The 72,089-nt window shown below is 44.1% G+C and overlaps 2 protein-coding genes across 2 annotated transcripts; both read right to left on the bottom strand.

Annotated features, from left to right (window-relative positions):
* Positions 1-14,160: 14,160 nt before the first annotated feature.
* Positions 14,161-38,755, bottom strand: LOC139548210 (chordin-like). The gene is made up of 21 exons (XM_071357720.1): positions 38,337-38,755; positions 36,830-36,933; positions 35,887-36,013; positions 34,893-35,039; positions 32,928-33,045; positions 32,539-32,626; positions 31,037-31,178; positions 30,558-30,695; positions 28,250-28,332; positions 26,062-26,209; positions 24,508-24,614; positions 24,083-24,362; positions 19,875-20,116; positions 19,556-19,669; positions 17,430-17,621; positions 17,040-17,133; positions 16,807-16,863; positions 15,728-15,831; positions 15,311-15,568; positions 14,702-14,795; positions 14,161-14,517 (listed from the first exon to the last, which is right to left on the bottom strand). Exons 1-21 carry the CDS (start codon positions 38,494-38,496, stop codon positions 14,453-14,455), a joined length of 2,862 nt encoding a protein of 953 aa, XP_071213821.1. The 5' UTR covers positions 38,497-38,755; the 3' UTR covers positions 14,161-14,452.
* Positions 38,756-44,139: 5,384 nt separating this feature from the next.
* LOC139548211 (uncharacterized) lies at positions 44,140-50,724 on the bottom strand. Its single transcript, XM_071357721.1, has 5 exons — positions 49,567-50,724; positions 49,280-49,337; positions 48,933-48,992; positions 48,516-48,779; positions 44,140-45,792 (listed from the first exon to the last, which is right to left on the bottom strand). The coding sequence occupies exons 1-5, from the start codon at positions 50,080-50,082 to the stop codon at positions 45,236-45,238; spliced, it is 1,455 nt and encodes a 484-aa protein (XP_071213822.1). The 5' UTR covers positions 50,083-50,724; the 3' UTR covers positions 44,140-45,235.
* Between the last annotated feature and the right edge of the window lie 21,365 nt (positions 50,725-72,089).

Below are 72,089 nucleotides of genomic sequence, written 5' to 3'. Positions count from 1 at the left end.
GCCCTCAGATGGTCATCTCTATGGAGAAGGAAAACACTTTACCCCTCAGATGGTCATCTCTATGGAGAAGGAAAACACTTTAGCCCTCAGATGGTCATCTCTATGGAGAAGGAAAACACTTTACCCCTCAGATGGTCATCTCTATGGAGAAGGAAAACACTTTAGCCCTCAGATGGTCATCTCTATGGGGAAGGAAAACACTTTAGCCCTCAGATGGTCATCTCTATGGAGAAGGAAAACACTTTACCCCTCAGATGGTCATCTCTATGGAGAAGGAAAACACTTTAGCCCTCAGATGGTCATCTCTACACATGGAGCAGACAGACATACACTTCTAAAGTTCCTCTGAGGCTATTGGATAGTGATTCCTACATGCAAAGCAGCTAATGCAGCTATTTCTCTAGTGATTCCTACATATAAATCAGCTAAAGCAGCTATTTGTCTATGCTGTCTGTCTTTCAAGTTTTCTCTTTCTCGCTCAGGGACGGACATGTGCTCTCTCTCTATCTCTCTTCTCTCTCTCCCTCCCTCTCTTTCTATCTCTCTTCTCTCCCTCACTCTCCCTCTCTCTCTCTCTCTCTCTCAGGAACGGCTGGAAGCCCTCATCTCTAGGATGAGAGAGAGAGTGAATGTCAAAATGAGTCCAACGTTTATAATGCACCCGCTTCTCTCTATCTCTTTATATCTCTTTCAAGGATGGATGAGTACTTATCTCTGGAATGAAGTTTCATGATGGAGTTAGACTTTTAAGAGGAAGTTTCTTAGAGGCATCCAAGAGCCTATTAGAAGTTGTCTTAGCAGACCTTGTTGTTACATCCTCCCTGTTGCTACAGTATGTTATGAGCAGGTACAGACTTCCATGGTTTCTTCTGTATCTTTGAGAGGGATTTGATAGGGATTCTATTTAAAAGCCACTGTCTCACAGGTGCTGTCTGAATCTTCCCAGAACATCATTTTAATTGAACATCTATATAACATCAACAGATAATAGATCACTGGTAACTCTAAAGTGGAGGGAATTTATGTTAATTAAGTCATGAAATCAGCACAACTACAAATAGCCGTATCCATCTTCCTGGTGCTGCTGTTGTGTGTACAACAATGAGGCATTAGATATCACTAATCGAGTGAGGTAATTCACTCACACATGCACACGTGCCCACGCACACACACCACTGTCACGGATTCCCCCGGTACTGCTGCTCATTCCGTGCACCAGTTCCGGAGGTCTACGTCACCGGCCTCTAGGCGTCACTGAACTGTCTCATTACACACACCTGATTCCAATTCCCCTGATTAGTAATTGTATACTGTATGTGCCCTCTGTTCACCATTGTTTGGTCGGTTATTGTTCCCATGTCCGTTGATCTTGTGAGTACCTGTGCTTTGTTGTTTTGGCTTTCGTGCTGCGTGTATTGTGTACTTCTTATTACTGGTCTCGTCCCGTGTAGTATTGTGCAATTGTTATTACGGTTCTCGTCCCGTGCATTGTTTATGGGTGTAACGGTGGTCCTCCTCTTCAACCCAAAAGGAGGAGTATTGAGGGAACCAAGGCGCAGCGGGTTGTGAACACATAATATTTATTAAAGACAAGACGAAAACACGAACTTCACTATAAACTAACAAAACAACAAACGGAGTAGACAGACCTGAACGACGAACTTACATTAAACACGAGAACGCACGAACAGGGAAAATAGCCTACACATAAAATGACGATGTACAACACAAACCGAACAGTCCCGTATGGTGCGACAAACACTGACACAGGAGACAACCACCCACAAACAAACAGTGTGAAAACACCTACCTTAATATGACTCTCAATTAGAGGAAACGCCAAACACCTGCCTCTAATTGAGAGCCATACCAGGCAACCCTTAAACCAACATAGAAACAGATAACATAGACTGCCCACCCAAACTCACGTCCTGACCAACTAACACATACAAAACTAACACAAAACAGGTCAGGAACGTGACATAACCCCCCCCTCAAGGTGCGAACTCCGGGCGCACCAGCACAAAGTCTAGGGGAGGGTCTGGGTGGGCATCTGACCACGGTGGTGGCTCAGGCTCTGGGCGAGGTCCCCACCCCACCATAGTCAATCCCAGCTTACGTCTCCCCCTTAGAATGACCACCCTCAACTTACACCCACTTAATTTTAATTGTAACCTTAATATAAGGGGCAGCACCGGGATAAGGTAGCTCAGGACAGAGATATAGCACCGGACAGAGAGGTAGGTCAGGATAGAGAGGTAGCTCAGGATAGAGGGGCAGCTCAGGACTGAAGGGCAGCTCCGGACAGAGAGACAGCTCTGGACTGAGGGGCAGTTCTGGATTACTAGCCGCTTCGGGCTGAGGGGCAGCTCATGGCTGACTGACGGCTCTGGACGCTCATGGCAGGCTGACGGCTCTGGACGCTCATGGCAGGCTGACGGCTCTGGACGCTCATGGCTCGCTGACGGCTCTGGCTGATCCTGTCTGGTTGGCGGCTCTGGCAGATCCTGTCTGGTTGGCGGCTCTGGCAGATCCTGTCTGGTTGGCGGCTCTGGCAGATCTTGTCTGGTTGGCGGCTCTGGCAGATCCTGTCTGGTTGGCGGCTCTGGCAGATCCTGTCTGGTTGGCGGCTCTGGCAGATCCTGTCTGACGAATGGCTCTAGCGGCTCCTGACTGACTATCGGCTCTGACGGCTCGGGACAGACGGGCGGCTCTAATGGCTCGGGACAGACGGATGGCTCAGACGGCGCTGGGGAGACGGATGGCTCAGATGGCGCTGGGGAGACGGATGGCTCAGATGGCGCTGGGGAGACGGATGGCTCAGATGGCGCTGGGGAGACGGATGGCTCAGATGGCGCTGGGGAGACGGATGGCTCAGACGGCGCTGGGGAGACGGATGGCTCAGATGGCGCTGCGGAGACGGATGGCTCTGGCTGATCCAGTCTGGCGGAAGGCTTTGGCTGCTCCTGTCTGGCGGAAGGCTCTAGCGGCTCCTGTCTGGCGGAAGGCTCTAGCGGCTCCTGTCTGGCGGAAGGCTCTGTAGGCTCATGGCAGACGGGCGGCTTTGCAGGCTCATGGCAGACGGGCGGCTTTGAAGGCTCAATACAGACGGGCAGTTCATGCGGCGCTTGGCAGACGGACAGTTCAGGCGCCGTTGGGCAGACGGCAGACTCTGGCCGGCTGAGACGCACTGTAGGCCTGGTGCGTGGTGCCGGAACTGGAGGCACCGGACTGGGGACACGCACTTCAAGCCTAGTGCGGGGAGCAGGGACAGGGCACACTGGACTCTCAAAGCGTGCTATATTCCTGGTGCGTGGTACCGGCACTGGTGGCACCGGGCTGAGTGCGCGCACATCAGGACGAGTACGGGGAGAAGGAACAGTGTGTACAGGGCTCTGGAGACGCACAGGTGGCTTAGTGCGTGGTGCCGGAACTGGAGGCACCGAACTGGATACACGCACCATAGGAAAAGTGCGTGGAGGAGGAACAGGGCTCTGGAGACGCACTGGAAACCTGGTGCGTAGTGTAGGCACTGGTGGTACTGGGCTGGGGCGGGGAGGTAGCGCCGGAAATACCGGACCGTGCAAGCGTACTGGCTCTCTTGAGCATTGAGCCTGCCCAACCTTACCTGGTTGAATGCTCCCGGTCGCCCGACCAGTGCGGGGAGGTGGAATAACCCGCACCGGGCTATGTAGGCGAACCGGGGAAACCATGCGTAAGGCAGGTGCCATGTATGCCGGCCCGAGGAGACGCACTGGAGACCAGACGCGTTGAGCCGGCCTCATGACACCTGGCTCAATGCCCAATCTAGCCCTACCAGTGCGGGGAGGTGGAATAACCCGCACCGGGCTATGCACACGTACAGGAGACACCGTGCGCTCTACTGCGTAACACGGTGTCTGCCCGTACTCCCGCTCTCCACGGTTAGCCTGGGAAGTGGGCGCAGGTCTCCTACCTGCCCTTGGCCCACCACCTCTTAGCCTCCCCCCAAGAAATTTTTGGGTGGTACTCACGGGCTTTTCGGGCTTCCGTGCTAGACGCGTCCCCTCATAACTCCGGTTCCCTTCTCCGGTTGCCTCTGCTCTCCTCAGTGCCTCCAGCTGTTCCCATGGGAGGCGATCCCTTCCAGCCAGGATCTCCTCCCATGTGTAGCAACCTTTACCGTCCAATACATCGTCCCAAGTCCATTCCTCCTTCTTGCGCTGTCCCTTACTCCGTTTACACCGCTGCTTGATTCTGGATTGGTGGGTGGTTCTGTAACGGTGGTCCTCCTCCTCTTCAACCGAAAAGGAGGAGTATTGAGGGAACCAAGGCGCAGCGGGTTGTGAACACATAATATTTATTAAAGACAAGACGAAAACACGAACTTCACTATAAACTAACAAAACAACAAACGGAGTAGACAGACCTGAACGACGAACTTACATTAAACACGAGAACGCACGAACAGGGAAAATAGCCTACACATAAAATGACGATGTACAACACAAACCGAACAGTCCCGTATGGTGCGACAAACACTGACACAGGAGACAACCACCCACAAACAAACAGTGTGAAAACACCTACCTTAATATGACTCTCAATTAGAGGAAACGCCAAACACCTGCCTCTAATTGAGAGCCATACCAGGCAACCCTTAAACCAACATAGAAACAGATAACATAGACTGCCCACCCAAACTCACGTCCTGACCAACTAACACATACAAAACTAACACAAAACAGGTCAGGAACGTGACAATGGGTCTCGTTCTGTGCATTGTTAATACGGGTCTCATCCCGTGTGTTTATTAAAGGTTTTACCTCGCTATTTTGTTTGGGTTACATCCCTGTGTTTTTGTATACGTGTTTGTTTTGGTCGTCGTCCCTGTGCCTTTTATGGCATGTTGTACTTTTGGGTGGAGTATTAAACCCCCGTATTACGAATTCCTGCGCCTGTCTCCAATAATTTCTACAACGTGAAAACCACACAAACACACACCGGATGGATTAGTGAACTTGAACAGGGAAATCGGCAGACAGGACTATTCAGAAAACAGCATGGTTAAGGGCCACTCACTGACGTTTTAGACACCCTCCACATACACACTCACGACTGATGGATTTAAGTGAATGAATTTCATTAAACCCTCATCTTTCTTTTAAACTAGTAATTTCCCTCTAACAAGTGTTTGGGTAGTACTGAAAACAAACAGTGCGAGAAAGACAGTAAAAGCCGGGAGGTTACCCTAGAGCAGGTATTTCCAAACTGGGGTACTGTCATGGCTCTCGTCGTAATGAGGATCGGACCAAAGCGCAGCGTGGTAAGTGTTTATTTTATTTGAACACTCAAACACTCAAACAAAATAAACAAGAGGGAAAACCGAAACAGTTCTGTAAGGAGCATAAACTATACAGAAAACAACTACCCACAAAACACAGGTGGGAAAAAAGGCTGCCTAAGCATGATTCCCAATCAGAGACAACGATAGACAGCTGCCTCTGATTGGGAACCACACTCGGCCAAAACCAAAGAAATACAAAATATAGAACGCCCACCCCACATCACACCCTGACCTAACCAAATAGAGAAATAAAAAGATTCTCTACGGTCAGGGTGATACTTTTCTTTACTTATATATATATATATATTTTCCCCCCACCTTTTTTTCCCCTTCACATTTTCAAACATGTCTTACTACTCATTTATATTTTCCAACAGGGCTATACATTTGGGTGAGGATTTTTTCTCAACTGAGTAGCCTCGTTTCACTGCCTCGTTTCACTTACATTGGGAGTAGTGCCTTTCCTCAGCCACAGTGTGTTATATGTGCAAAAGTACTATCTCACAACTCGATGAAACTTTCACTCTTGCGCAGACATTTAGAAACAAAACATGCCAATTTGAAAAATAAGCCACGGGAGTTTTTGGAAAGAGAATTAAGACGACTTTCGAGTAGTAAGACATGTATAAAAGCAACAGATACCATTAATAAGAAGGGGCTAGACGCATCTTATATGGTGAGCCACCGAGTGGCTAGGACAGGCAAGCTCCATACTATTGTGGAGGACTTCATTCTTCCTGCTGCCGCAGATATGGCTGGGACAATGCTGGGGGAAAAGGCCAAAAAAACTATACAGACAACGCCTTCATCAAACAACACTGTTTCATGACGCATCAGTGACATGGCAGGAGGTGTTTTGAAACAATTACTACTTCGCATACAAGCCAGTGAATTCTATGCGTTATAGCTGGATGAGTCAACAGACGTGGCGGGCCTGGCACAGCTCCTGGTATATGTCCGTTACGTTTATGGGGGGTCAATTAAGGAAGACATCGTCTTCTGCAAACCACTGCAAACCAGGACAACAAAAGAGGATATTTTTTAAGTACTGGACAGCTTTGTGACATCAAATGGACTTTGGTGGTCAGGATGTGTTGGTATCTGTACTGATGGCGCAAAAGCCATGACAGGGAGACATAGTGGAGTGGTAACGCGCGTGCAAGCAGTTGCTCCCGAAGCCACTTGGGTACACTGCATCATCCACCGAGAAGCTCTTGCTGCCAAGGGAATGCCTGACAGCTTGAAAGACGTTTTGGACACTACAGTGAAAATAGTTAACATTGTTAAAGCAAGGCCCCTGAACTTTTGTGTATTTTCTGCACAATGCAATGATATGGGCAGCGACCATGTAACGCTTTTACAACATACAGAAGTGCGCTGGTTATCAAGGGGCAAAGTATTGACACGTTTTTTCTTTTTATTGAGAGACGAGCTTAAAGTTTTCTTTACTGACCATAATTTTCACTTGTCTGACCGCTTGCATGATGACGAGTTTCTCACACGACTGGCCTATCTGGGTGATGTTTTTTCTCGCCTGAATGATCTGAATCTAGGATTACAGGGACTTTCCGCAACTATATTCAATGTGCGGGACAAAATTGAGGCTATGATTAAGAAGTTGGAGCTCTTCTCTCTCTGCATTAACAAGGACAACACACAGGTCTTTCCATCATTGTATGATTTTTTGTGTGCAAATGAACTTAAGCTTACGGACAATGTCAAATGTGATATAGCGAAGCACCTGAGTGAGTTGGGTGCGCAATTACGCAGGTACTTTCCCGAAACGGATGACACAAACAACTGTATTCGTTATCCCTTTCATGCCCTGCCTCCAGTCCACTTACTGATATCTGAACAAGAGAGCCTCATCGAAATTGCAACAAGCGGTTCTGTGAAAATTTAATTTAATCAGAAGCCACTGCCAGAATTCTGGATTGGGCTGCGCTCAGAGTATCCTGCCTTGGCAAATCGCGCTAATAAGACACTGATACCCTTTGCAACCACGTACCTATATGAGAGTGGATTCTTGGCCCTCACTGGCATGAAAACTAAATACAGGCACAGACTGTGTGTGGAAAATGATTTAAGACTGAGACTCTCTCCAATACAACCCAACATTGCAGAGTTATGTGCATCCTTTCAAGCACACCCTTCTCATTAACCTGTGGTGAGTTATTCACAATTTTCGATGAACAAATAAGGTTTTATCTGTAAGATTGTCAAATAAAGAGCAAAATGATTGATTATTATCATATTATTATTTGTGCCCTGATCCTATAAGAGCTCTTTGTCACTTCCCACGAGCCGGGTTGTGACAAAAACTCACACTCATTCTTATGTTTAATAAATGTATCGTATAGTGTTTGTGTGGCAGGCTTACAATGATGGCAAATGACAACATTTGAGAGTGTGCTGACCCTGGTGCTAGAGAGGGTACGCAGCTGGAGGTTGAATGTTTGAAGGGGTACGGGACTATAAAAAGTCTGGGAACCACTTCCCTACAGCATCTTCTCCATTTATTGTCCTCCATTCCTTATTTATTTTTTATATTTTTTAATTCACACTTAATCCATTTTATCACACTTACTTATTAGCCTGCTCACTCTTAAACCACAAGAGGGAAAGAAGATTGCAATATCGAAGACCAATATCTGAAATGAAAGTCATCTGGTTCGTCACTCACTCTCACTTGATGCGTCAGTGTCACCTCCATCACTTTATAAAGTTGTATTGCAAGCAACCATAAAAAGTAAACATTTATCGGCCAACCAGAATAGCTGAACCAGCACTGAATATTATGAGCTGTTAGGATAAAGTAACAACTTTCATCAGTCAACAGGTTTAATGGTAGGCATGAGAGTAGAGAATACACCAGCAAACATCATTTTCATCTGTCATCTGTTTGCTGCACTGTGTTTGTGTGTGAATGTGTGTGTGTGTGTGTGTGTCAGTCTGTCGCCTCGGGGTGAGCGGGCATCACTTGTGATGATGAGGGTGATCTTCACGGTTGAATGTGACCATGTCGGCACCGCGGGACTTCTGTCTGAATGGAACCGTGGGTCTGAGAGACAGGGTGAGGGTGAGGCGAGGGAATGGGGGCAATAGCTGGTTAATGGGAGATGAGAGCAGGATGAACATTTCCCCATACTCACCATCCTTTCCTCAATGCGATATCTCCAGTTCACAATCCTAAAATGTCCCTGTTGGAATCCAGTCACCTGTGATACTCCATATCTCCCCTGAGCATTGGGTTGGAAGGGTGGGCAAAGAGTGGAGGCAAGATTGCAAAATTCGACCACAAGAGAAGGTGGTCTTCTTAAGGAAAGTTAAGATGAGTTTTTTCATCACTATCTGGCACTGGAGATGGTCGGTTTGCTGCTATAGTGGGCTACAGGCTACAACCGATGTCCAGGAATTCTAATCCATATTCCTGTTGCTTCACAGCCTCCATCGAAACTGCCACGCCGGCTCCCAGGCTTGTCGCTTAGCTGATGATGAGAACCCGTGCTGTTCAGCCCAACTTCCAACCGGAATTTCTTAAGCCGCATTCCCTGTTCAACCTATCAAGTTGCGAGGGAATACACATACAGATAGCTATAGGTAACAGAGGACGTGACGTCAACGGGATCTGTCTCGTTATTTTGGAGGGGGGATAGAAACGAAACCCATGCATGCAACAGCTAGTCTTGCCCATCCTGGTACAGCGGAACATCGATTCTGTGTTGCAATGCGGGTGCTGCCGCAGCAACTGTTACTGCCCAGCTCTTTCTGCTCCACTCGCGCCTCCACATGTGGTGTTGATCAGAGTAGGATAGGGATTGATAGGCTTCGCGTATCCGTTTCGTAAGGAGAAGCCTATAATAAATTCATGCCGATAGCCTAATTCAAAATGACACCACATTGTTTAATTAAAATATGAGTAAAATCATGAATACCCCCTCCCCTTTGCTTTGAATGTGTCGTTGATTCGTTCTCTCTGTGCTACCCTGACGCACACGAGCGTAACTTGGGTTATTTTTTTTTAGATGAGCTCTGCCCGACAAACGGCAATTAAAACACAGAGGCTTTGAGAGTGAAAAGTACTGCGTGAGATGCATGTTTATTTATGCTGCGTCTATGCTGGGTTGACTGGGCTCGTCTGTTTCTCGAGCCTTGGGGAGCTGTGGTAATGCGCGAGCCCATGGCGTCTGACGGGAAAGCGGTAGGTTCGGTTCATCATTCATGTCTTCAGCCTTATGTCTAGGCTATCGTCTTGTCCAGCCCAGCCCAGTCCGACACAGTAGCCTAGTAGTCTACACAGCACAGTAAGCAGTAACGTGCCGACGCGGCCACACCCATCTCTGTTTGGAAAACGCCGGGTCTGAAGATGGATTCTGGACGTAAAGTGGCTATGGCTGTAATTTGTGTCTCAGCTCCGGAGCCATTACTGATTTCGGACCGGGAAGGAATCCTCCAGGTTTTCCCCTCATAGACTGATAGTTAATTAATGAACGAAACAAAATATAGGCCCATTAATTATGGCCATAGGTCACCTGACAGGGACATACAGAACCCCATTGTCGACAATAAAGCAGATTAAAAAATCATTTGGGTTTAAAACTTACCTGGCACATTAATCTCGACGTTAATTGTTTTGGGACGTCGTTTTGCCCTACTGCATTGTTCAATTACACTCCGTGGCCCTGTATTTCGTTAGCCAACGCAGTGTGGAGATGGGAGCGCGTGGGGACGTCAAATTCAATAATGTAATTTGATTCTCCAAACCTATTGTTGCCCTCTCACGCTGTCTTTCAACTAGTGCGTGACCGGACAGGCTCAAAGCCTGGATACCACCTGGGATTCATCCTACAGTGGAACTACGCTACTGGGACAAGTTTGGGAATGGAAGATTTATCACGGTAATGGAATGCAGAAGAATCCAATACACATGGAAGCTGTGGACTTGAAGTGCTCTTGGGATTTCTATTGGTTGGTTACTCTGTTAGAAATATTCCTTAGTTTAGAGTTATTACGCTACTTGTAAAGAGCACTGGAGACACAAAGTCCCACTTAAAGTCTCTTCTGCTCTCCTCTCCTCTCCCTTAATTCCTTTCTTCCTCTCCGCTTCATCTATACAGCCCTCTAAACGCTCTCATCTCCCTCCCTCCTTCCTCTCCTGTCTCTCTATCCAGTCCTCTAAATCTTCTCCTCTCCTCTCCCCATCCTCTTCTCTTCTTCCCTCCCTCTATACAGCCCTTAAACCCCACTCCTTGCCCCAGCCCTGCTTGAAGTGTCATGTCCAAGGCAAGCGAATCACTATGTGAGCCCCAGCATACAGAGGATCTATTCAACAATGACAGATCAGACATTTTATGTATGTCATACCCTGGTCATGTTTAATCAAATATCAGCCAGTCTGCTCTCTTGTTTTCTCTCCAGTCTCCTGTAATACTCACTCAGTCCAGCAGATGGCAATAAAACAATAATATTAAAACAATAATATTATAACAATAATAAAACAATAATTTTTAAACAATATTAAAACTATAATAAATACATCATCTGAGTGACTTCTCGGGAAATGGTCTCCTTTTCCTCGTTACTCTGCAGGAATGGCCCTTGGCTTTCTCATGTCCCAGGAAATGTGGCACCCATAGACAAACTGATGCCTGGATGTCAAGTTTCCACAGTCCTTATTAATCTAACTCGTTCAAGAATTCACTGCAGTTGTCGCCAGCGACCACTAGAGGTCACAGTAGACCTCTGTAGGGGAACAACAGAAAGGACTGAATGGATTAACGTAGTGTGTGTGTGCGTGCATGCATGTGTGAACAGTGAGTGTTAGTAGCATGTTTGTTTGCAGAGTCGCTAATTCCTGGTCATTTGAGCAGTTTATATCGCTATCCTGCTGTTGTCGTTATAGGAGAGGGGGTACAGTGTTAGTCCAGTGGAAAACCATTACTGTCTGTGTCTCTACCCCTCTTCCTCTTTGATTCTTTAACTCAACCTCCCCTCTCTCTCTCTTTCTCTCTGGGTTTGATGATGCAGGAGCCTTGTTTACCCGTCTCCCCCTTTGTGTAACTACTCCTGGAGAAAGTTAAACAGCCCTGGGTCACACTAGGACAATAGCTAGTCTCTCTTCCTCCTCCTGTTCTCTCCTCTCCTATCTCTCGCTCGAAACACTCACTATCTGCTCTCTGCTCCTATCTTCTTTTATCTCACATTTGCTCCTCTTTTCATAACCCCACACTCTCTTCAACTACTGTTTTCTTCTCTCCTCATTCAACTCCTGTCCTTTATCATTTGCTGCCTCAAAGGGCACTGTAACCTTCGACCTTCACCCTACAATGAAGAGGTATAGACTTCTAAAGCACTGCATCTCGTCTTTTCAGACAGAGTTCCCCTGTAACTTTCTCCTAGCCCAGTCTGGGTGGGGCTGTGCCCTGGGTGTGCTGTCTGCTATAGGGGGTTATTGTGGAGCTGAGCCCTGTGCTGCCTGCCCGTGGCTCAGCTCAGGCCCAGAGATTTAAGAGGCTTTTCAAAGGCCCTGTGGCCCACAAAGCCACGTAGCAAGAGAGAGAGGGAGAGACAAGAGGAGAGATGGAGGGAGAAAAAGGAGAGAGGGGGGTAAGAGAGAAGGAGTGAACACTTACCCACAGAGACAGGAATGTGCCATGAAAATGCACCCACACCATGGCATGCAGATGCAGACCCACATACTTCCGTCCCTCCTTCCCCCAGCCAGTCAGTAGACATGCCTCTGATCCAAGCTGTCGGAACAGAGCCATAGCTCAGCATTGTTGACCTTTGACCCTAGCCTCCAGCTGTGTGGCTGCTGGCTGGTTAGACGGCTGGCGGCTTTACAACATGGCCTCTCTCTCTGCTAAGGAAAGGTCAGCAGGTGCAACTGGGCATGCTCACAACCAGCTGGCTCTACCATAGGAAGTGATTTATGTCAGTACTATTTACCTGCCCATAGGGGGAGCAGTAGATGTTCAGTCTGTGTCCTTTGGCTGAATCCGTGTGCATGTGGCAGGTTGACGTTTGTTGTCACGAGTCTTGTCCTGGAGGCAGAACTGAGCAATTTCCCCTTAAATAGGCCAGCTGCAAAGTAAAAATTGGCTATATTGTAAAAAGTACTGAAAACAAAAATGAGTTTTTGGTCTTAATTTAAGGTTAGGGTGTGGCAGATGGATTTGCAGTGTGGTTAAGGTTAAGGTTACGTTTAAAAACAGATTTTAAGACTTTGTGGCTGTGCCAGCTAGGGACAACAATGCAGAGCTGCCTCCAGAACAAGACTCATGATGGAAAAACGCTAACCTATGTGCATGTGTGTGTGTTCATTCTTCAGGGGCAGTGTGTACCTGTGTACATCTGTGCATGTGTGTTTATGTTCCAGTCTGTCTGTCCTTTGGCTGAGTCATTGTGATTGTGTGTGTGCGTGTGTGTGTGTGTGTGTGTGTGTCTGCCTGTATGTGTGAGAGAGAGTGCATTGTGTGCTATAGAACACATGTGGTGTGTGTCTATGGAATGAAGGAGAGGAAAAGAAAGAGAACGTGCCATCTGATGAAGGGTAGAGAGAGAGAGAGAGAGAGAGAGAGAGAGAGAGAGAGAGAGAGAGAGAGAGAGGATGCATTGAAAAGTAGAGAGACAGAGAGGAGACAAAGAAAGTTAGGGAAAAGAAAGTGGAACCAGTTGATACAGGAAATGGAAGAGTGAAGAGAAGAAATGAAAGAGAGAGAGATTAAGATAAAGATAGAAGAGAGGAGGATAGCGGAAAAAGTTATGGATTTCAACTAAATTGTCAAAAGACAATTTATTACGAACAACTTTTATTTTTTCCTTCACACGTTCAATAAATACAAGCAAGATTCATAAAAATAACAACACTAATACAAAGTATTATAAAATGAGAAACAGATAACATCATGGACGAGCACATGAAGCGGTGCAATACAGGTCAGAGCTGCAAATAAATCTAAAACAGATGTTCATTACTGTTACTGTATATTCTAATCTCTTCAGTAAGCAATTAGAATAGATTCTTGTTATGCTTTTCCAACGGAAGTGTTCTATTGGTGCTGACTGGATGGGATAAGAGAACATCTGTGTGGTGCTGACTGGATGGGATAAGAGAACATCTGTGTGGTGCTGACTGGATGGGATAAGAGAACATCTGTGTGGTGCTGACTGGATGGGATAAGAGAACATCTGTGTGGTGCTGACTGGATGGGATAAGAGAACATCTGTGTGGTGCTGACTGGATGGGATAAGAGAACATCTGTGTGGTGCTGACTGGATGGGATAAGAGAACATCTGTGTGGTGCTGATTTATGAGATAGTCAGTGATGCTCAGTCTGTTTTGTGTGTGTGTTTCCATCTAGCCACCCAGTAAGTTCACTGCCTCATATGCTTGTGGCACTGTTTACACACGCACACACACACACACACACACACACACACACACACACACACACACACACACACACACACACACACACACACACACACACACACACACACACACACACACACACACACACACACACACACACACACACACACACACTCAAAAGTGAGTATGCACACAGAAAGAAGTCCTAATCAAGACTACCAATACATCCATTTTAACAACTAAACAACAAACAGTGTCACCTTGTGTACCGGTATTCGAATATGAAGGGTAATTGTGTGTGATTTTTGAAAGGGTAATATTCATTAAGAGGAAGCAAAAAAACTAAGAAACAAAAACAACAAAAAAAGTCAAATTTCAAAGGAGATACCAGTCAAAAGACACAGCTGCAGCAGTTATGTTGGTCCATTTCATATCTCTTTTTGGTCCTTTCTTTCCATTCTTTCAGTTAGTCTCTTCCATGACACCTTGGTGCTCCTCTTCTTCTTTTTCTCTGCTTGTCTTTCCTTCCTTCGTTACAATCCAGAGGTTGACTAAGGGGTGGGAGTGGACAGGGGGGTTGTGGGTCGGGGCAGGAGGATCATAGGGATCTTGGCTTTAGGGGGTGTTAGCTGACCCAGTGTGCAGGTCTAGGTCTCCCCATGAGGGGGTAGGTAGAGAGCGAGGGGAGGGGGGTCATGGTGGGGGTGAGGAGAAGGTAGAAGGGGGGATGCGGGTGGAGAGGCGGTCTCAGCTCAGTGTCTCCAGCTGTTCTTCTTTTCCGGAACTTTCATCAGCTCCTCCTCTTCCTCTTTGGAATCTAAACAAAAGAGACAATCCAATATGAATGAATCTATGATTACTACATGAATCATCACTGTTTGAAAGCATGTCATCAGGATTGAGAGCATGTCTCGCTATTTCAAGCATGTGTCCTCAGATGCTCTGGCTAGGGAGCATGGTGTGTGTGTGTGTGTTTGTATGTGTGTGTGTGTTTGTCTTACCTTGGCACTCAGGACAGCACATGCCCTCCCGGCGGGTGATGTTACTACAGGTCAGGACTGGACACTGTTTCCTCTGACACTTAGTCACACCATGCTGGAGAGAGAGAGGGAGAAAGAAAGAGAGAGAGAGGAAGGAGGGAGAGAGAGACAGAGGGAGGTACATTAGGAAAACACCTCACAATGCTGAGAAACCAGAAAATGCTCCATGCTTCTCAACTCCAAATCCCAGAGTTGCCCCCCCCCCCCCCACCCCCACTGACATTGGAATTGTTCCCCAAGGGGTAAGGGCCACCCGAGTCCCCCCATCCCTACAGCTATGAAGCTCAACCAAGTCTGAAACATCACTACTCTATCCGCAAAAACATGTATCACAGTGGCATGGAAAAACTCAGAAGAAACTTTGAGCCTGGGTTTTTCTAAAGTTTTATTGAAACATAGGGAGTTCTCCAGTGCTTTTTTCTCTTTTGCTCTTTGGGGTTTAGGACCAACAGTCTGAATATTTTTTGTCTTGAATTGTGTTGCTTGGCAACAGGTCCAAACCCACTCTAAGTGGCTGTATTATGTAAGAGACTTGTTCCTGACTGGTCCCTGACTCCCTGTAATACTCACGTCACACCAGCAGGTGATGCACTTCATCTCTCCCATCAGGGGCACACGGGGGTGCCAGTTGTCACTGTTCTGGTAGAAGTTCTTCCCAAACTTGCAGTGACTTGTCCCATCTGCCTGCATCATGTCAGCGTGCTCCAGGGGGGGGTTGTCTTCCTCCGGACATTCCTTACAGCAGTCTGAGGAGCTACGGCGTACCGGACGACTGCAGGTCAGGGCTGGACACGTCACCTTCTCACAGTGCACCTCGCCTGTCGCTCCCTACAGGAGTGGAGGAGGAAGGACACAATGGGAAATTAGCAGAATTTACATGATATTCTAGGAAGCTGAAGAAAGATTAATAGTCATGTTTCTAATGATGTTAGCATCACTTATCAACTAACATCATGCTAGCTGTGAAGGAATAACCTAGAGGCCTACCTTGCAGGTGCAGAGGGCACACTTGATGTAGCCAAACGGAGGGACGAATGGATGCCAGGTAGACCCAGGAGCATGCATCTTCTGGTCCCCCTCAAAGTAACAACCTGAGAGAGAGAGAGAGAGAGAGAGAGATGAGAGAAATAGAGGACACTCTTAGCATTGGAAATGCATATCAATCTCAGAGGTAAAACATATCTGTTGGCACAAAGACACAGAGGGAACCAGACAGATGGACAAGAGGGAGGGTGACAGAGAGAGACAGAATGAGTGCCTCCTGGGAGGGAGAGACAGAGGGAACCAGACATGGAGAGGAGGGAGGGTGGTGGAGAGAGACAGAATGAGTGCCTTCTGGGAGGGAGAGACAGAGGACCTGACATGGAGAGGAGGGAGGGTGGTGGAGAGAGACAGAATGAGTGCCTCCTGGGAGGGAGAGACAGAGGACCTGACATGGAGAGGAGGGAGGGTGGTGGAGAGAGACAGAATGAGTGCCTCCTGGGAGGGAGAGACAGAGGACCTGACATGGAGAGGAGGGAGGGTGGTGGAGAGAGACAGAATGAGTGCCTCCTGGGAGGGAGAGACAGAGAACCTGACATGGAGAGGAGGGAGGGTGGTGGAGAGAGACAGAATGAGTGCCTCCTGGGAGGGAGAGACAGAGGACCTGACATGGAGAGGAGGGAGGGTGGTGGAGAGAGACAGAATGAGTGCCTCCTGGGAGGGAGAGACAGAGGACCTGACATGGAGAGGAGGGAGGGTGGTGGAGAGAGACAGAATGAGTGCCTCCTGGGAGGGAGAGACAGAGGACCTGACATGGAGAGGAGGGAGGGTGGTGGAGAGAGACAGAATGAGTGCCTCCTGGGAGGGAGAGACAGAGGACCTGACATGGAGAGGAGGGAGGGTGGTGGAGAGAGACAGAATGAGTGCCTCCTGGGAGGGAGAGACAGAGGACCTGACATGGAGAGGAGGGAGGGTGGTGGAGAGAGACAGAATGAGTGCCTCCTGGGAGGGAGAGACAGAGGACCAGACATGGAGAAAGCGAGAAAGAGGAGGAGTGACAGTCAGACAGAGAGATGGATCAGAACCTTCTGGATGCTCGTCTAGCCTCTCTGGAGTCTTCATGTCCTTGGGGTTTTTCCTCTCTAAAGGACAGACGGGAAACAGACACAGGAAAGTGTTATTTCACAACTTTGCGACCGTAATGGGGTGCCCTGTCAAAGTAAGTCCTTTCAAGAATAAGAAAAACACAGTCAAGCACATAATCCTATTCAAACATAGTAACACAAACACACACACACACACACACACACACACTCACCAACACACATGGGGCAGCACTTGTCGTCAGGCTGGATGGTGCGAGAGCAGGTGAGGACTGGACAGATGACCGGGTCACAGATCACTGTGCGCTTCTACAGGGAGGACAGAGAGATGGAGGGATGAGGGAGGAGAAAAATGGGCAAAAGAAGAGAGAGGGTGGTTAGACACAAAGTCATTCAATATAGAAGTAGAAATTTTACTTCTAGATTCTCAAGACTTCTAGATTCTCCATCGAAAGGGCTTCTTAGTCGAGGACTAGATATAATTTGTGTCTGGGAAACGAGCACTAATTTAATGTGTAACTTTAGCGCCGCCTCGTGGTTGTAGTTGGAACAGTCCTACCTGACAGCTGCAGGTGAAACAGTGGTTGTAGTTGGAACAGTCCTACCTGACAGCTGCAGGTGAAACAGCGGTTGTAGTTGGGGGTCCAGAGTGAGCCGTGGGCGTGGTGTTGACTCTCGAAGAAACAGGTGTGGGGGTCTTTCTTTAGTTCCTCAGGATCACGCACAAACAGGTCATCAAACTCCGCCAACTCCACCTCACCCCTTGTCCCAAACTCACAGTTGTTAGGCACATGGACCTGTAGGGAGAGAAAGACAGAAGGAGGGAGGGAGGGAGGAGAAAGAAAGACGGGCCGAATTAGGGTCTGGCTTAAAATACTTGTATTAGTTATAGAACCCATTGCCCTTTATGGTTGTGAGGTCTGGGGTCTGCTCACCAACCAAGAATTCACAAAATGGGACAAACACCAAATTGAGACTCTGCATGCAGAATTCTGCAAAAATATCCCCAGTGTACAACGTAAAAAAAACAAATAATGCATGCAGAGCAGAATTAGGCCGATACCCACTAATGATCAAAATCCAGAAAATAGCCGTTAAATTCTACAACCACCTAAAAGGAAGCGATTCCCAAACCTTCCATAACAAATCCATCACCTACAGAGAGATGAGCCTGGAGAAGAGTTCCCTAAGCAAGCTGGTCCTGGGGCTCTGTTCACAAGCACAAACAGACCCCACACAGCCCCAGGACAGCAGCACAATTAGACCCAACCAACCAAATCATGAGAAAACAAATAAATAAATAAACAAAAAAACTGAGCAAACTAGAATGCTATTTGGCCCTAAACAGAGAGTACACAGTGGCAGAATACCTGACCACTGTGACTGACCCAAACTTAACGAAAGCTTTGACTATGTACAGACTGTGAGCATAGCCTTGCTATTGAGAAAGGATGCCGTAGGCAAACCTGGCTCCCAAGAGAAGACAGGCTATGTGCACACTGCCCACAAAATGAGGTGGAAACTGAGCTGCACTTCATAACCTCCTGCCAAATGTATGACCATATTAAAGACACATATTTCCCTCAGATTACACAGATCCACAAAGAATTAGAAAACAAACCCAATTTTGATAAACTCCCATATCTATTGGGTGAAATACCACAGTCTGCCATCACAGCAGCAAGATGTGTGACCTGTTGCCACAAGAAAAGGGCAACCAGTGAAAAACAAACACCATTGTAAATACAACCCATATTTACGTTGATTTATTTTCCCTTTTGTACTTAAACTATTTGCACATAATATGACATTTGAAAAGTCTTTATTCTTTTGGAACTTTTGTGAGTGTAATGTTTGCTGTAATTTATTGTTTATTCCACTTTTGTTTATTATCTATTTCACTTGCTTTGGCAATGCAAACATATGTTTCCCATGCCACTAAAGCCCCTTAAATTGAAATTGAGTTGAGCGCGAGAGAGAGAGGGGCAGAAAAGGGTGAGCATGAGAAAGGGAGAATAAGAGGAGGGACAGAGAGAAAGAGAGCAATGAGGAGGAAGGAAGGTGGGAGAAAGGGGGAAGACAGAGGTTAGGATGCTAATGATTGGTTGGACACATCTGCCATGTGGCTTGTTGTAAAGTGTACTTGTACTTGTTAATTAGTCCTAAATGGAACGTTCAGCGGACTTTCTGCCCATGGCTCTACGGCTCCACGGCAGATTGCTGTTTGTGTCAGACCTGTTTGCTATTCAAACTGCCGGACCTTAGTGGGTTTGTGTGTTCTTACAAATTTCTTTCTCTCATTCTAATCACTGGCAGCTAAGACAAAATCATCAACCAGGCCACCTGCAAATATGTTAGCGTGTAACGATGTGTTTGTTTGAGGGTGTGTGAGGGTGTGTGTGTCCTCACAAACTTTAAATTTTCACCAAAACGTCTCTGAAAACACAAGACCACCTGCTAGTGAGAGCGCGTGTCTGTGTGGCCTCACACTGGCTAAGTGAGCAATCAACACTCACACACACACACACACACACACACACACACACACACACACACACACACACACACACACACACACGCCTCCCTCCCTCCTCTCTTCCACCTGTCATCGTTCCATCTCGATAATCCTCAATATTTTCCAATAATGCATGATCAAACTGAAGGGTGTGGGTTGACATTAAGAGTGAGGTATGGTTTAGAGTGGTTGAGTTATGGTTGTGGTCCTACTCACCCGTCCGCGTATCTCTCCTCTGGTGTTGACCTTGGTGCTGACCTGGATGAAGGCTGTCCCTCTGTCCAGGTGACGCAACAACTCTACACTGATGTCCTTCAACACACCCTGGGCCTGAGAGAGAGACACAGAGAGAGAGAGAGAGAGAGAGAGAGAGAGAGAGACAGAAAGACAAACAGAGAGCGAGACAGATATACAGAGAGAGAGAGAGAGAGAATGGAACAAGAGTCTGTTATAGACATTCTCTATATCATACTGTCATGACAAAGTTGTTCATGTGTGTTTGTTTGTGATTATTCATGTGTCTTCTTCTGCCTACCTGAGAACCGTAGAACCCTGTCAGCAGTCTCTTGTGATTGGTGCTGTGTTCGTCTAGTTCTCCGATTTCAGCCAATCCGTGGAGGTGGGCGTTGACTGTGAGGTCATCAGCTTTGCTGAGGCCTGCCACCACGATCTCATAATGGAGGTGACAGCGCTCGTCCACAGACACCCAGGCATGGCCCCCAGCACTGGTCAGGACTGGAGGAGCCACAAACTGGCCTGCCAGAGGGACAGGGATCTCTGGCGAAGGAGAGGGTAGAGGGTTAAATATGAAAAGCAAAAGACTAGAGTTAAAGAGAATAATGTCAAATTGGGATCAATGTTTTTCACTCAAACATGGACTGGAGTTGTCTTTCAGATACTTTATGAAGAAGATTCTGTGGACACTGTGACTCTACTCTAGAGGACTGGAGTTGTCTTTCAGATACTTTATGAAGAAGATTCTGTGGACACTGTGACTCTACTCTAGAGGACTGGAGTTGTCTTTCAGATACTTTATGAAGAGATTCTGTGGACACTGTGACTCTACTCTAGAGGACTGGAGTTGTCTTTCAGATACTTTATGAAGAGATTCTGTGGACACTGTGACTCTACTCTAGAGGACTGGAGTTGTCTTTCAGATACTTTATGAAGAGATTCTGTGGACACTGTGACTCTACTCTAGAGGACTGGAGTTGTCTTTCAGATACTTTATGAAGAGATTCTGTGGACACTGTGACTCTACTCTAGAGGACTGGAGTTGTCTTTCAGATACTTTATGAAGAGATTCTGTGGACACTGTGACTCTACTCTAGAGGACTGGAGTTGTCTTTCAGATACTTTATGAAGAGATTCTGTGGACACTGTGACTCTACTCTAGAGGACTGGAGTTGTCTTTCAGATACTTTATGAAGAGATTCTGTGGACACTGTGACTCTACTCTAGAGGACTGGAGTTGTCTTTCAGATACTTTATGAAGAGATTCTGTGGACACTGTGACTCTACTCTAGAGGACTGGAGTTGTCTTTCAGATACTTTATGAAGAGATTCTGTGGACACTGTGACTCTACTCTAGAGGACTGGAGTTGTCTTTCAGATACTTTATGAAGAGATTCTGTGGACACTGTGACTCTACTCTAGAGGACTGGAGTTGTCTTTCAGATACTTTATGAAGAGATTCTGTGGACACTGTGACTCTACTCTAGAGGACTGGAGTTGTCTTTCAGATACTTTATGAAGAGATTCTGTGGACACTGTGACTCTACTCTAGAGGACTGGAGTTGTCTTTCAGATACTTTATGAAGAGATTCTGTGGACACTGTGACTCTACTCTAGAGGACTGGAGTTGTCTTTCAGATACTTTATGAAGAGATTCTGTGGACACTGTGACTCTACTCTAGAGGACTGGAGTTGTCTTTCAGATACTTTATGAAGAGATTCTGTGGACACTGTGACTCTACTCTAGAGGACTGGAGTTGTCTTTCAGATACTTTATGAAGAGATTCTGTGGACACTGTGACTCTACTCTAGAGGACTGGAGTTGTCTTTCAGATACTTTATGAAGAGATTCTGTGGACACTGTGACTCTACTCTAGAGGACTGGAGTTGTCTTTCAGATACTTTATGAAGAGATTCTGTGGACACTGTGACTCTACTCTAGAGGACTGGAGTTGTCTTTCAGATACTTTATGAAGAGATTCTGTGGACACTGTGACTCTACTCTAGAGGACTGGAGTTGTCTTTCAGATACTTTATGAAGAGATTCTGTGGACACTGTGACTCTACTCTAGAGGACTGGAGTTGTCTTTCAGATACTTTATGAAGAGATTCTGTGGACACTGTGACTCTACTCTAGAGGACTGGAGTTGTCTTTCAGATACTTTATGAAGAGATTCTGTGGACACTGTGACTCTACTCTAGAGGACTGGAGTTGTCTTTCAGATACTTTATGAAGAGATTCTGTGGACACTGTGACTCTACTCTAGAGGACTGGAGTTGTCTTTCAGATACTTTATGAAGAGATTCTGTGGACACTGTGACTCTACTCTAGAGGACTGGAGTTGTCTTTCAGATACTTTATGAAGAGATTCTGTGGACACTGTGACTCTACTCTAGAGGACTGGAGTTGTCTTTCAGATACTTTATGAAGAGATTCTGTGGACACTGTGACTCTACTCTAGAGGACTGGAGTTGTCTTTCAGATACTTTATGAAGAGATTCTGTGGACACTGTGACTCTACTCTAGAGGACTGGAGTTGTCTTTCAGATACTTTATGAAGAGATTCTGTGGACACTGTGACTCTACTCTAGAGGACTGGAGTTGTCTTTCAGATACTTTATGAAGAGATTCTGTGGACACTGTGACTCTACTCTAGAGGACTGGAGTTGTCTTTCAGATACTTTATGAAGAGATTCTGTGGACACTGTGACTCTACTCTAGAGGACTGGAGTTGTCTTTCAGATACTTTATGAAGAGATTCTGTGGACACTGTGACTCTACTCTAGAGGACTGGAGTTGTCTTTCAGATACTTTATGAAGAGATTCTGTGGACACTGTGACTCTACTCTAGAGGACTGGAGTTGTCTTTCAGATACTTTATGAAGAGATTCTGTGGACACTGTGACTCTACTCTAGAGGACTGGAGTTGTCTTTCAGATACTTTATGAAGAGATTCTGTGGACACTGTGACTCTACTCTAGAGGACTGGAGTTGTCTTTCAGATACTTTATGAAGAGATTCTGTGGACACTGTGACTCTACTCTAGAGGACTGGAGTTGTCTTTCAGATACTTTATGAAGAGATTCTGTGGACACTGTGACTCTACTCTAGAGGACTGGAGTTGTCTTTCAGATACTTTATGAAGAGATTCTGTGGACACTGTGACTCTACTCTAGAGGACTGGAGTTGTCTTTCAGATACTTTATGAAGAGATTCTGTGGACACTGTGACTCTACTCTAGAGGACTGGAGTTGTCTTTCAGATACTTTATGAAGAGATTCTGTGGACACTGTGACTCTACTCTAGAGGACTGGAGTTGTCTTTCAGATACTTTATGAAGAGATTCTGTGGACACTGTGACTCTACTCTAGAGGACTGGAGTTGTCTTTCAGATACTTTATGAAGAGATTCTGTGGACACTGTGACTCTACTCTAGAGGACTGGAGTTGTCTTTCAGATACTTTATGAAGAGATTCTGTGGACACTGTGACTCTACTCTAGAGGACTGGAGTTGTCTTTCAGATACTTTATGAAGAGATTCTGTGGACACTGTGACTCTACTCTAGAGGACTGGAGTTGTCTTTCAGATACTTTATGAAGAGATTCTGTGGACACTGTGACTCTACTCTAGAGGACTGGAGTTGTCTTTCAGATACTTTATGAAGAGATTCTGTGGACACTGTGACTCTACTCTAGAGGACTGGAGTTGTCTTTCAGATACTTTATGAAGAGATTCTGTGGACACTGTGACTCTACTCTAGAGGACTGGAGTTGTCTTTCAGATACTTTATGAAGAGATTCTGTGGACACTGTGACTCTACTCTAGAGGACTGGAGTTGTCTTTCAGATACTTTATGAAGAGATTCTGTGGACACTGTGACTCTACTCTAGAGGACTGGAGTTCGCCACCCCTGACCTTTGCATTTACTCAACCTAAGCGTATTTGAGTTATGCTACAGTGAAACCCAAACCAGTCCCTCACCCTTACCATCGCTCTCAGAGGGCCCTCCGTTGTCACGTGTTACTGAGGAAACTCAGAGGGTGACTTTCAGATTGGTGAGGGGATCAATAAAACCATCAACTTTGGGACACACATGACTTGAATCATGCGATTCATGTTACACATTTAAATAATAAAACGGCATGAAATTCAAATGATAAAAATTTTCCTTTCGTTTTACAAGATATAAACCTCAGTAACTGTTAAACATTGATTTCGAGGCTTGACACATGTAACGTATGAAATACCTCCCAATCTAAGACAGGTGGCTAATATTTATGCGAGCCTATCCATTCAGTTGTGTGAAATTCCGCAAACTCAAAAATAATGCGGTGTCAGTGTAGCTGGCTTTCGGAGGGCTAATTAGTACCTACACCTTCCATAATTTTGACTCCGTCAGCTTTGTGCATATGGTGGAGGCGCGTATGAATCCACAACTGGAGGGGCGAGGGGAAGGGGGTGCTTTAGGATTCAGCCCTAGTGCTCTGGTCTGAGGTCAGTGTCTCACCGTGTCTGGGTGCCTCCAGGCCGCTGTAGAGCAGGGCTTTGATCTGTCCGCGTAGCTCTCCCTCCTGGCTGTGTGCGGTAGCCACGTTGATGAACAGTTCATTCTGCAGCAGCATGTGGATGTGACGCGCCTCTACACGGCTCCAGCTTCCAGCTGCCCGCCCGCTGGGTCTGTCGAACTCTGGAGTTAGGTCGTACAGCACGGAGCGCTTACTGCGCCGCCGAGGCTTTAGCTCGATGGTCAAACCCATCACCTCACTAGATACCCCCACTAGCTGGACCTGTGGACGGAGCAGGATATGGGTTGGTTTGGTGGTTCAGTTCAGTGTGGTTTGTTTGGTTCAGTTATGTAAATAGTGACAGTACAATTCCATTTGATTCAGTTCTTTAAAGTTCAAGTCAATTCAGTTCAGTTCAGATCCATACCTGGTAGTCCAGGGTGCCGTTATCATGGAGATGAAAGAATGCTGATCCCACACCGCCTGTCTTCCCTGCTGTCAATGCATCACCACTGGACATGACACTCTGGATGGCTGGAGAGAGAAAGAGAGGGAGTAGAGGAGGGAAAGAGAAAAATGAGAGAGAAAAAATGTTTTAGTAAATATTTTCTTAAATCCTTGCTATTACATAACAGATGAACACGCAGTGCCACACTTGGACCTTTTCATGTTTCCAAAAAGTAAATTGAAGGTGAAACGAGAAAGGATGATGAGAGAGTGAGTAGGTTCTCCCTGACTCTGACCTCAAAACATTGTTCCCTTTCCATTTCACACCCAGATGACTACAGACTAATCTGAGTGTGATGATGAGGCAGCTCTTGCATGCGAGATGAGGCAATGCTCTCTGTCGTGTTATAATTCACCATGTTATTCTGGAGAGCCAGACAGAGGGGAGCCGAGAGAGGGCCAGAACACATTCTCTCACGTCTCCCCTGTAGAAAGATGCGCGCACACACACACACCATGTCATCCCTCCACCAGTGGGGACAATCACGGGGAATGAATACAGCACAACCCGTCCACACAGAACTTTAGGGTGAGGGTATGTGTTTGTCATCTCAAAAGAGAGAATTGTAGCTTAAATGGTGTACCCCCACCTGCTAACCCATAACCTTGGGATGAGGTAACCCTTGTTGAACATGGAGGGGCTTAGAAGACAGACAGGGAAAGACAAATAGAGAAGGAAAATAAAAGAAGGGACAAAGAAAGGCAGAATGGGAGTGATACAGGGGGAAGCAGTTCAAGACAGAGAAAGAACAGATCAAGATGGAGAGAAAGGCAGAGAGAGAGATGTAAGGAGAGAGTGAAACAAGTGTGTTGGGTTGAATTCTTCACACATAACGTCAAGCTGTTAATCATGGAGGTGGAACACCAGTATGGAGAGTGAAGTCCTGCAGAATGTGACCGTGGCAGTGCCCAGGGTGTGTGTGTGTGTGTTCGTGTTTTCGTGTGTGCGTATGAAAAAGACAACGTGTGTGTGAGTGTGATCTAAGTATATAAGTATGTTTGTGTTAGAGTCGCTTGAATGGAACATGTGCGTGCCGAAATGTCTCAGACTTTGTCTACGACACACACCAGCGCTCCCCGTCTTGGTGGAGCACCAAGTCAAAAAGCGGAGCTATAAACATGGTTTTACTCCAGTGATAAGACTTGAAAGAATGAAGAGATGGAAGGAAGGAGGGAGTATTTTGTAGAAGAGTGAGAATCGCTAAAAACAACCATGGAGGAAAAGAAGGAGAACAAGTGAACTGAAAGACAAAACACATTCCTCCTACAGTAGGTCTCTGACTGGCCTCAGTTCAGGTGTGACAGGATGACAGAAGGATGGATAGAACTCATAAAATGAGCAATGAAGGTTGTTTGTGTGATGTTGAGCGACTCGAGTAACTTCCAAACAAATCGATTCAACCCATCACCTGTCTGAGTGGCTGACTGTTCGCTTATTGTTTGATTGTTCTACATAAAGGGGTGTGGCGCTTACTGTCACATGACTTCCTGCCGGTGATGAAGCCGGAGATGTGTCGGGGTTCCTGGCTCTCAGTTTCCACGGTGATCACCAGCTGGCCCCTTGACAACCAGAAGAGCTCCCGACTGTTCAGGTCTGTCAGCACCTCAGCAAAGTCTGTGTCCTAAAGGTAGAGAGTTGGAGAAATGGTGATACAACGTCAGAACAACCAAACCCAAATCTCTTACTTGACTTATCACAAACAAACACAGAAAGGTGATAATAGATAACAGATCATTGATAAACTCACAAACACACACATACAGACACTGAAACACACTAATTATGTCACTACAACACACTCTCTGTCTCTCTCAACAACCCCCCCCCCCCCCCCCCATCACACATACATACACACACACAGGCTCACATAAACTCAACACACACCGACAATATGGCTTGCATTGGGGTTAATATCTCACACATTGCATCCACTTTCATATCCTTTCAACCGCCAGAGTTTGAGATAGACAGAGTTTGAGATAGACAGAGTTTGAGATAGACAGAATTTGAGATAGACAGAGTTTGAGATAGACAGAGTTTGTATTAATATGACAGATGTATGACCGTGGTAAATAAACGTGACTTTTATGGCTCCATTTCACTACACATATCCATCCGTGTACTATAAATCGATGGACAGGGTTGAGCCAAAAGAGGGAGAGAGGGATGGAGGGATGAAGGGAGAGAGGGAAGGAAAGAAAGGATAGAGGAAGGTGTAATTGAGACATTTGTAGAGTAAAAAGCATGATTGGAAATGAAAGGAAAGTGAAAAGGACAGTAATATATTAAGAGCAGGAAAGAGCAGTAGAATGTATAAATATTTTGTGTGTGTGTGTGTGTGTGTGTGTGTGTGTGTGTGTGTGTGTGTGTGTGTGTGTGTGTGTGTGTGTGTGTGTGTGTGTGTGTGTGTGTGTGTGTAAAACAGAAAGAGGGGCACATCAACTCTCAGATTCACATAATTCCCACCAGATTAAAAACAGACTCCTCTTTCATCCCTCCTCCTCCCTCTATCCCTTCCTCTTTTCCTCCCCCCTCCCTCCCCCTTTCTGATCCCACAGACAACTAACCACTGACATGTGTGAGGAGTGTGCATGTCTTTTCATTCTCTCTCACTTTCTCCTTTCTGTCTCTCATCCCCCCATCTCTTCCTCACTACATGTCTCTTACAACCCCTCTCCACTCTCTCTCTTTCTATTTCTCTGTCCATCCCGTGTCTCTATGGAGGTTTAACAGTGATCTTCAGTACTGACAACAGCAGTAGGATGTGGGGAAGTGACCACATCCATCTCAGCGGGACAGTGTGTGCAGTTCCTCCCGCCTCTTGGCTTGTTCCTAATGTGTGTTTCCCCCACTTTCCTCCCGCCTCTTGGCTTGTCCCTAATGTGTACTTCCCCCCTTTCCTCCCCCCTCTTGGCTTGTCCCTGATGTGTATTTCCCCCCGTTCCTCCCGCCTCTTGGCTTGTCCCTAATGTGTATTTCCCCCCTTTCCTCCCGCCTCTTGGCTTGTCCCTAATGTGTATTTCCCCCCTTTCCTCCCCCCTCTTGGCTTGTCCCTAATGTGTGTTTCCCCCCTTTCCTCCCGCCTCTTGGCTTGTCCCTGATGTGTATTTCCCCCCGTTCCTCCCGCCTCTTGGCTTGTCCCTAATGTGTATTTCCCCCCTTTCCTCCCGCCTCTTGGCTTGTCCCTAATGTGTATTTCCCCCCTTTCCTCCCCCCTCTTGGCTTGTCCCTAATGTGTATTTCCCCCCTTTCCTCCCGCCTCTTGGCTTGTCCCTAATGTGTGTTTCCCCCCTTTCCTCCCGCCTCTTGGCTTGTCCCTAATGTGTGTTTCCCCCCTTTCCTCCCGCCTCTTGGCTTGTCCCTAATGTGTGTTTCCCCCTTAATGGTTCAGGTTAGCATCTGGTTTGGTGAGGACAAGCTGATCCTAGATCTGTCTGTCTGTCTGTCTTTCATTATGTCATTGTTTAATAAATGGATCCCTTAGTTAATAATAATCCCTTAGTTAATAATAATGATAATAATAATTTATTTGTAAAGCACTTTTCATTATACAGTAATAATCTCAAATTGCATAAAATTACATTTAAAAAATTGTGTGTGTGTGTGTGTGTGTGTGTGTCTGTGTGTGCGTGCGTGTGTGCGTGTAGTTTATATAACATACATAGGCGGTGACGTTAGCATGGATCTCTCTCAGGACGTGTTGGCGGTACTGCAGTCGTACCTGGATGGGCACCAGGGGGGAGTCTACAGGGCCGAGAGAGAGAGCACAGAACAAACTTAGAATCACGTCACACTGCCTCACAGCACTCCCTAGTCCCCAGTCCCAAAACAACCTCTAGTCTCGTCTCTTAGCCCCTAAATTACTCCCTAGTCCCCAGTCCCAAAACAACCTCTAGTCTCTCAGCCCCTAAGTTACTCCCTAGTCCCCAGTCCCAAAACAACCTCTAGTCTCTTAGCCCCTAAATTACTCCCTAGTCCCCAGTCCCAAAACAACCTCTAGTCTCGTCTCTTAGCCCCTAAGTTACTCCCTAGTCCCCAGTCCCAAAACAACCTCTAGTCTCGTCTCTTAGCCCCTAAGTTACTCCCTAGTCCCCAGTCCCAAAACAACCTCTAGTCTCTCAGCCCCTAAGTTACTCCCTAGTCCCCAGTCCCAAAACAACCTCTAGTCTCTCAGCCCCTAAGTTACTCCCTAGTCCCCAATCCCAAAACAACCTCTAGTCTCTCAGCCCCTAAGTTACTCCCTAGTCCCCAGTCCCAAAACAACCTCTAGTCTCTCAGCCCCTAAGTTACTCCCTAGTCCCCAGTCCCAAAACAACCTCTAGTCTCGTCTCTTAGCCCCTAAGTTACTCCCTAGTCCCAAAACAACCTCTAGTCTCTCAGCCCCTAAGTTACTCCCTAGTCCCCAATCCCAAAACAACCTCTAGTCTCTCAGCCCCTAAGTTACTCCCTAGTCCCCAGTCCCAAAACAACCTCTAGTCTCTTAGCCCCTAAGTTACTCCCTAGTCCCCAGTCCCAAAACAACCTCTAGTCTCGTCTCTTAGCCCCTAAGTTACTCCGTAGTCCCCAGTCCCAAAACAACCTCTAGTCTCTCAGCCCCTAAGTTACTCCCTAGTCCCCAGTCCCAAAACAACCTCTAGTCTCTCAGCCCCTAAGTTACTCCCAGCGAAGGAGCAGGATAGAGGCAATACAGCAGAATAAATAAATTTAACTAGGCAAGTCAGTTAAGAACAAATTCTTATTTACAATGACAGCCTACCGAGGAACAGTGGGTTAACTGCCTTGTTCAGGGGCAGAACGCCAGATTTTTACCTTGTCAGCTCAGGGATTCGACCCAGCAACCTTTTGGTTACTGGCCCAATGCTCTAACCACTAGGCTACCTGCCGCCCTAAAAGGTTCAAGTGATGAGTTGCTCCCCTACACCTCCCTCTATCCCTCCCTATCTATGTTGTATCTCCTCCGTCCCTCTCTTACTTCTCTGTCTGTGTTGTATCAGTCCTCCCTCTCTCTCCCTCTCTTACTTCTCTCTCTCTGTTGTATCAGTCCTCCCTCCCTCTCTCTCCCTCTCGTACTTCTCTGTCTGTGTTGTATCAGTCCCCCCTCCCCTCTCCCTCCCTCTCTTACTTCTCTGTCTGTGTTGTATCAGTCCTCCCTCCCCTCTCCCTCTCTTACTTCTCTCTCTCTGTTGTATCAGTCCTCCCTCCCTCTCTCTCCCTCTCTTACTTCTCTGTCTGTGTTGTATCAGTCCTCCCTCCCCTCTCCCTCCCTCTCTTACTTCTCTCTCTCTGTTGTATCAGTCCTCCCTCCCTCTCTCTCCCTCTCTTACTTCTCTCTCTCTGTTGTATCAGTCCTCCCTCCCCTCTCCCTCCCTCTCTTACTTCTCTGTCTGTGTTGTACCAGTCCTCCCTCCCCTCTCCCTCTCTTACTTCTCTCTCTCTGTTGTATCAGTCCTCCCTCCCTCTCTCCCTCTCTTACTTATCTGTCTGTGTTGTATCAGTCCTCCCTCCCCTCTCCCTCCCTCCCCTCTCCCTCCCTCTCTTACTTCTCTCTCTCTGTTGTATCAGTCCTCCCTCCCTCTCTCTCCCTCTCTTACTTCTCTGTCTGTGTTGTATCAGTCCTCCCTCCCCTCTCTCTCCCTCTCTTACTTCTCTCTCTCTGTTGAATCAGTCCTCCCTCCCTCTCCCTCCCTCTCTTACTTCTCTGTCTGTGTTGTATCAGTCCTCCCTCCCTCCCTCTCTCTCCCTCTCTTACTTCTCTCTCTCTGTTGTATCAGTCCTCCCTCCCTCTCTCTCCATCTCTTACTTCTCTGTCTGTGTTGTATCAGTCCTCCCTCCCTCTTTCTCTCTCTTTCTCTCTCTTTCTCTCTCTCTCTCTCCCTCTCTCCCTATCTCACCTCTCTATGTTGTATCAGTCCTCCCTCCCTCCTTCTCTCACCTCCCTCCCTCTCTCTCCTTCTCTCTCCCTCTCTCACCTCTCTCTCTATGTTGTATCAGTCCCTGCAGTATGAGAACGAAGTGAAGGTTATTCTCTGTGTCACTCAGAGTCAGCATGGCGATGCCTCCCATCCCAGAATGCTCCTCTTCTGAGGTCAGAGTGGAGCTGAACGTCTCTGCGGGGTCACACAGATATCACACTCACATTATAAACACACATAATATATACACACACACCACCTTCTTTTCACTGCAGTCAGTTACTGAACGTTTGTCCTTGTTGAAATGTACACAAATGTATTGTACTTTGTATCCCTCCTTTACTCAAGTGGGTTGGTGTATTTTGGCAGTTACCTGTACACATATTCACATAAATCCTACCTCATGGAAATATTGAGACTACTTCTACCCACATTTAAACAGATACACAAACACACTTTCATGCACCCACGAATACACCCCCCCCCCCACACACACACACACACACAAACACACACCCACATACACACTCAATCACCTGCGAACAGTGCTCTGTGTTTGATGATCTTTCCTTCGATCACCTCCCGTCTACCGGTGGCTGTTGTCATAGTAACCCGAAGTTGTTCTGCCTGTATCTGTCGCACGTGGGATTGGGGAAGATTCTTCCACACTCCGCAGATCTGAAACACATATACACACACAGGTGACCACAGTCACATGTTCTTATCCAAGGCTGGGGTTGGAGTGTGTGTGGTGTTCTCATCCAAGGCTGGGGTTGGAGTGTGTGTGTGTTCTCATCCAAGGCTGGGGTTGGAGTGTGTATGTGTGTGTGGTGCTCTGCCATAGTTACAGTTTACAACGGACTCAAAACAGCCTGCATGTGCTGTTTTATTTCTCTCCAACACACACACACACACACACACACACACACAGTTCCATCTGTGGAAAAGATCAGCCCGTTGAGACTCTGGACTCTATCTCAGCCCCAGGCCACAAACAACGAACCCTCCGAAAAAAAATATTTGCATTGGAGGGGGAAGAAATGTGTCGACGGACACACACCTCATAACTCACAGTCCAGGATAATCTCCTCTTATAATTATAAATGTGCTCCGTCTCCTCTCAACGGGTGATGTCACACACTAACCCCCCCCCCCCCCCCCCACCCCCGAGATGATCTGTGCCAGCAACCCCTCCCCCTTCCCCGGCCTGCTCCCCTCTTAAGTAAACTGTATCCTCCTTTCTCGTTGTCTTTCTCTGTGTTTGCTCTGTGTAAAGTTAGGTGACTGTGGCAGTTCCTGTGTTTACACCGTGTAAAGTTAGGTGACTATGGCAGTTCCTTTGTTTACTCTGTGTAAAGTTAGGTGACTGTGGCAATTCCTGTGTTTACTCTGTGTAAAGTTAGGTGATTGTGGTAGTTCCTTGTCCCTCTCAGTCCAACAGTTACACCATTTCATTTGACCCAATAAAATCAACTGGTTATTGCACTGAGCTAAACGTTTGTAAGTTGGCCATGCATGTGTGTGTGAGTGTGTAAGTGAGCGCAATCATGAGTGTATTTTTTTCTGTGTGAAAGTTGTTTGTGAGAACGGCCCCATGCATTATTTATAGTAATTAAGACCTGATTACCCAAGCAATGTTCTGAGAACAATAAGACAACGCTTTGACAATGCTGTGAGTGTGTGCGTGTGTGTTTATTATTGCAGGGTGAATTATGTCGGGCCAGTGAGAGTTTGACCGGAGAGTCACAGAGAGAGAGTGTTTATCGTGGAGCTACTTAATCTTTCTCTCTAGGGTACACACACATATACACACACTCACACACATTCACAGACAAACACTTTCTCTTTCTCTCCCTGTCTTTCTCACATTCACATTCACACACACACACACACACACACACACACACACACACACACACACACACACACACACACACACACACACACACACACACACACACACACACACACACACACACACATAGACATAAATAGTGGAAATGTCTACCTAGCAACAGAGAGAGTTCCAGTCTCTTACCATGTCTGAGTCTCCCTTAGGGGTCTTGTACTCAAACGCAGTGTTTCCATCTGAATCAAGGAAGACAACCCTGCTTGGTCGCCCGATCCTAGGAGAGGAGAGAGGGAGAGTGAGGACAGGAGAGAGGGAGAGTGAGGACAGGAGAGAGGGAGAGTGAGGACAGGAGAGAGGGAGAGAGGGAAAGATACAATTTTAGAGACTAGTTATTACTAATGATTATTACACGCTTATCGTTAGTTTTTTTGTCTGTCTGTCTGTCTGTCTGTCTGTCTGTCTGTCTGTCTGTCTGTCTGTCTGTCTGTCTGTCTGTCTGTCTGTCTGTGTGTGTGTGTGTGTGTGTGTGTGTGTGTGTGTGTGTGTGTGTGTGTGTGTGTGTGTGTGTGTGCTACCTCTGGTAGGTGATGGAGAAGGTCAGGCTGGTTCTAGTGAGAGAGAAGCGTGCCCGGGCCACACCACTGGAGCTGGGTAACCAGGAGTCTGTCACTCCCGTCAACACTGCTACAAAGTCTGGACACACACACACAGTAAAGTAAAGATGTAAATCAGAAAGACTGAATGGAGGAATGGTTTTCTTGTTACGAGGGCAGTGAGAGTATATGTGTTCTTTTATATTTTATATTTTTTTATTTTACCTTTATTTAACGAGGCAAGTCAGTTAAGAACAAATTCTTATTTTCAATGACGGCCTAGGAACTGTATATCCATGTACTGCATATCCATGTACTGTATATCTATGTAATGCATATCCATGTACTGTATATCTATGTAATGTATATCCATGTACTGCATATCCATGTACTGTATATCTATGTAATGTATATCCATGTACTGCATATCCATGTACTGTATATCCATGTACTGTATATCTATGTAATGTATATCCATGTACTGTATATCTATGTACTGTATATCCATGTACTGTATATCCATGTAATGTATATCTATGTAATGTATATCCATGTACTGTATATCCATGTACTGCATATCCATGTACTGTATATCTATGTAATGTATATCCATGTACTGTATATCTATGTACTGTATATCCACGTACTGTATATCCATGTACTGTATATCTATGTAATGTATATCTATGTAATGTATATCCATGTACTGTATATCTATGTGCTGTATATCCACGTACTGCATATCCATCTGCTGTATATCCATGTACTGTATATCTATGTAATGTATATCTATGTAATGTATATCCATGTACTGCATATCCATGTGCTGTATATCCATGTACTGTATATCCATGTAATGTATATCTATGTAATGTATATCCATGTACTGTATATCCATGTACTGCATATCCATGTACTGTATATCTATGTAATGTATATCCATGTGCTGTATATCCATGTAATGTATATCCATGTACTGTATATCTATGTAATGTATATCCATGTACTGCATATCCATGTGCTGTATATCCACGTACTGTATATCCATGTACTGTATATCTATGTACTGTATATCCATGTACTGTATATCTATGTAATGTATATCCATGTACTGTATATCTATGTACTGTATATCCACGTACTGTATATCCATGTACTATATATCCATTTACTGCATATCCATGTACTGTATATCTATGTCATGTATATCCATGTACTGTATATCTATGTCATGTATATCCATGTACTGTATATCCATGTAATGTATATCCATGTACTGTATATCTATGTAATGTATATCCATGTACTGTATATCCATGTACTGCATATCCATGTACTGTATATCTATGTAATGTATATCCATGTACTGTATATCTATGTCATGTATATCCATGTACTGTATATCTATGTCATGTATATCCATGTACTGCATATCCATGTAATGTATATCCATGTACTGTATATCTATGTAATGTATATCCATGTACTGTATATCCATGTACTGCATATCCATGTACTGTATATCTATGTAATGTATATCCATGTACTGTATATCTATGTCATGTATATCCATGTACTGCATATCCATGTAATGTATATCCATGTACTGTATATCCATGTAATGTATATCCATGTACTGTATATCTATGTACTGCATATCCATGTACTGTATATCCATGTACTGCATGTATAATATGTGTGTGTGTATTTCCATTGCAGGTAGCCTAGCGGTTAAGAGCAATGGGCCAGTAACCAAAAGGTCACTGGTTTGAATCCCTGAACCGATAAGGTGATCAAATATGTCGATGTGCCGTTGAGCAAGGCACTTAATTGCTCCTGTAAGTCTCTCTGCTAAATGGCTAAATGTCAATGATGTAAGTCCATGCATGAATGTACAGTATGTGTGTTTGTATGCGTTGGGTCGTGCGGGTGAGTGTGCATGCTCACCAGTGCGGCTCTCCCCAGGGGAAATGTCCTCAGAGCTGAGGTATGAGCGGTCATTGTAGGTCTTGTGCAGGTCATCCTCTTTCTCCTTCTCCTGGAAGTACTCGAAGCCATCAAACATTGCCTCCACTTGCTTCCTGTCCACATCGCCTGGACAAGCACAACACCCAGGGGCACAACGTGTGAGGCGGTGGGATATTTAAACAACACCTACAGGTTGGCGTTACTTTAACATGAAGTAAGGAGAATAACAGAAAATGTTGAATGAGTGAAACAGCTAGAAAGAGTGAGAGTTACAGAGTGAAAGAGTGAGAGTTACAGAGTGGAAGAGTGAGAGTGAAAGAGTGAGAGTGAAAGAGTGAAATAGTGAGAGTTACAGCGTGAAAGAGTGAGAGTTACAGATTGAGAGTGAACGCGTGAGAGTGAAAGAGTGAGAGTTACAGAGTTAAAGAGTGAGAGTTACAGAGTGAAAGAGTGAGAGTTACAGAATGAAAGAGTGAAAGAGAGGAGAGGAATAATTCTAAAATGCTGATCCAAAATTCAGACAAGTGTTCTTTCAGTCATTCCTAATTCTCTCCCTATCTAATTTCTCCCTCCATCTTCTTCTCTCCAGGTGTCTACTCCAATCCCTCGTTGGCTTGTTTGGGTGCCACGGTAACAAGGTTTGTTTCTTAGTCTGAGGAGCGGAGGAGGGTTGGCAGTGACACTAGCGTGCAATCCCAACAATGACCTGCTCTTCCACACCACTATGTGTCCTGATGTCAAGAGCACATGTCAGCGCCTCACACACTAACACACAATCTGACAGACGACTCACACACACTGAAGTACAGACACACTGAAAAGCATACTGAGAAACACACACACACACTACGAGACAGAGACAGGCTCTTAGTCACACACAGATCATCATCAAAGAGTCCAGACATAGAGAGAGAGAAAGAGAGAGAAAGAGAGAGAGAGAGAGAGCAACAGTTAGAAGGCTTGTAAGGGTTACCTTTGGGGCAGGTCTTGCAGCATTGTCCAGGTAGCAGCACTGGGTCATCACAGCTAGGCTCAGGACAGTCCTGCTTGATGTTCTTACAGCTCACCTTTCCCAACACCTTACCCTTACGACCCCTTTGCTGAAAAGAATAGATAGAAAACAACAACTCTTCATTTTGGGGGCACTAAGATAAGGAGATGATTTTGGTAATTGATTTGTTTATAATTAATGAGTTAATTATTTGATGTCCAATTTCTATCCATTGATAGTACTAGGCCCATTTGTGGAAAAGTACCCAACTGTCATACTTGAGATAAATTAAAGATACCTTAATAGAAAATGACTCAAGTAAAAGTGAAATTCACCCAGTACAATTCTACTAAAGTAAGTCTAAAAGTATTTGGTTTAAAATATACTTAATTATCAAAAGTAAATGTAACTGCTAAAAGTCATCAAAAGTAAATGTAACTGCTATAAATCATTTCAAATTCCTTAAATTAAGCAAACCAGACAGCAGCATTTTCTTGTTTTTTAAATTTACGGATAACCAGGGGCACACTCCAACATTTAGACATAATTTACAAATGAAGCATGTGTGTTTAATGAGTCCAACAGATCAAAGGCAGCAGGGATGACCAGGGATGTTCTGTTGATAAGTGCATGATTTGGACCTTTTTCCTGTCCAGCTGAGCATTCAAAAAGTAATGAGTACTTTGGGGTGTCAATGAAAATGTACGGAGTAAAAAGTACAATATTTTCTTAAGGAATGAAGTAAAAGTAAAAGTTGTAAAAAATATAAATAGTAAAATACAGATACCCCAAAACTACTTAAGTAGTACTTTAAAGTATTTATTCTTAAGTACTTTACACCACTGTGTAGGCCTACAATATGGATCCACTATCCAAGATTGACATGTACTCTACTAGGCTTGTTGTTATGAAGGGTATTACTTACTGTCTCACAGTAACATTTGACACAGTGCATGACCCCAAACGGCTCCCCGAGGTCAGGGTGCCAAGTGTCCTCCAGCGAATAAAATCTTCCTCCGAATGAACATCCTGCAATCAGACCAGAAGAACCCATTTAGACAACAATACACTGGCAGGTGCTACAGTCCACATCTAAATGTAAAACTGGTGAGTAATGTGATAGCCAGGCCTATGCACTTGACAATGGGATGTGTACTGGACAGTTCACTGCAAAGTGAAAGACTGCATATTCCCACAATGGTGTCAGACAGGACGACAAAAATAGTATTCTGTGCAGCCAGACTGTGGATGTTTGACAGATAATTAATTCCGCGGCTGGTTTGGTGGATTGACTGGATACCAGAGCTCACAGGCGCATCCTGTTTCATTTAAACGGTGCAGGGGGTTAATATAAAAATACCATTCACACAACAAACACCAAGCCATTTGGATAGAGAAATACAAGGAATGCGCTTTTGGTAGCCTACCAGGGGCTATGTAATGGAAACGAATTGACGTGTTTGGTTTCGAGTATTTCAAATGATTGGAAAAGTGGTATTAATAAAAGTATTACATTATAACAAAGCCTGAATAAAAATAGCCCCAGGAACAAGTGTTTGCGCCACAACCCTCCCCTGCCGAGCTCCATATGGTTGCATCCCTCCCCCGTTTCAAGAGTCGCTGTACACCGCAGTCACCTTAGCACCTCAGGCCCACCACCGCAGCCTGGGAGTGAAGCTCCCGGGTTCCAAGGTCACTGCTGTTCATTTGATATTGTGCGGTTGCCGTAGCTGCTAGCTAACAACCTGGTTCGCATTATTCTTTCATTAAGTGACTACACTTTAAACAATCCCGTCGCGTTAGAGTTAGACAGATCACCAAGCTTTCCCGCACAACTCACTGCAATATAAATCACTGCTTGGCACAGCCAGAGAAGGACACAAAATAACTGCAGTAATGGAATGGAATGTCGATTGATTACAGTTTCCAGGATTGGATAAACGTTATTAGTGGCAGTTGTTAATACACTGCACTAACGCCTTGACTTCTCACTCCCATGGTCTCAGTGGGCCTAACAAGCAGTTTAAAGCCCTGCATGTGAACCAGATGGCTTCTCAGTGGCCATGACTAATATGTTTTCTGCAAGTTTGTTCATGAAGTAACCATAACAGTGGGCAGGTTGAGGAAGATGCAAGAAAGAAAAGATTGGGACGATAATAAGGAGAAGAGGTCTGATCATGTGCAGTCAGACACTTTGATATACAAAATGATAGTTTAATGACGATCTTAAAAAGCTATAGACATATCAGGCTATACATTCAAACGTATATTTGGCAGATTAGCAAACGAGCACTAGGCTAGCCTATAGAGCTGAGATGCCCCTGACAGAATTCAAAACGCAGCAGGAGTCATTATAGGTAATTCTTTGAATTCAGATATTCAGCCTGAAAATAAGCGACTTTGACTGAAGTAGAAGAGGCATCTTGGCTCACCTGACATGCCCTTGGATGTTAAAGGCTCCCTCTCCGACTGGATGGGCAGAATGGGAGACTTCAGCCGTGAGGCCAGTCCAGAGTGCAGCCACGCGCAACTCATCACGCACATCAAGGAAGTCAGCGCTCCTCGAGTCTGCATACTGGAGAGGGGCAGCATCCAAAACTCGCTCCGGTTTCTCTTTTCCTGTTTTGTTCTTGAAGCTTTCACGTGTAGGTAAGTTGTCACTCCAGTAATACACCTTCCCTAAATGATCATGGATATGTTAGCATCCAAGTCACCAGCTAGCCTATTCGTTGATAGTATTGAATCTTCCTATTCAGAAAATTAAGTCTCCCAAGTTATGCGAGAGAGAAAATCAGAGAAAGTGACGAAAGAGTTTGTAGGTTTTCTGAGGCAATGACTGTACCAGCCCGGAAGCGTATGTCCCGTCCGTGCGGGTCCCTTCCCACTTTATACTTTCCCTGACACTTGGAGCAGGCACCGGCAGGGAGGGGTGAGAAATAAAGGAGTGGGTGGGGTTAGATGAACGTCCTATACCTAGAGCCTATACCGCTATCTTCAAGGCTTTAGCCTACAGTAGGGGAGGGAGGAATGTGTTTCTGTGTGTCTGTGTGCAGCATTTTCTCGATTTATACAACTGCGTCTGGAGTTCAGACCTAAGTGACTTAACAGAAACACATGAACATAGTTTGAATAGTTCATGCGACGTGTTTCAATGTATGTTGGTCCTCTATCACAGAATGGCATTTTTTATTTAGCTATTTATTTATTTTGGGCCATATTAACTTCAGCTTCAAATACCTACCATTCCTACCCGAACAGTCGTGCGTTTGTGTAGCCCATTTGTAAGCCAACGGTTCGATTGAACTCCTATGTCGTTATAAAGTTACAACTCAATATAATCCTGTTTTGGATACCTCTATTTAGGCAAAGTTTCTGTCCTTCATCCGATTCACATTGAATAAGAATGTCTGAAGTCATCGACAATATTGACTCATTATTTACTATTTTGTTTATAAAAACGTTATCGTGTTGTTATCAAAGTGAAAATGATATACAACATTTTATTTAGGTTTGATGTAAATTGAGCAATATGCTTCACACTCCTCCATGTTCCATTGGCGCGAGAATGTGTTGGAGAATGCGTTCAAGAGGCTTCAGTCTTGGTCCATAGGGAGGCATCACTAGCGCTCTGCTGGTCAAATTTATATTACTGTAGTGAAGTGCGCAAAGAGATTTATTTGAGGAAGTTCACAGCAAGGGTCTCGCCAATCAGTCAGTCTGTGGAACAGTAATCATCCCCCAGTGAGTGCAAATAAAGGACAACCACCACCATTAGACAGAATAGGATGATAATACAGTAATGATAATAATAATAATAATAACAATAATGGCACATAATAGCTCATTTAAATCTTTGCTTATTCATTTGCATATTGTAGCCTAAAGGGTCACCGACTGAACACGGTGTGCGTTTCTTTCCCAAAGTCCCAAACTACCCCAACGAATAATAAAACAACCAAAATAAAGTATCCCTAATTGAAGGGGGCTTGGGGGCCAGGCTGTGAATCAGGCTGTTTGGGGGCCAGGCTGTGAATCAGGCTGTTTAGAGAAGAACCATATATCTATCACTGATTGTAGCTTTGTCTGTCGCGCTCCGGAAACTGCGCGAGCCTCTCGCCTCCAACCCCTCCCCAATCCATCCACATGCTAAACATGACGATATGCTCAATGGCGATAACCTAACCCATTCAATAAGAAACCAGCACGTCTCCTATTCTGCCCGAGTGACCCTAGCTCTAACAAGGGCTATAAACAAGGACTATGAATAGGAAGGAACAGCAAAACGATGTCTCGAAGCATATATGCCTATATCCAAAATTACGTTTTCTAAAGTCTTAGGTAGTGCTGTGACATTATGGCATTTTGGGTAACGGTTTTTGCAACAACAAAAAATTGTAGGCCTAATGCATCATAATGCATCTTTGAAAATATGACATCACACCTAATGCATACAACACAGCTTTGGTGACACCCCTGTCTCAAAAACAAATGGTTTTGACTGCTTGCAACTTTTGGAAATAAAGCTTTTCCTCCCAACCGTGCCATCATGTAAAAATCAAAACTGTTATTCGCTATACTATATGTACTTGCATAGGAGGTTGAATCCCCTCTCCTAAAATTAATATATTAAGACAATGATGTCGATATATATTTTTTGTTCACGGTTATTGTCCATAATTGTCGGATACATGATTATATGATAATTGTGCCAGCACTAGTCTTAGGCTACTTTAATCAAATTGCATCCTATTTTCTGCATCAGTTTTTATTTAAAGGCTAGTTCCCCATAGCCAGTGTAGGTGGAGATAGAAGTGAATGTGGGAACCCCTAAATATCTGTCAATGTATTGGAATAGAAAATCATGTATATTGTCCCCTTGTGTATAGGCTGTAGAGAGACATTGTAGCCGGAATTGAAGAGTAAATAAACATTGTTGAAAATTACACATCTGTTCTTCAAATGACACGCCAGTTTCATTATTTATATATATACATATATTTTTTTTAAATAATAATACAAATACGTGTGTGTATATATATATATATATATATATATATATATATATATACACACACGTATTTGTATTATTATTTAAAAAAAATATATGTTTTATTCTGGACCCCGACATTGCATGTTCTGATATCTCTTAATTTCTTTATTTTTTATTTATTTGGGGATTTGTGTGTATCGTTTTGTATTGTTAGATATTACTGCACTTTTGGAGCTAGAAACATACGCATTTCGCTGCACCTGCGATAACATCTGCAAAATATGTGTACGGAACAAATAACATTTGATTTGACTTAGTGTATTGTATGTGTGAGGACAAAGTGTATGTCACATTATGTGGCTGTGAGAGACTTCCATTTAGGTGAATTAATTCACACCCGGGTTCCCCTCTACTCCGTGCACGGCGCGCACCCGTGAATGGAATCGATGATGGTCTATTTGCACTTCATCACTGAGTGATAACCGCCGCTTTTATTTAATGTTGGACCGACCGATTCATTACATTGGGTATCAAATTGTCTATTGGAGCTAACACAACATATTTATTTATATTATACGAGTCTCACAGAGTAATGAGGGAGCTTTTGTGTATTGCCCTACACGCATGGCTTGCTATAGGTGCACTTTTCTGAACTCCAAAAAGGATATATGTGGATGTGCTTGAGATCATAAAACATTTGGTTTACAGATTCTGGGTGTTGTAAGACATTCTTTAATGTTGCCATATTATTGGGTCTATTGTAAAACCTCCTATTATTTGATATCTAAAACAGAAGGATTCAGGGTTGAGGGTTGAAAAGTGTAGTTAGCCCATCTCGGTAGATTGTGTAGAGTTGGCCCTTATCTGTAGATTTCAAAAATAGTATCCCTCTCGCACTCATTTCGAGAATTAAAGTAGCCTAGCCTGGAGTTTACAGTCGTTCCCCTAAACCATGACGTGTGCTTTAATTTAAAGAAGAGGGGAAAGAGAGAGAAAACGTTAGAGGGAGAAGGAAAGAGAGAGTGCACGCGTCTGAAATAATTTCTAATATGTCAAAAAACATTGATTGCGCTCTAATAATCGATTAACCGTGACCAGCGTTTTATGAGCGAGTAAAGTTACAATTCTGATCAGACAAAACCTACTATAAACCAGACACCATGTCTCTTTATAGTTAAAGTGTTGTCCAATTTGTTCTCCCTGAAGATAGGATACACTCGAAGCCTAAAATAGGACCATATCGAAGAATCAGACGCCTATGTGAGAACATGTTGGTGCTTTTGATTACGCAATCATGCCTCTTCTCTGTGTATTTGCTGTTGGTGTCGAATACAGACATCCGAAAGTGCATAAACGCAGCAGCGCATGTTGTTTCATTTGCGTACTACCCCAGAAACCTCGTCCCTCCCTCCTCTTTCTGTCTGACTGGCACACATTCGGGACCGCATCCTGTTTGCTGGCTGGATTATACTGGAGGTGTGAATATACAGCGAGGAGGGGGAGCAGGGGACTCATGATAGCCTAGCAGATGTGTACCAACCGGTTACAGGGCGCCCCCTGACACCACCTGTTCCACATCACCGTTTTATGTACACTGATCACATGGCAGAACTTGACAACGAGGTCACTGTACAATTTCTGTCCTACTTTAATGCACGCACATTTAACCCCCTGTGGCACCTGAGAGATTGAGCTTTTTCGTGATGTATCTCATTTCAACCTACATTTCTGACTCAAGCGTAAGTGTCGTGAAACAAACCAGAACAAATGCGCTGAATGTAGTATGGAAATCTGTCTCCCTCGCGCTCTCATTGGACCACTGCTCGCGTTATCAAGTACAGACATAGAGACGGAATTTTGTTTCTCAAGAATAGATCAGAAAAAAGTAAAGTTGCTCACTGATTAGTCAGTTCGCTTTTATGGAGCGTCGTCAGAAATACGATGACTCATTTTATTTTACCCTTGATGAAACCGTTAATATGACTCTTGGAGGTGGTGGATATTATTTAGCCTAATGATGGAAAAAAAGAACATGCTAGTGATTGAATAACCATGCCAGTGTTTATAAATTAAACGTTGTATAAATTATAACATATAAAGTATGTCCGAACTAATCGGCCAGAAGTAATCATCTACATTGATTCATTATGAGGTCAATTAAAACCAGGATGTGTCTCGAGGAAGAACCTTTTACTGCCTCCAATTTGGTTCTTAATGGCAACTGACAGAACAACAAAACGATAAGGGATGATGTCTTTATAGCTACTGTTATGCTGATGTAGATAATGATGGTAATAAGACTAACCAGGCCCACATGACTTGGTGTTGTCAGGCTAATTCTTGTGTTACTCCTAGCAATGGAAAGTAGAGAACACCCACTCAAAATGTAAATGCCGGTCTGGTTAGAATTTATGTTTATTCATGTAATGAACGCTCGGAATCAATTAGCAGACCCTGCCCGAAACGGCGAAATGAAAGCGGACAGGGGATGTGCGAATTGAATTGTTGCTCTTGTTGTATTTTTCTCACAATCCATTTCCGAGGGTTCCTTAGATAGAGATTGTGTGAGTCTAATTATCGCCCTCCATGCAATTAGCGACCAGAAGCCATCTCCAAACACAGTAGGCCTGGAAATGTGGTAAGGGGGCCACAACAAAGCTTGTCTTTGACGCCTTGGATCCACCTGTGATTTCTTTCACTGCATGCTTGTAGAATTGCCTCGCTCCAAGTCGCCACTGTAGCAGCCTACTGTATAGGCTATAGCTGATACAGTAGCTTAAGCCTAGGCTTAATTATTTAATGTTACCAGACCGGTGTGTCCGTTATACTACTGTAATGAAACAACCGGGAGCAGGTCTCGAACGAGCATGCTTTTGCGGCACAGTCGATAGCGCGCAAAAGCATGCTCGTGAGACAGAGTCGATTTCCGCGCATATAAACCCAGGGTCGTTACACTACTATAACTCGGCCTACACTTTGGCGCCAAAAGGGTAGCATAAAAGTTTATTTGGTTGTTCTTTTCTACAGCTGCTCCCATGTTGCTTACAGATCTGTTCCCCCCTCGATAAGCAAACACCAGGCTTGAATCACCCCCCCCCCCAATCCGGCAGAAACACCATTACTGAGCGCCTTTGAATTCTGCATCATCCGCATCTAATTTTGTTTATAAGAGTGAAATTACTTCCGCACTTTATTTTAAGCGGCTTTAGAAAGTTGATAGTTCTCAAGAGTCGAGGACCCAGTGATAACTGCCCACAGTATACACATTTTGTTGGTTGCACATTTTTATTCCTGCGGTAAAAACCTTTTTTTTTTTTTACAATGTGATTTACAGCTGATTTACAATCTGGGTGGTCTGACCAAATGATACCAGTGTCCGTTCCAGAACATGCAAACAGCAGAAAAAGAGAAAAGAGAGATCATGGAAAGACAGGATGGGACAGAGGGAAATCCCTCTTTAATACTACTTCCTGGTTCAGATGACCAGACAAATAATGTTGCAGTAGGATTGAATATCACAATCAAGTGGACAAACAATCTAACATTTCTGACTTATTCCTGCTCCAATCATCTCTCCACCTGCTCCATTTCTATAAAGGCCTACTCCTTCCCTTTATCTATCTCATTCTCTCTTTCCCTGCCTGTCTTTTGAAGTCGTTAGGGTCCTGTGGTCATCAGAGGTCTTCTGGGCCCAGCCCATGCATGCATGCATGCACCCCCCCCCCCCCCCCCACACACACACACAAACACACGTCCTGCGGGATAAACGTACGTTACCACCTGTCTTTGTGACCCTGAGTCAACACTGGTAGTGTTACCGCCACTGACTACCACGCCTCACATCCTCACACACACACACACACACATCCTCACACACACACACACCACCACCATCCGTATCAACCCTACTGTCCTACAATCAACCCCCACACCAGAGTGTGGGACCCCCAGTGAGACATCCTCCTAACACCCCACAGACAGTGCTGGCCCAGCCCCAAACCTCCAGGGGTTGTGTAGCTGAGAGGAAGCCCAGCGTCCTGGGGAGAAGTCACAGAGAGTTCTTCAGAGATGGGAAATTACACATGGAAATGGTCATCCAAACATCAAACTCATCCCAAAGAGTTGGTGTGTTATTCACTTTTCTCCCATCATACAGCAGAAGAATGGTCCTTCCATCTCACAAGTTTATCCCAAATTTGTCACACATTGTCATGACCAACCTTGTGACAACCTATTTGCAATGTGACGATGTGACAGCGTGATGTGGTAGCAGTTTGCTCCTATCACCAGCAGGGTAGAGGCCCATCATTGTACAAGGTACTACACTCTGTCCTCCATATGTCACTCTGCCCCAGCCTCCTTCCCCTCTTTCCCAGAATGGAGAGCTGCTCCTGGGCTGAGGCTGAAGCTGAGGCCTGGGCCTGGTTCGGCCAAAGTGGAGCAGGATGACCCAAAACTGGACACCAGCCCTGAGTCAGAATCTGACACCGCCAGCTCCTCAAACTTCTGGATGACCATCCGTACAGATCGGAAGGGCATGTCTCTGCGCCAGCGACCCCCACCAGCTCCAGTAGGCCCTCTATAGTCGGATGCTCGGCTGAGAAAGACGTGGGGTGGAGGGGGTAGGCCACAGTGGAGCCTCAGCCTGCCCTGGCCCAGCCCCAGAGCGGGACGTACCCCAGCATGGCTGAAGCGAGTGGGTAGGGTGGCCAGGTGCTCCTGGGTCAGAGGGTTGTGGAAGCTCAGCGCCCCTCCACCCATGTTGAGGAACAGCCCTAGGGTCTTGATCTGGGGTGGCACGACACGTAAGGGCTCCCGACGGTTATCATACACAGTGGAGAAGGACAAGCCCCGCCTTTCCAGCCACCAGCCGCAAGCATCGTCCAATGAGCTCACTCCTGTATGGAAAATAGGAAAGGTGGTTGCTTTCTGTGTCACAAAGAAGACATCATGGGAAATTATGTCTTCAAATATTGTGCCAATAAACTTTGCAATGTCACCATGAAATAGGATAGTCTGTATGCCTGACTGTTTTTGCACTCAACAACGCTACTTAGTTGTTGCCTTAGTTGGCCTGAATAAAAACATGTTGATTGGAGTAGAGACAGACTGGCACCCACACACCCACAGTGTTTCCCCAATATGTATTTATCAGCGGCGGTGCGTGGCCGCCACAATTCTTTTTTCTTCATATAGTTATATACACGCTACCATTCAAAACATTTGGGGTTCTTAGAAATGTCCTTGTTTTTGAAAGAAAAACACATTTTTTGTCCATTAAAATAACATTGATCAGAAATACAGTGTAGACATTGTTAATGTTGTAAATGACTATTGTAGCTGGAAACGGCTGATTTTTAATTGAATATCTACATAGGCGTACAGAGGTCCATTATCAGCAACCATCACTCCTGTGTTCCAATGGCACGTTGTGTTAGCTAATCCAAGTTTATCATTTTAAAAGGCTAATTGATCATTAGAAAACCCTTTTGAAATTATGTTAGCACAGATGAAAACTGTTGTTCTGATTAAAGAAGCAATAAAACTGGCCATCTTTAGACTAGTTGAGTATCTGGAGCATCAGCATTTGTGGGCTCAATTACAGGCTCAAAATGGCTAGAAACAAAGACCTTTCTTCTGAAACTCGTCAGTCTATTCTTGTTCTGAGAAATGAAGGCTAGAAATTTCCAAGAAACTGAAGATTTCGTACAACGCTGTGTACTACTCCCTTCACAGAACAGAGCAAACTGGCCCTAACCAGAATAGAAAGAGTAGTGGGAGGCCAAGTACATTAGAGTGTCTAGTTTGAGAAACAGACGCCTCACAAGTCCTCAACTGGCAGCTTCATTAAATAGTACCCGCAAAACACCAGTCTCAACGTCAACAGTGAAGGGGCGACTCCGAGATGCTGGCCTTCTAAGCAGAGTTGCAAAGAAAAAGCCATATCTCAGACTGGCCAATAAAAATAAAACATTAAGATGGGCAAAAGAACACATACACTGGACAGAGGAACTCAGCCTAGAAGGCCAGCATCCCAGAGTCGCCTCTTCACAGTTGACGTTGAGACTGGTGTTTTGCGGGTACTATTTAATGAAGCTGCCAGTACGCCTATGTAGATATTCCATAAAAAATCTGCCGTTTCCAGTTACAATAGTCATTTACAACATTAACAATGTCTACACTGTATTTCTGATCAATTTGATGTTATTTTAATGGACAGAAAATGTGCCTTTATTTCAAAAACAAGGACATTTTTAAGTGACCCCGAACTTTTGAACGGTAGTGTATGTGTATGTTTTATTATAATGTATACAGGGCTCTCTGGTAAAATAGATGTTTAATCTCAATGTGACTCTCTGTTTAAATAAAGGTTAAATAATTACAAAAATATATATATTGTAATGTTTTTGCAGACAGTATTGTAATAAAACTCAGTTTTTGGTTTATTATCTTTGACATAGCAGTGGGGGCTTTGTCCTTGAGGAAATCTAAAGGACAAAATACTCAAAGAGCAAATTTTCCATAACCTGTAGGTAGGACTAAGGTCTGAACAGACAGTTCAGGGCTTCTGTAAGGAACACAATACATGGACTATAATTGGCATGTAGGTTTCTCACTTATGGGTGGAACATATTAGGATATGGGGGAGAGGAATGGGCAGGGCAAATTAAATACTGTAGTATATACACTATAGTAATTACTGTAGTGTTTTTGCAGACAGTAGTATTTTTGCGAACATTACTGTAGTATTTAATGTAGTGTTTGTGGTCTGTAGTACACCGTAGTATTTACTATAGTATTTTACAGTATACTACACCCTTCTGTAGTAAGTACTACACATAATAGAGATATACTACAGTGTGTAGTATAGTATTCTACAGTATAGTACAGTTTACTACTGAATTCTATAGAAAGTACTGTAGTATTCTATAGTAAACTGTAGTATTTTTCATGTGAGATAGGCATGAGTGAGCAATAATATGTGAAATACCAATGCGGTTCCCATCCCGTATTACCTGGCTAAGTATCCCTATTCCCTAAGTACAGCTCTGTCCACAGTGCCAGTCATCATGGTCAACAACCACTAATAGGTATTTGGCCTGACTCCCTACAGTTAATGATGAAGCTGCACATTTCTGTCATATTTAATGCAAATCAACAGATTGTTTATGGTTTGTTGCTGGGCTAAATTATTAAAGTTTTCTCTTGTTTACAGAGAGCCGATGTCCATATGCCTTGTAAGCCAAAATTAAATTGTTCAATAAAAAATGCAATTGTTTAGTGGTTCAGGCAAGCGCTGGGATATCCCTGCAGACATCCTGTTCACCACTTGGTGGCACCACAGAGCAGAGTTGAAGGATGTGAATAAACTTTATGTAGGACAGAGCCTGTGTCCTGTGTGCAGGTGCATTTGCACAAGACTGCCTGTATGTATTCGTAGGCTACAACCGCCACATGATTGTGTAAGAAATGTAGCCCATGGAAATTCATATTTATCTCCATCAGTAGGAATTTATCAGCATGCCAGAGGCTAAGAGTACTATTATCAAAGCAGGGATTTGTACTTGTTCTGCCACTACCAGTAAATCATGGCCAGGTGAATTAGGGTGCACTTCCTCACCTATCCTGTAGAGGGTGCTGTTGCAGACATCCACCTCCCAGTAGAACTGACCCCTGACGATGACCACGTCCCCACACACCTGAGGGAGGGGCTGGGGGGCAGACTCCTGGGATTCAGTGCTCGTTACTGACCCTGTGACCCTGTTTCCATGATGGCGAGAGGGTAGTGGCGGAGGGCTTGGTCCGTGGAAGGTCACAGTGAGAGAAGAGGTGGAGAGATGGAGGGATGGAGCAGCAGCAGAGGGGTCCAGGGTGAATGTCAGACCTGGGAAGGGAGAGATGAAGACGAAAGAGCAGGTGAAACCTGATTTCCTCTAATCAGGGGCATTGCAATTAATAACATTTGTATTTTTACTCTTCTTCTACACAGTATATCAAGACATCCTTGGATAAAGAGTCTTGCATTGGACTCACTGACCTGAGACAGACTGTTCCATCTCCTCCTCTCGTAGGTCTATAGTACCCTCCAGTGGTGAGCCTGCATCCATGGATACGCAGAGAGAAAAGAGAAACAGACAACACAGTTGGCGCCATTTAAAGCCTTACTCAGTAAAGCATGTAGGGAAGTAAGCCTGCCAGATTCTCCTTAACCCACTTCATTCTCCCTTTCCCATGAGGCCTGCCAGTATTCAGAGGAACTAGAAGCCCAACACCGTGAAGAGTAACAGCAACAACAATAACTGCCTGGCATGTCTCCCAGTTTAAACCTTGAGCTCACAAAATGTGTCTAACCTAGACTAACTGTCAAGGTGCCATTTCACTCACCATATGCAGCAGTGATCTGGTCCGTGACATCCTCTTTGTCTCTGCGGAATGGATTCCTCTGCATGTGGGATTAGTGGAGGTGGGGCGGGAAGGAATGGGAAGGTGTGTTAGGGAGGCTTAAGTCACTGGGTCACTTGGAAGGTGTGACCTGTATGCATCCAAAGATTGAATAGGGCAATGGGAGAAGATTGTGCTTCCATAAGGCTTGTGTGCCTCTCACTTGTCTAAAACAAAGATGAAATAAGCCTACCTATCCAACATGAAAAGAAAAGAACAAGCTTAGTTACCTGTGAGAAGGCCTTCATCCCTCCTTCCGCCTGGTCCCCAGCACTACTGGCTGTCCACCCAGGGGTCAGGGTGGGGTCAGGGGGCAGGCAACAGGTGGCAGAAGCCCACTCCCAGCATGGCAGCTCCACAGGGTAGCGACAGCAAGGGCACAGCACGGCACACACAGGCGTACTGGTAGAGCGGTGGTGGGCAGAACAGGTGCCACCGCGGGAAGCATGGCACACACCGTCCCCTTCCTCATCCAGTACACATTGCCCTGCCCCCTCTACACATCGCCCTGCCCCTTCTTCACCTCCTACACAGCGCCCACACAGGGTATGGGAGCATGGCAGGAGAAGGGCAACGTCAAAACCACGCCTACAGGACGGGCATAGAGAAGATTTAGCCAAATCATGATGACCCTCCTCTTCTCCCTTCTCTTCCTCTTCCGCCTCTTTTTCCTCCTCTTCTTCCTCACCCTGCTGCTTGTCGTTCTTTTGTTGTGTTCCGTCAAGACGGGGTGGTGTCCTACGCATTATTGGCAGATGAAAAGTTGAGTTGAATGCATTTATAGCTCAATATCATATGACATTTGTCATATTTTTTTTGCCTTCGACAAAGCAAAGGTCAGCATAGTGAACCTGTATCTACAGTCGACATGTACTGTCGATAATTCAGTAGTAAGGGGGCCATCCCTGAATCAAGTCTTTAACCATTACAGTATTCAGAGAGCCTTGCCTTGGCCAACACGAAGGACACACGCTCTCCTATCCTCCTTAGAAATACACAATGAGGAGAGATCCCCCACTGTACAAAGATATCCTTTTCTAGTAGATTTCAAAAGAGATTTTTCCTCAACAGGTCACAAAGATATCCAACTCTGGTAAATCAAAGATCCTCTTCTTTGACAGATCAAAGATGTCCCCCAAACAGATGGATGATGGATGACACAGCAGGCTGCATTCACACGGAGTGAGATGTTAGAGCTAGACATATTTCTGTCCTTTCTTCTGCCTCACTTTTGCTGTTCTATCTATCTCCCTATGCTGATGTTGAGCATGCTGTGCTACGTAGGTTGGCAAGACAGACAGAGGAAAAGAAAATAAATAAAACAGAGAAAGAGAAAGGCAAATAGGAGAAAGAGAGAGAGAGAGCAACAGCCATAGAAGAGAGCAGGCTTTTATTAGACACTCATTGCTTGCCGTTGCCATGGTAATGGGCTTCCATAAAGACGTCAGTAAAGCCGGCCCACTGAATGAACACACACACACACACACACACACACACACACACACACACACACACACACACACACACACACACACACACACACACACACACACACACACACACACACACACACACACACACACTAGTGATTCATGTAATGGTCACACGCAGACACTCATAGACACTAATTTGTCATGCTAACCTTTTCCTTTCTGTTTCCCTCTCTCCGTGTCTCGTCCTGTACTACGTGGATTCTCTGAAAGGGGTTTTGCTACATGATGTGAATTTAAAGATCTGACCCAGCTCTATCACCGTGGTTACACTTTCTGTCTGTCTCCATATGGGCTGGTGGGGTCATTGTTCCCCGGGCCACTCCACAACACTAGGACCAGGTTGGGGTCAGCTAAAAGTGGGCTTCTGGGGTGAAAGGGTGCAGGACGGAGGAGGGGTAGGAAGTAGGAGGAGGAAAGAGGGGAAGCAGGAGGATAAAGAGGGAGCTCAGTTGGTAGAGCATGGCGCTTGCAACACCAGTATAGTGGATTTGATTTCCGGGACCACCTGTAAGTAAAAATATATGCCCCTATTTGGATAAAAGTGTTTACAAAATGGTATATATTATTATATATACTGTATATTATAGGAGGACTACTGCGGCTGGGCAGAGAGATAGGGGGCTTATCTCTCCACTGAACTATTTCTAGTGTCTTTCACTCTAAACGCCAAGCACTGATTTTAATCCAATCTTGATATCAGCATAATTCACAGTGTGTGTGGCAGGAGTTGGAGTAGATAATGTAGGTGGCATGAGAGTGCTCAGTGCTGACCAAACCTGCACGCAGTTGTCACGTTCGTCGTACAGAGCGGACCAAGGCGCAGCGTGAGCTGAGTTCCACATACTTTATTATATAGTGAAACTACCAAAACCATAAACAAACATAAAACGAACGTGAAAGCCGTAGTGCTAAACACACTAACACAAACAATATCCCACAACCCAGGTGGGAACAATGGAGAACTTAAGTATGATCCCCAATTAGAGACAACAAACATCAGCTGCCTCTAATTGGGAACCATACCAAGACCACCAACATAGAAGTGAAAAGACTAGAACACCCCCTAGTCACGCCCTGACCTACAACACCATAGAGAACCAGGGGCTCTCTATGGTCAGGGCGTGACAGCAGTATGCATGTCCAAAGGCCATTTCTTAGCAAGCAAAATCCAGTGTGGTAGATTAGGCTATAGCCTCGATACATTCAGATACATTATCAATATCCTAGGGATTAGATTATCTATTAACCCATGAAAGGGAATTGAGTTTGCCTAGGCCTACTCACAGGCATAATGACAATGTAGGAAATAGATTGTCAAACGATAATCATATTATTTTATCTTTTTTGAGCTAAAAGAAAACCGGTTTGTCTTGTTCTATTCAGATTTGTTTTCCTGTGCACGTATCCCGTTTCATACCGCTTTTGGGAGAGTTCTCAGGGGGACATGTTCAATTGTTTCGCTTATGTGTGCACCGTAGACAGGGGGACGGCCAGCCGTGGAATATAAGAGACTTTAATCCTTTATAACGGTGTCACAAACTCCTATGATTTCCCTCCTGGATTAAATGGAACATGGGGACGAGCATCATGGAATAAAAGGCTGCTATTGAGGGGCGTCATGCGCACAGGAGCGAGTTATGGCTTTAAGCAGTGGGTATCCAACTGCGCTTTGCAATAGGCCTATCATCATGAGATACTAATACACATGCAATGTGAATTATTTATGTTTTTGTTATCAGCGTGGTTTATTAGACCCCTCAAGTGATGATATATTAGTAGAATAAGTATATGCATGGTGAAAATTTGACCTTTACTGAAAATGTGACACACTAACATAACATGTGACATACAAAGGGGAATTGTGTGCATTATTCATTGACATGCATTTCTTTATTGGAATACACTACATTACCAAATGTATGTGGACACTTGCTGGTCGAACGTCTCATTCCAAAATCATGGGCATTAATATGGAGTTTGCTGCTATAACAGCCTCCACTCTTCTGGGAAGGATTTCCACTAGATGTTGGAACATTGCTGCGGGGACTGGCTTCCATTCAGCCACAAGAGCATTAGTGAGGTCAGCACTGATGTTGGCCGATTAGGCCTGGCTTGCAGTCGGTGTTCCAATTCATCCCAAAGGTGTTCGATGGGGTTGTCAGGGCTCTGTGCAGGCCAGTCAAGTCCTTCCACACCGATCTCGACAAACCATTTCTGTATGGACCTTGCTTTGTGCACAGGGGTATTGTCATGCTGAAACAGGAAAGGGCCTTCCCCCAACTGTTGCCAAAGAATCGTGTAAAATGTCATTGTATGCTGTAGCGTTAAGATTTCCATTCACTGGAACTAAGGAGCTCGAACCATGAAAAACAGCCCCAGACCATTATTCTTCCTCCACCAATCTTTACAGTTGGCACTATGCATTCGGGCAGATAGCATTCTCCTGGCATCCACCAAACTCAGATTCGTGCTTCGGACTGCCAGATGGTGAAGCGTGATCTATCGCTCCATAGAACGTTTCCACTGCTCCAGAGTCCAATGGCGGTAAGCTTTAAACCACTCCAGCTGACGCTTGGCATTGCGCATGATGATCTTAGGCTTGTGTGCGGCTGTTCGGCCATGGAAATCCATTTAATAAAGCTCCTGATGAACAGTTCTTGAGTTGACATTGCTTCCAGTGGCAGTTTGGAACTCGGTAGTGAGTGTTGCAACCAAAGACAGACGATTTTTACGCGCTTCAGCACTCAGTGGTTCAGTTCTGTGGGCTTGGATGGCCTATCACTTAACAGCTGAACAGGTTGCTCCTGGACATTTCCACTTAACAATAACAGCACTTACAGTTGACCAGGGCAGCTCTAGCGAGGCAGAAATTTGACAAACGGATTTGTGGGAAAGGTGGCATCCTATGACTGTGCCACATAGAAAGTCACTGAGCTATTCAGTAAGGCCTATCTACTGACAATGTTTGGAGATTTCATGGCTGCGTGCTTGATTTTATACACCTGTCAGCAACGGGTGTGGCTGAAATAGCCGAATCTACTAATGTGAAGGGGCGTCCACATACTTTTGTATATATATTGTGTGTATTTTAAAATGTACCCCAATACATATTTTAGGCATCTGACTGATGATCTTTCCTTTGTGCAAAACAATAAACATGTTTAAGGAGAAATATACACATCAGTTTCATAGTAAATATTCTATTTGGTATAATTGTTTTTGTCCAATTTTGTCTTATCCTTTTAAGATCATACATAGAAATATCATGTTAAGACTTGCCCAATAGAATTTTGAACTTTGATTTTATATATGGAAGATGAGATATCTGTTATGGTCTTTTGTTGGACCACAGGGATATCAGAGAATGGAACTTGGCATTCTTTTTGTTATTGAGCAGAACTTGTTGAAGCAAGGAAGATCAGCTCAGTTCCCCAGAAGAGTGTTGGGTAATCTATGGACAGTAATACAAATATGCCTTTTCTCAAGATACAGTGTGAGATAACACTTGGCTTGGCTCCTGTGTTAAAAGAGTTGCAAAAAAGTCTCCAAGAAACACCCTGCGTAAGAGACATTAGGCGGAAACAGATTGTGTAAATGTGGTCAAATCTACCTCTTTTAGAGCCACTGAACTGGTGGAGAAACAGAGGCCATCTTGGTTTTAGTCTGGGACACATTCACCATTGTAATCCTAGACCTAAATAATCTCTGCTCTTCACTCCTTTAGGACATCTACTCCTGCTGTTGCTCGTGGTTTCTTCTAAGGTACCCAATGTCCAAACGAGATCAATCGACTTTGTGTGAGACACACACGCCAGGAGAAACATGAACAACATGAAGGACCTGGAAGTTGCCATGGTGAGAGACAGACTTACACATTGTGTGTATCTTATCTGTTTTATATATACTGAACACAAATATAAATGCAACATGCAACAATTTCAAAGATTTTTACAGAGATATAGTTCATATGGGATTGAATTAAGTCAGTCAATTGAATTAAATTCATTAGGTCCTAATCTATGGATTTCACTTGACTGGGAATACAGATATGCATCTGTTGGTCACAGATACTGTACCTTAAAAATATAGGCCTCACAATTGGCCTCAGGATCTCGTCACAGTATTTTTGTGCATTCAAATTGCCATCAATAAAATGCAATTGTGTTCGTTGTCGTAGCTTATGCCTGCCCATACCATAACCCCATTGCCACCATGGGGCTACTCTGTTCACAACGTTGACATCAGCAAACCGCTAGCCCACACAACGCCATACACATGGTTTGCGGTTGTGAGGCCGGTTGGACGTACTGCCAAATGATGTTGGAGGCGGCTTATGGTAGAGAAATTAACATTAAATTCTCTGGTAATAGCTCTGGTGGACATTCTTGCAGTCAGCATGTCAATTGCACGCTCTCTCCAAACATGAGACATCTGTGGCATTGTGTTTTGTGACAAAACTGCACATTTTAGAGTGGCCTTTTATTGTCCCCAGCATAAGGTGCACATGTGTAATGATCATGCTGTTTAATCAGCTTCTTGATATGCCACACCTGTCAGGTGGATGGATTATTTTGGCAAAGGAGAAATGCTCACTCAAATTTGTGCACAAAATATGAGAGAAATAAGCTTTTTGTGAGCATGGAACTTTTCTGGGATCTTTTATTTCAGCTTATGAAACATGTTGCATTTATATTTTGGTTCAGTGTATCTTTACCATTTCTTTGATCCATCCAGATTGCCTGTAGTGGTTCAGACCAACTCCACTCCTCCCTTCAGCTACCCTGTGTCAGGACTCTAAAGGCATCCTGGGATCAGAAATCCCAAAATCTAATTGATAAATTCAAAGTTTTAAATTGATTGCGCGTTTGTCTCAGTCTTTGTGTGTGTGTGTGCGCGCGCGCGCGAGTGTGCGTCCCTAGCTACAGCAGAAGCGTGCTGAGGTGAGAGGGGCTCTGGGCGTATTGTTGGACAGTGTGGGGAGAATGAGGACACCAACCAAACTCAGCTGTCAGTTATCTTTGCTGGAGAGACTGGAGCATGGAATCACAAACTATCTGCACATAGTCACCAACCTGGACATCACGGTGAGATGGAGCTCGCACGCACACACACATTAATTCTTGCCAGCCCTCTCTCTCTTGTCAACTCTCTCCTATTCTCCCCTCACAAATACTTGACTGTGTGTCTATTGGTCCACAGGATGACTTCACAGACCCAGATCCAGACCCAGGCTGTCCCAGCCAGCAGAGCCAGAGTCTGACCCAGGTGCTGCAGCTGTATGGCAGGGTGCTCCGGGGGAAGCTGGACTGGCTCTCCCTGGACCTCAGAGACACCTATGTGGACCAGAGAGAATAACCTGGAATTTCTTCTATCTTTTATCAATGCTGAACTGAATGAGGAATCTAGGGTGACCAGAAGACTGCACTAGCACTCCCTGGTGGAAGCTGTCTGTACTACATTGCAGTGTTTTGCTGCCACCTGGATTTATTGATGGAGTTACAGAGCTCTCTTCTGGTGATATACAGCATGACATGGTGGGGCACCTGTTGAGGAGTAGGTGGGATCTGAGTAGGCTACAACTGGCTGCTATCAGAAGCAGGCACTGTCAGAGTCCAATACCCAGACCAAAGAGACTGGACCTATGCTCTTATTAGATATGCCAATTCTAAAGACTGTTGGCCTCACTTTAAAGTGCCTCTGTGCCAAATTGGAAGAACACTTGCTACATTATTTTTAAAATTTGAAATGTGCACGATATGGTCTATATTATGAAGTTTTATTACAAAATGAAATCATTGATAAAGTGCATTCCATTAAAGGCCCAGTGCAGTAATCATTCAGTTTTTCTTGTGTTTTGTATCATATTGTACAACAGATGATGAAACTAACACTGTAAAAGTGTGAAAAAACGTGATCAGTATTATTTCCTGATAGTTGCTGGTTGAAAATACAATCCACACAGTACCTTCTAATCAGTAGGTTTGAGAAGGGTGCAATTGCGGCCAGCAATTCGGGGTGTTCCTGCATGTGGGCATTCTTGCATCTGCAGGAACCCCTCTTTATACTTCTATTGGTACATTTTTAAGCTAGGACTCCGCTACACAGTTTATTTTATTTAACCTTTATTTAACCAGGAAGAGCTCATTGAGATTTAAAATCTCTTTTTCAAGAGCGTCCTGGCCAAGATAGGCAGCACCAAGTCATTACAAAAATTACACACAGACAACATGAAAAACTACAAGTAATCTAGTAAAAACCATTGAATTCACAAGAGTATAACAATATCAAAAACAGCAAATTAAAAACATTGACAGGTCAGGGAATCAGCCTCAAAATCCTTCATCAGTGATTTAAAAACACCAATCGAGACAAGTTCTTCCAGTTTAAAATGATTTTGTAAGGTGTTCCAAGACGATGGCGCAGAGTACATAAAAGACCTTTTACCAAATTCAGTTCGGACATTTGGAACAGTTAGCAGGATAAAGTCTAGCGAACGAAGAGAGTACCCACCACATTTCTGAACAATAAAAATGCCCAAATAAAAAGGTAGTAAACCCAAAATGGCTTTGTAAATAAAAGTATACCAGTGACTGAGCCTACGAGTGACTAGAGAAGGCCAGCCAACCCTGGTATACAAAGTGCAGTGGTGCGTAAGGGTTTTGCAGTTTAAAATAAATCTCAAAGTGCCATGGTAAAGAGTGTCAATTGATCTCAAACACTGAGCGGAAGCATTCATATATAAAATATCCCCATAGTCTAGTAAAGGCATAAATGTAGCTGATACTAGCCTCCTTCTGGCTTCAAAAGAAAACCAGGCCTTATTCCTAAAATAAAATCCAAATTTCAGCTTCAATTTTTTTGTAAGTTGTTGAATATGCAATTTAAAAGAGAGGCTGTCATCAATTAGAATTCGAAGATATTTATATGAGGTTACAACCTCAATCTCCTTGCCCTGACAGGTAGTAATAGGTGAAAGGTTCAGAGGTCTAATTCTTGCATTAGAAAACACCATTAGTTTAGTTTTGTCAGTATTGAGGATAAGCTTCAATTGACACAAGGTATGTTGAACAGTATAAAAAGCAGTTTGCAAGTTCTGGAAAGCTTTTGTAAGAGATGAGGCACAACAGTAAATAACAGTATCATCAGCATAAAAATGAAGTTGTGCATTTTGGACATTTTTGTCTAAATCATTTATATAAATAGTGAATAAGAGAGGACCAAGTACAGAGCCTTGGGGCACACCATTCAGGACAGACAATTTAACAGACATAAGCCCATCAAATTGAGTGCACTGAGTTCTATCAGACAGATAGTTAGCAAACCATGCAACTGCATGCTCCGAAAGACCTACACTCAACAATCTCTGCCTTAGTATAGCATGATCAACTGTATCAAAAGCCTTAGAGAGATCAATAAAAAGTGAGACACAGTGCTGTTTTTTGTCAAGGGCTTCAGTGATATCATTTAAAACCTTCATGGCTGCTGTAATTGTGCTATGCTTCTTCCTGAAGCCCGATTGGTACATTGATAAAATAGAGTTAGTAAATAAAAACTCTTTTAGCTGTTCACTTACAAGGGTTTCAAGTATTTTCACCAGGGGTGACAGCTTTGAGATTGGCCTATAATTATTTAAAAGAGTTGGATCTCCCCCTTTTAAAAGTGGTAGGACAAATGCTGATTTCCAGATCTTTGGAATTTCATTACATTCCAGGGTTAGATTGAACAGATATGTAAGTGGTTCAGCTATGAAATCAGCTGCCAGATTTAAAAAGCAGGGATCCAAAAGATCAGGACCTGCAGGCTTTCTTTGATCTAAGGATTTCAGGGCTTTATGTACCACCTGCACTGAGAATGGCAAAAAGCTAAAAGTTTGACCAGCTCTCACTGGTTCAGAGAGCTGGTCAGAGACAGAGAGCTGTACAGAGACAGAGCACACTGAATCAAACAGCCTACCAGATGATACAAAGTGCTCATTGAAACAATTCAGCATTTCAGTTTTGTCATATATAGCAACAGAGTCCTTCAAAACACATGACGGTAATTCATTAACATTACTGTTACCAGACATAGACTTAATAGCATTCCAAAACTTTCTAGGGTCATTCAGGTTATCAGTGGTAACAGACATAAAATATTCAGACTTGGCCTTCCTGAGAAGAAAAGAACACTTGTTTCTTAACTGCCTAAAAATAAGCCAATCAGCATCAGAACAAGATTTCCTTGCTTTAGCCCAGGCTAGATTACGGTCGTGAATAATACAAGACAGCTCAGAAGAAAACCATGGATTATCCCGCCCTTTAACAGTCAGGAGGTGGGGGCACTCCAGTACAGTAGGTGGCGGTAATCAGTGGTGTAGTGGAGGGTATATACCCACTTTTTTTGTGGGAATTGCATATATTCACTTCTTAATCCTCACGATGCGTATCAAAGTAGTGTAGTGGAGGTATACACTGTGTCAACTAAGGCTGATGGAACAGATAAGAATGTTTAGCTTAAACTATTATTTCTTCACATTTTCACTGCAGCATTGTGCACATGGCGGTAAGCCTATGCGCAAATGTTCCAATTTGTGGGAAAACACCAGTGAGTGGTTTCATGGACAGATGTGGAAATATCTGTTTGAAATTTAGAAAGAGGGGAGATCTAAAGATGCAACAACTCATGGGTTGCAGATTCTATTTAACCTTTACTTTAACAGGGAAGACATATTGAGACCTAGGTCTCTTTTCAAATGTGCCCAGTATGATACAGCATAAATATACACATTATATACTATATATATACAGTGGGGAGAACAATTATTTGAGACACTGCCGATTTTGCAGGTTTTCCTACTTACAAAGCATGTAGAGGTCTGTACTTTTTATCATAGGTACACTTCAACTGTGAGAGACGGAATCTAAAATCAAAATCAAAAATCAAAAATCCAGAAAATCACATTGTATGATTTTTAAGTAATTAATTTGCATTTTATTGCATGACATAAGTATTTGATACATCAGAAAAGCAGAACTTAATATTTGGTACAGAAACCTTTGTTTGCAATTACAGAGATCATACGTTTCCTGTAGTTCTTGACCAGGTTTGCACACACTGCAGCAGGGATTTTGGCCCACTCCTCCATACAGACCTTCTCCAGATCCTTCAGGTTTCGGGGCTGTCGCTGGGCAATACAGACTTTCAGCTCCCTCCAAAGATTTTCTATTGGGTTCAGGTCTGGAGACTGGCTAGGCCACTCCAGGACCTTGAGATGCTTCTTACGGAGCCACTCCTTAGTTGCCCTGGCTGTGTGTTTCGGTTCGTTGTCATGCTGGAAGACCTAGCCACGACCCATCTTCAATGCTCTTACTGAGGGAAGGAGGTTGTTGGCCAAGATCTCGCGATACATGGCCCCATCCATCCTCCCCTCAATACGGTGCAGTCGTCCTGTCCCCTTTGCAGAAAAGCATCCCCAAAGAATGATGTTTCCACCTCCATGCTTCACGGTTGGGATGGTGTTCTTGGGGTTGTACTCATCCTTCTTCTTCCTCCAAACACGGCGAGTGGAGTTTAGACCAAAAAGCTCTATTTTTGTCTCATTACACCACATGACCTTCTCCCATTCCTCCTCTGGATCATCCAGATGGTCATTGGCAAACTTCAGACGGGCCTGGACATGCGCTGGCTTGAGCAGGGGGACCTTGCGTGCGCTGCAGGATTTTAATCCATGACGGCGTAGTGTGTTACTAATGGTTTTCTTTGAGACTGTGGTCTCAGCTCCCTGGTCATTGACCAGGTCCTGCTGTGTAGTTCTGGGCTGATCCCTCACCTTCCTCATGATCATTGATGCCCCACGAGGTGAGATCTTACATGGAGCCCCAGACTGAGGGTGATTGACCGTCATCTTGAACTTCTTCCATTTTCTAATAATTGCGCCAACAGTTGTTGCCTTCTCACCAAGCTGCTTGCCTATTGTCCTGTAGCCCATCCCAGCCTTGTGCAGGTCTACAATTTTATCCCTGATTTCCTTACACAGCTCTCTGGTCTTGGCCATTGTGGAGAGGTTGGAGTCTGTTTGATTGAGTGTGTGGACAGGTGTCTTTTATACAGGTAACGAGTTCAAACAGGTGCAGTTAATACAGGTAATGAGTGGAGAACAGGAGGGCTTCTTAAAGAAAAACTAACAGGTCTGTGAGAGACGGAATTCTTACTGGTTGGTAGGTTATCAAATACTTATGTCATGCAATAAAATGCAAATTAATTACTTAAAAATCATACAATGTGATTTTCTGGATTTTTGTTTTAGATTCCGTCTCTCACAGTTGAAGTGTACCTATGATAAAAATTACAGACCTCTACATGCTTTGTAAGTAGGAAAACCTGCAAAATCGGCAGTGTATCAAATACTTGTTCTCCCCACTGTATATAAACTCAGCAAAAAAGAAACATCACTTTTTCAGGAACCTGTCTCAAAGATAATTTGTAAAAAGCCAAATAGCTTCACAGATCTTCATTGTAAAGGGTTTAAACACTGTTTCCGATGCTTGTTCAATGAACCATGAACAATTAAAGAACATGCACCTGTGGAATGGTCGTTAAGACACTAACAGATTACAGTCGGTAGGCAATTAAGGTCACAGTTATGAAAACGTAGGACACTAAAGAGGCCTTTCTACTGACTCTGAAAAACACCAAAAGAAAGATGTCCAGGGTCCCTGCTCATCTGCGTGAACGTGCCTTAGGCCTGCTGCAAGGAGGCACGAGGACTGCAGATGTGGCTAGGGCAATAAATTGCAATGTCCGTACTGTGAGACGTCTAAAACAGTGCTACAGGGAGACAGGATGGACAGCTGATCGTCCTCGCAGTGGCAGACCACATGTAACAAATACAGGATGGCAACAACAACCTCCTGAGTTACTCCAGGAACGCACAATCCCTCCATCAGTGCTCAGACTGTCCGCAATAGGCTGAGAGAGGCTGGACTGAGGGCTTGTAGGCCTGTTGTAAGGCAGGTCCTCACCAGACATCACCGGCAAAAAACGGGGGCACAAACCCCCCGTCCTGTCCTGACTGGACCAGTCAGGACAGGCAAAAAGTGCTCTTCACTGACAAGTCGAGGTTTTGTCTCACCAGGGGTGATGGTCGGATTCGCGTTTATCGTCGAAGGAATGAGCGTTACATCGAGGCCTGTACTCTGGAGCAGGATCAATTTGGAGGTGGAGGGTCCGTCATGGTCTGGGGCGGTGTGTCACAGCATCATCGGCCTGAGCTTGTTGTTATTGCAGGCAATCTCAACGCTGTGCGTTACAGGGAAGACATCCTCCTCCCTCATGTGGTGCCCTTCCTGCAGGCTCATCCTGACATGACCCTCCATTATGACAATGCCACCAGCCATACCGCTCGTTCTGTGTGTGAATTCCTGCAAGTCAGGAATGTCAGTGTTCTGCCATGGCCAGCGAAGAGCCCGGATCTCAATCCAGTTGAGCACGTCTGGGACCTGTTGGATCGGAGGGGGAGGGCTAGGGCCATTCCCCCCAGAAATGTCAGGGAACTTGCAGGTGCCTTGGTGGAAGAGTGGGGTAACATCTCACAGCAAGAACTGGCAAATCTGGTGCAGTCCATGAGGAGATGCGCTGCAGTACTTAATGCAGCTGGTGGCCACAGCAGATACTGACTGTTACTTTTGATTTTGACCCCCCCTTTGTTCAGGGACACATTATTGAATTTCTGTTCGTCACATGTCTGTGGAACTTGTTCAGTTCATGTCTCAGTTGTGGAATCTTGGTCTTACAAATATTTACACATGAAAATAAAAGCAGTTGACAGTGAGAGGACATTTCTTTTTTTGCTGAGTTTATATATATATATATATATATATATATATATATATATATATATAATATATATACAGTACCGTTCAAAAGTTTGGGGTCACTTAGAAATGTCCTTGTTTTTGAAAGAAAAGCACTTTTTTTGTGCATTAAAATAACATCAAATTGATAAGAAATACAGTGTCGACATTGTTCATTTTGTAAACGACTATTGTAGCTGGAAAAGGCTGATTTTTAATGGAATATCTACATAGGTGTACAGAGGCCCATTATCAGCAACCATCACTCCTGTGTTCCAATGGCACGTTGTGTTAGCTAATCCAAGTTTATCATTTTAAAAGGCTAATTGATCATTAGAAAACCCTTTTAAAGTTATGTTAGCACAGCTGAAAACTGTTGTTCTGATTATTATTATTATATATTTTTTTAATTTCACCTTTATTTAACCAGGTAAGCCAGTTAAGAACTAGTTCTCATTTACTACTGCGAACTGACCAAGATAAAGCAAAGCAGTGCGACAAAAACAACAACACAGAGTTACACATATACAAACGTACAGTCAATAACACAAAAGAAAAGGAAAATAGAAAAATCTATGTACAGTGTGTGCAAATGTAGAAGAGTAAGGAGGAAGGCAATAAATAGGCCATAGATGCGAAAATAATTACAATTTAGCATTAATACTGGAGTGATAGATGTGCAGATGATGATGTGCAAGTAGAGATACTGGGGTGCAAAAGAGCAAGAGGGTAAGTAATAATATGGGGATGAGGTAGTCGGGTGTGCTATTTACAGATTGGCTGTGTACAGGTACAGTGATCGGTAAGCTGCTCTGACAGCTGATGCTTAAAGTTAGAGAGGGAGATATAAGACTCCAGCTTCAGAGATTTTTGCAATTCGTTCCAGTCATTGGCAGCAAAGAACTGGAAGGAAAGGCGGCCAAAGGAAGTGTTGGCTTTGGGGATGACCAGTGCAATATACCTGCTGGAGCGCGTGCTATGGGTGGGTGTTGCTATGGTGACCAGTGAGCTGAGATAAGGCGGGGCTTTACCTAGCAAAGAATTATAGATGACCTGGAGCCAGTGGGTTTGGCGACGGATATGTAGTGAGGGCCAGCCAACGAGAGCATACAGGTCGCAGTGGTGGGAGGTATATGGGGCTTTGGTGAGAAAACGGATGGCACTGTGATAGACTACATCCAGTTTTCTGAGTAGAGTGTTGGGGGCTATTTTGTGAATGACATCGCTGAAGTCAAGGATCGGTAGGATAGTCAGTTATACAAGGGTATGTTTGGCGGCATGAGTGAAGGCGGCTTTGTGGCGAAGTAGGAAGCCAATTCTAGATTTAATTTTGGATTGGAGATGCTTAATGTGAGTCTGGAAGGAGAGTTTACAGTCTAACCAGACACCTAGAAACAATAAGAAGCAATAAGAAGCAATACAACTAGCCTTCTTTAGACAGTATCTGGAGCATCAGCATTTGTGTGTTCGAGTACAGGCTCAAAATGGCCCGAAACAAAGATCTTTCTTCTGAAACTCGTCAGTCTATTCTTTTTCTGAGAAATGAAGGTTATTCCATGTGAGAAATTGCCAAGAATCTAACTAGAATAGAAAGAGGAGTGGGAGGCCCTGGTGCACAACTGAGCAAGAGAACAAGTACATTAGAGTGTCTAGTTTGAGAAACAGACGCCTCACAAGTCTGGCAGCTGGCAGCTAAACTGGCAGCTTCATTAAATAGTACCCGCAAAACACCAGCCTCAATGTCAACAGTGAAGAAGTGACTCCGGGATGCTGGCCTTCTAGGCAGAGTTGCAAAGAAAAAGTAATATCTCAGACTGGCCAATAAAAATAAAAGATTAACCTCTCTAGGGTATGTGGTATGCGTCTCACTTCGTCAACAGCCATTGAAACTGCAGGGCGCCAAATTCAAAACAACAGAAATCCCATAATTAAAATTCCTCAAACATACAAGTATTTTACACCATTTTAAAGCTACACTTGTTGTAAATCCAGCCAAAGTGTCCGATTTCAAAAAGATTTTACGACGAAAGCACACCAAACGATTATGTTAGGTCAGAGCCAAGTCACAGAAAAACACAGCCATTTTTCCAGCCAAAGAGAGGAGTCACAAAAAGCAGTAATAGAGATAGAATTAATCACTAACCTTTGATGATCTTCATCAGATGACACTCATAGGACTTCATGTTACACAATACATGTATGTTTTGTTCGGTAAAGTTCATATTTATATACAAAAATCTGAGTTTACATTGGCGCGTTATGTTCAGTAGTTCCAAAACATCCGGTGATTTTGCAGAGAGCCACATCAATTTACAGAAATACTCATAATAAACATTGCTAAAAGATACAACTGTTATGCATGGAATTTTAGATCCACTTCTCCTTAATGCAACCGCTGTGTCAGATTTAAAAAAAAAATTACGGAAAAAGCACACCATGCAATAATCTGAGTAATCTAAGGAAGTTTCTAGATTTTGCTCGCCTGAAGTAGAGTATATTGTGATAAATCGCAGGCCACACTACTTGCCTAGAGAATTTTCAGCTATACTTTTCGTGGCTATTTATTTACCACCACAGACAGATGCCAGAAGCCAGAAATAGCATTATAAATATCCACTTACCTTTGATGATCTTCATTAGAATGCACTCCCAGGAATCCCAGTCCCACAATAAATGTTTGTTTTGTTTGATGAAGTCCATCATTTATGTCCAAATAACTCCTTTTTGTTAGCACGTTTAGCCCAGTAATCAAAATTCATGACGCGCGAACACTAGGTGCAGATGAAAAGTCAAAATGTTCCGTTACAGTCCGTAGAAACATGTCAAACGATGTATAGAATCAATCTTTAGGATGTTTTTAACATAAATCTTCAATAATGTTCCAACCGGAGAATTCCCTTGTCTTCAGAAATGCAATGGAACGCAAGCTAACTCTCTCATGTGAACGCGCCTGGTCAGCTCGTGGCTCTCTGGCAGACCTCTGACTCATTCCCCTCTCATTCGCCCCCACTTCACAGTAGAAGCCTCAAACAAGGTTCTAAAAACTGTTGACATCTAGTGGAAGCCTTAGGAAGTGCAATATGACCCCATTTCCACTGTATCTTGGATAAGCAAAGAGTTGAAAAACTACAAACCTCAGATTTCCCACTTCCTAGTTGGATTATTTCTCAGGTTTTTGCCTGCCATATGAGTTCTGTTATACGCACAGACATCATTCAAACAGTTTTAGAAACTTCAGGGTGTTTTCTATCCAAATCTACTAATAATATGCATATCCTAGCATCTGGTCCTGAGTAGCAGGCAGTTTACTCTGGGCACGCTTTTCATCCGGACGTGAAAATACTGCCCCCTACCCCAAAGAAGTTAAGATGGGCTAAAGAATACAGACACTGGACAGAGGACCTCTGCCTAGAAGGCTAGCATCCTGAAGTCGCCTCTTCTCTGTTGATGTTTAGACTGGTGTAATGTAGTGTTAAATGGCGCCGGAAGAAATGGCAGCAGTTTTACGGGCGCCTAACCAATTGTGCTATTATGTGGGGTTTTTTGCGTTATTTGTAACTTATTTTGTACATAATGTTTCTGCAACCGTATCTTACGGCAGAAAAGAGCTTCTGGATTTCAGGACAGCGATCACTCACCTCGGATTAGACAAAGATTTTTCTACAACAAGCAAGACGCACAGGACATTTTCCAAACACCCGGCAGGGCCGACATCCCCGTTATTTGCAAGAGGAAGCGATGCAGGTACAGAGGACAAAGACCCGGATGCCTCGTCAGGACCCGCAGAAGGCGAGTGGGAAAGCTGCCGTTACCGTCAATACTACTCACCAACGTGCAATCATTGGACAATAAATTAGACAAGGTACAATCACGAATATCCTACCAACGGGACATCAAAAACTGTAATATCCTATGTTTCACGGAATTGTGGCTGAATGACGACATGGATATGCAGCTAGCAGGATAAACGCTGCACCGGCAGGATAGAACAGCACACTCCGGTAAGACTTCGCTCCGCAGGTAGTATAACTTTTCATTACATTTCATTATAGTACAACGGTTTGATTTGTCTGATCTTAGCAATTTCTTCTTAGCTAGCTACATAGCCGTCTTTGTATCAAAGATAATTGCGTAATTATCGTAATTCGTCGTCCTAACGTAGTCAACAGTGCTATCTGGCCAGCAGCTAGCCAGCTAGCCAACGTCCACCGAATAGCAGCACTGTAGAAACTATTACACTCAACGGAACGACTGGATTAGTGTAGTGTTAGCTAGCTACATAGTTGTCTTTGCTGTCTTCGTATCCAAGATAATTGTGTAGTTTAGAGTGTGTAGTTTTAGAGTGATTATCTTAATTTACCGAGGTTAGCTAGCCAGCTATTTGTCGTCCTTAACGTAGGAAACACTGCTAGCTAGCCAACAGCTAGCCAACGTCTACCGAATAGCAGCACTGTAGAAACTATTACATTCAACGGAACGACTTGATTAGCGTAGTGTTAGCTAGCTACATAGTTGTCTTTGCTGTCTTCGTATCCAAGATAATTGTGTAGATTACAGTAATTATCTTGATTTACCGAGGTTAGCTAGCCAGCTATTTGTCGTCCTTAACGTAGGAAACACTGCTAGCTAGCCAACAGCTAGCCAACGTCTACCGAATAGCAGCACTGTAGAGACTATTACATTACAACGGAACGACTTGGTTAGTGTAGTGTTAGCTAGCTACATAGTTGTCTTTGCTGTCAAGATAATTGTGTAGTTTTTGAGTAATTGTCGAGGTTACCTAGCCAGTTACCGAGGCTACCTAGCCAGCTACACTTTCTAACTAAGTCAACAACGCAGCCACTGCTAGCTAGCCTACTTCAGCAGCACTGTATCATTTTTAGTCAATAAGATTTCTTGCAACGTAAGTTTAACTTTCTGAACATTCGAGACGTGTAGTCCACTTGTCATTCCAATCTCCTTTGCATTAGCGTAGCCTCTTCTGTAGCCTGTCAACTATGTGTCTGTCTATCCCTCTTCTCTCCTCTCTGCACAGACCATACAAACGCTTCACACCGCGTGGCCGCTGCCTGGTGGTCCCAGCGCGGGCACTGGGATCAACAAGGCCTATGGTGTCATCACTACCATGTCTCGCCACCTTGGCCTGGATGAGGGCAAGGTTCTTGGCAGTCTGGCGAAGTACACTTCCAAGCAAGGGCTTTGGGATGGAGATGCAATATGGCAGTCGTGCCAACATATCTCATCAGCCACCTGGTGGAATGGACTTTGTGGATCTGAGGCTCTTTCCCCTATTACCTCCATCATCCTCCAAATCCCATCAACATCAACCGCCTCAGAGCGCAACTGGTCCTTGTTTGGGAACACACACATCAAAGAACACAACAGGCTGACCAATACTAGGGTTGAAAAATTGGTGGCCATACAGGCAAATTTGAGGCTTTTTGAGTCTGACAATGAGCCTTTCTCAACAAGGTTGGAAGTGACAGTGAAGATGAGGCCTCAGAGTCTGATGTTCAAGAGGTGGACATTGAGGAGGTCCAGGGACAAGACATGGAAGCCTGAGAGGAAGACAACTAAAGCTTTAGTTTCTAGACTATGATTTTACAGATCTATGTTGAAAACATTTTTGGGAGCTGCGATGGATCATTGGGAATCATTCAATATTCCTTTTCTTTTGTTGTTCAGTAAAATCATCCCATGTGAAGAGTCAACTCATTTAATTAGTTCAATTCGTAACTAAATCGTTTTTTTTTCTATTGGAAGGATTTAATCATTTGCAATTTGTCTAATTATGATACAGTAAAAGGTTTATGTTTCTGTCTCCATATGATATGGTAAATATTTCCAATGCAAAAAAACATCTACATTTAAATGGTATTAATATTAATTTGCATATATTTCCATTAATTCCCATGGAAAGTTTCCACCTCTGAATATTCCCCAAAATGTGCAACTCTAGCAATAACACAAGAATAACCCTGATAAAAATATTTCAAGACAAAGTTTCATACTTCTAAATGTCTTGAAGGATGAAACTACATGAGTTTTCATAGCCTACTGTTAAATTACACAAAGACAAACCCAGTTTGTCAGATGATCATCATTTTTCTCTGGATGATGGAAAGCACACATTGAGCAGTCTTGCTTCGCATTGAAGACTGGAAAAAAAAGAGGACCACATTTTTATGCATTGTTGACACATTTAAAGATGCTTTCTGGAACCCATAATTCTAAAGGTTGTGCTTCAAAGATAAAATCTGTCCCTCACAGTTGCATACTACATTGTTCTCTCACTGTCTGTGCTTTACCCCCTTCCCACACCCTGTAGCAAAGGGTTCTCCAAAGCTCGTCTTTCTGCTTTACACGACCCATTGGAGACAAAAGTTTACCTCAAAAACACAGTCAACCTTGTTGTAAGCTACTGTAAGTCTGAGAATTTCCCAAATTCTTTCTGTATTTCCTGTTAGCCTAAAGCAGAATACAAATAACACCTCCCCCTAATGGCTAAGACATAAAAACAGCAAGGTTCCATGAGATCACCACGTGGGATTTAGAAATATATGTAACATGAATTACAAGAACTACAGTAGGTACATCAAACCTACATCAAAGTACATTAAACTTCCCAAAATGTATTTTCCAGTATCAGTATTTCCTTTTTCATGCTTTTTTCCTGAGGTAATAGATTCAACTGTTCAACACTTACAGCCAAATGTTTAATACCCCTGTTATTCCCAGAGCACATTCTGGAAAGTCTATAGATAGTGGTCAGTTTATTAGGTACAACCCCCCTTGCATCTGGAACAGCGTGAATTCAAAAAAGTTGATGAAACTGGGAAAGGAGATGGACTGTTCAAGTTTTTAAGTCTAGTTGGAGTTTATTACAGTCAGTACAAGCTGAGTGTTGGAATGATAAAAAAAACAGTTTTGGAACTTTTCTGAGTTACAAAAGACCATCACAGACTGTGCTGTCATTTTGCACATTCTAAATTTCAAACAAACAGTAACAGAATACCTGAATACTTCTCAGCATTCTTTAGTTTCTAGCAAGCCAAGACCACAGGACTTGGTGTATGTAGGAGCAATTTATTTTAGTGAATAAGGTGGTGAACCTAATAAAGTGGCAACTGAGTGTAGATATCACAAACAACTCCTTTTGAGCAGTGTCTGTCTGTTATACGTTTGATCAATGGGTATAATGGTAAATCTGATCCCCAAGATCCTCATAGGCTCACTTGGATATATTTATATATGAAATTAGGACATTAAAACACTGGAAGAATTCTTTCATCCACATCCATTCACATAAAATATGTATTTTAAAGTATAAATACCCTTCTAAGACCACTGTCTTTCTGGACGTTTTAAAAGGTTTGCAAATAGTTCTTTCTGCAAGGAATGTGAATTGAAAGGGATTTGGTAATACCTTTGTACTGTAGGTGACGTAGTTTCAACACTGGTATAATGTGTGGTAGTTGCACACCTATCTGCTGAATAATGTAGAGCTGATTTTGGCCAGTTAATATTTGTTTTCATGATCTTTTGTGAAACACATTTTCACGTAGGCTTTGTGCTACCAGTTTAAGAGAGAAAAAGAGCAAATAGCATAGGGACAGCCTTGTTGAAGTGTATTTCTATAAAATCTAAACTGAAATTTGGCCTCAAAACAAAGGTTGTAAAAGTATGCTAGCCATTTATAGAATAAATCATATCTAGTTTGATGATTCTGTGACAAACGATGAATTAGTTATTGATTTTTATATGGCTTTTGGTGAATGTCTGTTGAATGTCTGATGAATGTCTGTTGAATGTCCGAATGTGTGAATATAAAACCAATGTTTACCTCGGTCTGGTACCTTAACAGGGAGCCTTTCATCAGGCCACCTGTATTGCTGGCCTTCCCTGCTTGTTGGAAAGTCTGAGCCTTGGTCGAAAGGTGGGTACAGTGACATGAAGAACATCAATCGTTTAGCTAAACAGCAAAACAAAAGCAGGGAGCATATTAATGCCCACATCAGATTCAAGCTTCTGGGAAAAAGCTGCATGATAGAGGACAGGACGAGAGGGAAAGTTCCCGCCAACAAGGGCATGCAGAGGTAATTGCACGTTACAGCGCTTTACTTGCTGAACATATCGAACTTTTCGGCCTCAGATCAAGTTAGACACCCCATTCCACCTCTCACTGCCTGTTGACATCTAGTGGAAGGCGTATGCAGTGCATGTAGATCCATAGATTTCAGGCAAATTAATAGGAAGGCCCTGGAACAGAGCCTCGATTTCAGATTTTTCACTTCCTAACAGGAAGTTTGCTGCAAAATGAGTTCTGTTTTACTCACAGTTATAATTCAAACGGTTTTAGAAAGTATCCAATAGTGTTTTCTATCCAATAGTAATAATAATATGCATATTGTAAGAGCAAGAATTGAGCACGAGGCAGTTTAATTTGGGCACGATTTTTTACAAAGTGAAAATAGCGCCCCCCTATTGAGAAAAGGTTAAAATGTATTGGAGTGAGATCATTTCTTTCTTTTGGGATATGTATACCGAGTATGTCCACATCCCCATCAGACCTTTTTATTGGTCAACTACAGAGTAATGTAAAAGTTGCATTTTTTAGTAATCCAATACATAATATAGTACACTTATCATAATTTGGTTTTAATCCAGAGAGGTTAGCAAAAGTATCTAGATCTTCTATGAGGCTGTGGAGGGATTCTAATTGTGATTTTAAAAGAAAACATGAATCAGTGGAAACCCTGAATATCAAGTGTCCCACAAGCACGAAGATGGCGTGCTCGAGGGGAGGTGGGGGTGGTTTAAGAGGGTTTCTGTTTATGCTGGTATCAAACCTTGGGTTGAACTGGCCTATTGCAACTTTCTGCCCTGTTTCTATATTGTACATCCGACCAGTCTGGAGAGGGTGGGAGAACATGAAAGGCTGAGGGCTCTGAAAGGTCACCCACAGCAGTTCAACAACAGGAGGAAGATAATTTAGTACTGAGGGTAAAAATGTTTAACTTTAAAACATATGTTATATAATAAAATCATCAAACTAGATCAATTAAATAAGTACATAATTACGAGGGGGGGGGGGGGGGGGGGGTGTTCATGCAGAAACCAATGGGATGCGTTCCTTCAGTTGCAGGAGTGCCCTGAATTGAGGGCCGCAGTCACAATATTGTCAGGTTTGCATGGGCGGGAGTGTCGGCAGTCCATGGTGACATCACCATGCTGCAAATTGGTTAATACACCAATAACAAAGAGTTCCAAACCACTGTCAATAACAGCTAGTTTTCCCTTCCCACAAAATTCTTGCTGTAAGTATAAAAAAGAAGAAGCTATTTTACACAATTTAATGGAACTATATTAAAGTAAAGTACTTAATTGTTACCTATGTTGGGTTCTGAGAATATGAAATATACTTATTCA

The sequence above is a fragment of the Salvelinus alpinus genome, chromosome 21 (assembly GCF_045679555.1).
Source record: "Salvelinus alpinus chromosome 21, SLU_Salpinus.1, whole genome shotgun sequence".
NCBI classification, from domain to species: Eukaryota; Metazoa; Chordata; class Actinopteri; order Salmoniformes; family Salmonidae; genus Salvelinus; species Salvelinus alpinus.
The sequence above is the reverse complement of the archived record's forward strand: the minus strand, read 5'-3'. Positions and strand labels throughout refer to the sequence as shown.

Excerpts from the sequence above, each read along its gene's own strand:
- LOC139548211 (XM_071357721.1), bottom strand. The coding sequence starts at position 50,082 with ATGCGTAGGACACCACCCCGTCTTGACGGAACACAACAAAAGAACGAC. Across the intron at positions 48,993-49,279 it reads CCAGATCACTGCTGCATATG|GCTCACCACTGGAGGGTACT; the intron begins GTGAGTGAAATG and ends CCATGGATGCAG. Across the intron at positions 45,793-48,515 it reads CAGCACCCTCTACAGGATAG|GAGTGAGCTCATTGGACGAT; the intron begins GTGAGGAAGTGC and ends TTTTCCATACAG.
- LOC139548210 (XM_071357720.1), bottom strand. The coding sequence starts at position 38,496 with ATGCTGCCCCTCTCCAGTATGCAGACTCGAGGAGCGCTGACTTCCTTG. Across the intron at positions 26,210-28,249 it reads ATGCTAACGTCACCGCCTAT|GACACAGACTTTGCTGAGGT; the intron begins GTATGTTATATA and ends CTCTACCTTTAG. Across the intron at positions 19,670-19,874 it reads CAGGGTTCTACGGTTCTCAG|GCCCAGGGTGTGTTGAAGGA; the intron begins GTAGGCAGAAGA and ends TCTCTCTCTCAG.